The sequence below is a fragment of the Schistocerca piceifrons genome, chromosome 4 (assembly GCF_021461385.2).
Source record: "Schistocerca piceifrons isolate TAMUIC-IGC-003096 chromosome 4, iqSchPice1.1, whole genome shotgun sequence".
NCBI classification, from domain to species: Eukaryota; Metazoa; Arthropoda; class Insecta; order Orthoptera; family Acrididae; genus Schistocerca; species Schistocerca piceifrons.
In genome coordinates, this window is record NC_060141.1 from 300,175,344 (window position 1) to 300,247,432 (window position 72,089).

Here is a 72,089-nt window from a genome sequence, read left to right on the forward strand (position 1 = left end):
TTCGGAATCCAAAATTTGCTCGACTGTCACTTAATTACAATGTGCCATATTTCCTATGGCTACCTACAAATTTCTTCAACTTCGTCTGTGATATTTTGCTAGCGCCTTGAGATACTTTGCACATGCGTCATATTTTAATTTTGTTTATCCATCTCGTTGTACGTGAATAACAGGTTACATTGTACGTGGTGGGTCTTAGCTCTCATAAATAAAATTAAAAAAAAAATTTGTGTAGCCAGTAATAAAACTGCTTTGCACACAGCCGACTTATCAAAACATGAGTATCTACTTTCCATGACGGCATGTATCTAAACCGAAAACAGTTGGTCGGACTCTACATTTGCCTGTGGAATGAACCAGTGAATTAACAATGTTACAGTTTCCTTCTGCTCTTCTCAGAGCCCTCTGCAGTTTTTGTCGCTGTTATTTTGTAGCTTGCTATCTGGTTTCACTGCAGTTGCCACTACATTTTACAACAACACGGTTTATCCTCCTTTAAACAGTTTACTGCTGTTTTTTATGGTCACTTCAGAAGCACTAAGGTCCACTTACTGTTTATATACACCAAAATTTCTGTGCGCGCGCGCGCGCGCGTGTGTGTGTGTGTGTGTGTGCGTGTGTGTGTGTGTGTGTGAGAGAGAGAGAGAGAGAGAGAGAGAGAGAGAGAGAGAGAGTGAGAGAGAGAGTTTCTGTGTGTGTAAGATGGAGGGAGGAGACTGTCTGTATATTTTTCTGCAGTTTGGTTTCATTGGAACCGTAGATTGCTTCGAATAATGCCACAAGTGTTTATATACGTTTCTTTGATTCTCTATTTTCAGCCTTCTTAAATAGGTTTCTTTAACAATACTTCTGTTCTACGCCTGTAAAGAAATACTTATCATTATCATTGGTAGCAATGAAGCCTACGTTTTCGGCTACTACTGGCGGCGTATAGTTCCACAGTAGTCAGCCACGAGCCTCTAAAGGTAACTGTTTTGCTATCACTTATATCATTATACGTCAGCATAAACAAATATATCATTTTTGATTTGGCTTAAGTGAGTATCCTAACGTTAATCAGCGCTTACTGCTCTCACACTCCCAGTCCTCTGTCTTCACTTCCATATTCAGTCGTTGGCGTTTCTGCAGTGCGCCTGTCCGGCCGCGGACAGTTTCCGTCAACACGCAGTGATAGATTTTGCACTGACTCTCCCCACCGCATGTTATGTGTTACCAAATACAATAATTTCATACGGCTGAAGATGGGATTTTAAAATCCGGAAGCCGGTCGTGGTTTAAATAAATATTAGTATAACTGAAGCAGGTCGCTCTACATTAATTATCATGCTCTCAGTTGCGGATGTCCTGCGTACCAATTCTTGTGCAATATATTTTTTTTTATTTTATTAAACGCTCCGAACGTACCTAGTAATTAGATCTCCTTGGCCATGTTTACCCCAGTTCCAATAACATTGGGAATGAACCTGTTTTTGAGTGTTGTGCCGAAGCTTAATCAATTTCTTACGTGGGCATCAACCGCGATGTACGTTTTGTCGAGCCATGTTAGTATGACTAGTATCATATTTGTACCAGAAAAATCATATTTCCATCACTCATGAACTTACTTCCGTCTGTTTTCTGTTAAGTAACTATTTATGATGCTGAGTGTTACGGAGATGCGAAGTGATCTGTTACAAACAAATACAGTGGGAAGGAGGTCACAATTTTGTATCTATAGAATATTAGACAATTGAAGCAGATCTCTCTAAATTAATCATCGTTAATCAGGTGCAGATGTCCTACGTACCAGATCTTCTGCAACATTTTTCTTTCTTTTGTTTAACGCTCCAAACCCACCTAGTAATTAGATCTCCTTGGCCACGTTTACCCCATCTGCAAGAACATTGGAAGTGAGCTAGTTATTCAGTGTTGTGTAATAGTTAGTCGATTTCTTATGTAGACATCACCTCGATGTACGTTTTGTCGAGTCACGTCAGTATGACGAGTATCACATTTGTATTTAAAATAATCGTATTTACATCATTCACTAACTTACTTACTTCTGTTTTCTGTTGAGTAACGGTATTCAATGATCAGATCTATCGCTAGAATACTACCCCTAAGCAAAAGATGCATAAAACGCCACGTGGCATTACGACAACGGAGGGGTATCTGTTGAGAGGCCAGACAAACGTGTGGTTCCTAAAGAGGGGCAGCAGCCTTTTCAATAGTTGCAGGGGCAACAGTCTGGATGACTGGCTGATCTGGCCTTGTAACACTAACCAAAACGGCCTTGCTGTGCTGGTACTGCGAACAGCTGAAAGCAAGGGGAAACTACGGCCGTAATTTTTCCCGAGTGCATGCAGCTTTACTGTATGGTTAATGATGATGGTGTCCTCTTGGGTAAAATATTCCAGAGGTAAAATAGTCCCCCATTCGGATCTCCGGGCGGGGACTACTCAAGAGGACGTCGTTATCAGGAGAAAGAAAACTGCCGTTCTACGGACCGGAGCATGGAATGTCAGATCCCTTAATCGGGCAGGTAGGTTAGAAAACTTAAAAAGGGAAATGAACAGGTTAAAGTCCGATATAGGGGGAATTAGCGAAGTTCGGTGGCAGGAGGAACAAGACTTTTGGTCAGGTGGTTACAGGGTTATAAATACAAAATCAAATAGGGGTAATGCAGGAGTAGGTTTAATAATGAATAAGAAAATAGGAGTGCGGGTAAGCTACTACAAACAGCATAGTGAATGCATTATTGTGGCCAAGATAGACACGAAGCCCAGGCCTACTACAGTAGTACAAGTTTATATGGCAACTAGCTCTGGAGATGACGAGGAAATTGCAGTAATGTATGATGAAATAAAAGAAATTATTCAGATAGTGAAGGGAGACGAAAATTTAATAGTCATGGGTGACTGGAATTCGATGGTAGTGAGAGGTGGCATGAGCCCCCTCTCATATTTCTATCTTACGATTTTCGTCTCTAATTGCATGCGGTGAAAAGTTGCTATTCCTTCCCACGCAGACTTCCCACGCAGTGTCTCTCGTCACCCGGGTGGTCCAGTAACAGGCGGGTTCCGCTGATCTGGAAAGGGTTAAGCCGACGGGTGTGAGGAAGTTGAGTGAATGCTTTGCAGACGCCGACATTGTCAAAAGACACGCCCAGAGGGGTCTGAAGTAGCGGCTGGGCTAGAGGTTCCGTTACTTCGCAGAATCTTAGCAAAAACACTTTCTGGCGGGCTACCAGCGAGGCGTGGGAATGACTTGTGTACCCAGGCAGTTGTGGCGGGAAAATTCCCGCGCTTTCTGCAAAATAGTAACTGTGATTGGCTTGCTCAGGGCATAGCTCCGTGACGTAGCAAAATCAGCGCAGAAATTGGCGCCAAGAATCTCCATTGGTGGAATGGTAGTGCTCCGGCAATGGAGTGGAATTTTCCGCCGGTTTTCGAGTTGCTGATTGGAACGTTTAACCACGGCCACTGTCGTGGGGGTGGGAATGTTGTGTGTTCGGCCTGTACGGGTGCTCTAGTAGTCGGCTCTCCCCTTTCAGTCGAGGACGTCGAAGCAACCAACCATTGCCTCCGGTACGCCAGATCGTGTTCTGGCAGTTAAGAAGACAGTTTGGTAATGTATGTCCACAGCACCGGCAGATAGGGATTTTCCTAGGTGATAATCAGAGCTCAGCAGAGCGCACCTGTTCGTCTTTTTCTAACTTTGTTCTGTCTTGAGTAGCAGCAATTAATGTTGGGTTAGCTGTGTGTCTCTCTTAAGATTTGAGTGGCAAGGAATTGGCTCCACATACCACTTCGTCATAAACCTCACAATCTAGTTTAGGGACAACTTCACCTTCACAGCGTTTGTTTGAGTATCCAATTTGAGCCAATTTGATGTATTATAAATGTTTCATGTGTTTTGTTATTTTGTGTTTAGTCTTAATAAATCATATTGTTATTTTGGACAGAACTTTCATTCTGTTAATCGGTAGAACAACCCATCATATCTCACTACATTAATGAAACCTTCCCTTATTTAACTTATTTATCAAATTAAATTATTGCAGGTGCCAAACTCTTTTCTACTCCGCTTGCAGAGTTGATTACAGTCAGTTCGCATATATTTTTTTAATCCTTGTGCAACAGCAAAAGTCGGAGTTAGAATAGGGGGGGGGGGGGGGGGCTTAGAGCATCGTTTACATATGTAGATTCTAGAATTTAGTGTTAAATACACTGCTAGCCCCGGCACCTCGCAGTAGGAAAAGGAAGAGAAGGAAACGTAGTAGGTGGATATGGATTGGGGGTAAGAAATGAAAGAGGAAGCCGCCTGGTAGAATTTTGCACAGAGCATAACTTAATCATAGCTAACACTTGGTTCAAGATTCATAAAAGAAGGTTGTTCAAATGTTCAAATGTGTGTGAAATCTTATGGGACTTAACTGCTAAGGTCATCAGTCCCTAAGCGTACACACTACTTAACCTAAATTATCCTAAGGACAAACATACACACCCATGCCCGAGGGAGGACTCGAACCTCGGCCGGGACCAGCCGCACAGTCCATGACTGCAGCGAAAGAAGGTTGTATACATGGAAGAAACCTGGATATACTGACAGGTTTCAGATAGATTATATAATGGTAAGACAGAGATTTGGGAACCTGGTTTTAAATTGTAAGACATTTCCAGGTGCAGATGTGGACTCTGACCACAATCTATTGGTTCTGAACTGTAGATTAAATCTGAAGAAACTGCAAAAAGGTGGGAATTTAAGGAGATGGGACCTGGATAAACTGACTAAACCAGAGGTTGTACAGAGTTTCAGGGAGAGCATAAGGCAACAATTGACAGGAATGGGGGAAAGAAATACAGTAGAAGAAGAATGGGTAGCTTAAAGGGGTAAAGTAGTGAAGGCAGCAGAGGATCAAGTAGGTAAAAAGACGAGCGCTAGTAGAAATCCTTGGGAAACAGAAGAAATATTGAATTTAATTGATGAAAGGAGAAAATATAAAAATGCAGTAAATGAAGCAGGCAAAAAGGAATACAAACGTTTCAAAAATGAAATCTACACGAAGTGCAAAATGGCTAAGCAGGGATGGCTAGAGGACACATGTAAGGATGTAGAGGCGTATATCACTAGGGGTAAGATAGATACTGCCTACAGGAAAATTAAAGCGACCTTTGGAGAAAAGAGAACCACTTGTAAGAATATCAAGAGCTCAGATGGAAACCCAGTTCTAAGCAAAGAAGGGAAAGCAGAAAGGTGGAAGGAGTATATAGAGGGTCTATACAAGGGCGATGTACTTAAGGGTAATATTATGAAATGGAAAAGGATGTAGATGAAGATGAAATGCGAAATATGATACTGCGTGAAGAGTTTGATAGTGCACTGAAAGACCTAAGTCGAAACAAGGCCCCGGGAGTAGACAACATTCCATTAGAACTACTGATGGCCTTGGGAGAGCCAGTCCTGACAAAACTCTACCATCAGGTGAGCAAAACATATGAGACAGACTTCTAGAAGAATATAATAATTCCAATCCCAAAGAAATCAGGTGTTGACAGATGTGAAAATTACCGAAATATTAGTTTAGTAAGTCACGGCTGCAATATACTAAAGCGAATTCTTTACAGACGAATGGAGAAACTGGTAGAAGCTGACCTCGGGGAAGATCAGTTTGGATTCTGTAGAAATGTTGGAACACGTGAGGCAATACTGACAATACTGTTGACAATGTTGACTGGAATTCTCTCTTTCAAATTCTGAAGGTGGCAGGGGTAAAATACAGGGAGCGAAAGGCTATTTACAGTTTGTACAGAAACTAGATGGCAATTGTAAGAGTAGAGGGCCATGAAAGGGAAGCAGTGGTTGGGAAGGGAGTGAGGCAGGGTTGTCACCTATTCCTGATGTTATTCAATCTGTATATTGAGCAAGCAGTAAAGGTAACAAAAGAAAAAAGGAGTAGGAATTAAAATCCGTGGAGAAGAAATAAAAACTTTGAGGTTTGCTGATGACATTGTAATCCTGTCAGAGACAGCAAAGGACCTGGAAGAGCAGTTGAATGGAATGGACAGTGACTTGAAAGGAGGACATAAGATGAACAACAACAAAAGCAAAATGAGGATAATGGAATGTAGGCAAATTAAATCAGGTGATGCTGAGGGAATTAGATTAGGAAAGGAGACACTTGAAGTAGTAATTGAATTTTTTATTTGGGGAGCAAAATAACTGATGATGGTCGAAGTAGAGAGGATATAAAATGTAGACTGGTAATGGCAAGGAAAGCGTTTCCGAAGAATTGAAATTTCTTAACATCGAGTATAGATTTAAGTTTCAGGAAGTCGTTTCTGAAAGTATTTGTATGGAGTGTAGCCATGTATGGAAGTGAAACATGGATGATAAATAGCTTGGACAAGAAGAGAATAGAAGCTTTCGAAATGTGGTGCTACAGAAGAATGCTGAAGATTAGATGAGTAGATCACTTAACTAATGAGGAGGTATTGAATAGAATTGGGGAGAAGAGGAGTTTGTGGCACAACTTGACTGGAAGAAGGGATCGGTTGGTAGGACATGTTTTGAGGCATCAAGGGATCACCAATTTAGTATTGGAGGGCAGCGTGGAGGGTAAAAATCGTAGAGGGAGACCAAGAGATGAATACACTAAGCAGATTCAGAAGGATGTAGGCTGCAGTACGTACTGGGAGATGAAGAAGATTGCACAGGATAGAGTAGCATGGAGAGCTGCATCAAACCAGTCTCAGGACTGAAGACCACAACAACAACAACAACAACAACAACTGAATCTGATGTCATTTCTAAAAATGATTCATAGGTTTTGTTTGACATATTTTCTGGCTTCTGGTAATTCGGTACGAAAGGATACCGAACTCATGAATTCGTTTACAGTCTTGTATTCCGCACTTCAGGAAAGTACCTCTGAAAAGATGCTTGGGCTGGGTGGTGTAGCCTAGATAGTGAAGTGATGAAATCCTTCGAGCCGGTTAGATGTGTTTGTGGATGGGAGAGAAATGAAGAGAGCGTACTGGAATGTTCACTGTGTGTTGAGATGTGAGAGAGAGAGAGAGAGAGAGAGAGAGAGAGATAGGGAGATAGGGAGATAGGGAGACAGGGGAGGGGGAGGGGGAGGGGGAGGGGGAGGGGAGGGGGCTTAGGGAAATAGGGGGAGGGGGAGGCGTAGGGGAGGGGGTGGGGGAGGGGAGGGAGGGAGGGAGAGGAGGGAGGGAGGTGGAGAGGGATAATTTTATTTGTAGTTTCTGATCGTAGGATTATTGCACATTAATTATGATGCTTGTCTCCTCTTTTTTGGCGATTGTGCATTGAAAGAATAAACAAGTTTTATAAAACCAAGATTGATATGGTAAATGTTCTTTTGCTCATTGTGTGACAAGACCTGATATGCTTTGTTCTTTACGTTGATATTATTTCGGCGAAGCCCTCACAGATGCCTTGCAAAGTCCCACGGCTCCACGGGACCACACATTGAATATCGCTGATCTAACATAACATACCAATATAGAATGATTCCTGTCTCTTAAAATAAATATGGCTTTACAATAACGAGGAAGGCACCAAACGACAGCCAGTCATGACCCTAACTACACAAGGTGGGACGAATGACAAGAAAAATAAAATAGCTAGGCTCTAGCTCAGGACACAATAGCCAAAAATAACCCAACTAGAACCAACAAAAAAATACCCCATAACTAATAATAATTCAGAAGTCAACAAGACAGCATGATAATTAGACAATTAAACCACGCATAACCAGACTGTACAATGTTGGCAGAAGGACAAAAACAGTCAGACCGTAATTCAAAAGAAGGCCAACAATTTTGAAGTCAAAAATACAAGTTAGTTAAGCACAAATGACAATTGAATGACGTACACCCTCTCGGTCTAATTCACATAGAATCTCCTGCTAGGTACACTTATTTCAGAGAGCAACATTAGGCGTGCCATTATGTCAATAAAACAAGAAGCATAGCTTAAACCGAAATCCAGCCATACGCAGGTGTCTGTATACCACTGTATCCACCGATCACAACTGTCGTTTAAGAGCACACACCATAGTTAACGTCTGCTTATGTCTTATCAGCACGCCTGTCCCTGGAGCGAAGACGTCAGGTACCATCCGCTCGTCTGGAAGAGAAACCCGTGCCTCCTGCCGATAACAAGTCGAGCCCAAACTCCAACTGGCTGTCCCCGCTGTTGGCTACACAAACTTGCCACTCTGTCTGTACAGCTGACTCTCGTCTCAGTTGCTCACTTGTTGTGCTTCCTCGTTGGTTCTCTGCAGACTGTCCACATATCCTTTAGCTTCTGGTCCCCATGATGACTGCAACACCCCATCCTCCATACACGCGGGGTCATTATTAACAGCAGCCAGCTGCCACCTGCCCTCCCAGGCACTATTCGCCGGTCAACTTTCTGAACAAGCCACTCCAGGACGTAAACAAGACCATAGCATGCTATCCATCACCAGGCGTCACACACCAGGTCTTGTCCTTTAGCTGCTTCCCATCTACATCTACATCTACATATCCATGCATACTCAGCAAATCACATTTAAGTGCCTAGCAGATGGTTCATCGAACCACTTTCACAATAATTTTCTATTATTACAATCCCGAACAGAGCGCGTAAAAAATGAATACCTATTTCTTTCCGGGTGAGCTCTGATTTCCCTTATTGTATTATGACAACCGCTTCTCCATATGTAGGTCGACGTCAGCAAAATATTTGGTGATTGAAATTTCGTGAGAAGATTCCACCTCAACGAAAAATGCCTTTGTTTTAACTATGTCCACCCCAAATCATATATCATGTCAGTGACACTCTCCTCTATTTCGCGATAATACAAAACGTGCTGTCCCTCTTTGAACTTTCTCAATGGACTCATTTAATCCTCTCTGGTAATGATCCCAGACCGCGCAGCAGTACTCAAACAGAGGACAGACAAGCGTAGTGCAGGCAGCCTTTTTAGTAGATCTGTTGCACTGTCTAAGTGTTCTGCCAATAAAACGCAGTCTTTGGTTAGCTCTCCCCACAACATTTTCTATGTGTGCTTTCTGGTTTTTAAGTTTCTCGTAATTGTAATTTCGAGCTATTTGGCTGAGTTTATGGCCTTTAGGTTTGATTGATTTATGGTGTAACTGAAGTTCAACGGATTCCTTTCATCACTCATGTGGATGACCTCACACTTTTCGTTATTTAGTGTCCATTGCCAATTTTCGCACCCTACAGATAACTTTTCTAAATCGTTTTGTAATTTGTTTTGATATTCTGATGACTTTACTAGACGATCACGACAGTATCATCTGTAAACAACCTAAGACGGCTGCTCAGATTGTCTCCTAAATCATTTATATAGAAAAGGGACAGCAGAGGACCCTTAACACTGCTTTGGGAAACGCCAGAAATCACTTCTGTTTTACTCGATGATTTTCCGTCAGTTACTGCGAACTGTGACCTCTCTGACAGGAAGTCACGAATCCACTCACATATCTGAGACAGTATTCCATAAGCACGCAATTTGACTACGAGTCGCCTGTGTGGTACAGTGTCAAAAGCCTTCTGTAAATCTAGAAATATGGAATCAATTAGAAATCTGTTGTCAATAGCACTCAACACTTCGTGTGAATAAAGAGCTTGTTGTGTTTCATAAGAACGATGTTTTCTAAATCCATGTTGACTGTGTGTCAATAGACCGTTTTCTTTGGGGTAATTCATAATGTTCGAACACAATACATGTTGCAAAATCCAGCTGCATATCGACGTTAATGATACGGGCCTGTAATTTAGTGGATTACTCCTACCTTTTTTAAATATTTGTGTGGCCTTTGCAAGATCCCAGTCTTTTGGTGCGGATCTTTCTTCGAGAGAGCGGTTGTATATGATTGTTAAGTATGGAGCTATTTCATCAGCTTACTCTGAAACTGATGTGCAGACTGGACCGGATGACCTGCTTTTAGTAAGTGTTTTAAGTTGCTCACTACTCCGAGGATATGTACTTCTAGTTATTCATGTTGGCAGCTGTTACTCATGCTGGTACAGCTCCTGGTGCTAGCTCCAAATTGTTCCCGCTTCTTTATCACTCACTGAACTCGTCTTCACGTCGCTCATGGCTGATCACCTCACCTTATCACTGTGCTCGACTATTCTGGAATTTCACATGCATTCTACTGCGGCGGGAACACACCACCAGTGCTGGTGCTAACCGCCAACTGTGCTGTGTATCAATCCTTCACTGCATAGATGTAAACTGTTAAAACAAATCAATAAAATTCTTCTGGATTTGGGACCCCACTGTCAACCATAAAATCCCGACGTTTCGGCAACTATTGCAACACGCCTTCCTGCTGTTAGGAATACAACCTGAGGAAGGCGTCTTGCAATAGTCACCGAAACGTAGGGATTTTATAGTTGACAATGCGGTCCCAAACCCTGAAGAATTTTATTGACTATGACAACGGCCGCGGAAGCCTACATTTGCATGTTAAAACAAGTTTTGTACCTTCCAAATTCTTCTTTTTCAGTTAGAAACATCATTGTCAACATTTGATGATGATGATGTTTGGTTTGTGGGGCGCTCATCTGCGTGGTTATCAGCGCCCGTACAAATTCCCAACTTTTTCGCAGTCCAATCTCGCCAGGTGCATGAATGATGATGAAATGATGAGGACAACACAAACACCCAGTCATCTAGAGGCAGGTGAAAATCCCTGACCCCACCGGGAATCGAACCCGGGACCCCGTGCTAAGGGAAGTGAGAACCCGACCGCGAGACCAAGAACTGCGGACGTCAACATTTGACTGACCACAGGAAATCAGCATGTACAGCCACCTGTGTAATGCAGTTAAAAGTAAACCTGTATTCTCAGTGTAGTTCAGTAGAGCACGGAAATAGATTGATTTGTGTATTCCGTACAGTCTCTCAGCATTCTTGGAAGGGTTATTCCCAGTATAGACCATGTGCACACCGTCACTCTATAGCAAGCCAATTGTGTCAGCTCTGAAAGTTGCCGCCAAATTGGTATGTAGGACAGTGGCGTCATTCAGACATTCAGTCACTGTCACGAGAGACAAAAAATTGAAAACCTGCCTTGTAGTGGCGTAATGCAGTTTACTCTGAATGGAATGCAAAAGAGCTTAATGCTGTCTGTCTAGAGGGATGGCAGAGTCGACTCTGATGGAACACAAGCGTCTCCTTGGGATTAATTTGGTCAGCAACGTGAATCGATACCAGATACATAGTAAGGGTTCGTTGCATTCCACAGCACTCAATGCGGGGCTTCCAGAAGACCACCTCCTTTTATTCATTTATGAAGCGAACAAATATATTAAATCGCGTTCATGTCATCATATACCGCCGACCCTTACATTTGGGTGGTCTCCGTTTTCAGGGGGAAGGTATTCACCAGGTGAGTGTGGTGTTCTAGTCTGATGAGCCTTTGCCCAGAGAAGTCAAAGAATCCAATGTTATGGCCAGACGAAAGTAGTTTCGTCTGGTCACAATAAAAGGAACACCTTGAATAGATCCTGGGTCAAAGACACAGAATTCTCTTCGTTTAGCGTAATGGACTCACATTCGGGACGATAATGATTCATATCCGCGTCCGACAATCCAGACATAGGCTTTCCATGGTTTCCCTAAATTGTTCCAGGCAAATGCCAGGATGGTTCCTTTGAAACGGCACAGCTGATTTTCTTCCCCATCCTTGTCACAGACCGAGCTTGTGCACCTTCTTTAATGAGCTTGTTATCAACTGGACATTAAACCCGAACCTTCCTTCCTGTTTTCTTCGAATTCTATTCACTGCATGATTTGTCTGACGTCTCACGATCTTCGTAAAAGGGTGAAGAGGACACACGTCTCAGACAAGCAGTTGCATGGGTTTCTCAGGAAGATGGGTTAGACATATTCTGGGCCGATATCGTGTACAGATGACGTACGCCTCTCACCTCTATCAAGGGTACTTTGAGAGCTATGCAGAGTCGGGATAGTATTCCGCCAATTATTGTCCCGCTCTACAGTTTATATTTCAGCACTGACTTCGCCTTTCAGGACGATGATGCACGAATACACCACACTAATGAATACCTTCCCCATGAAGACATGGACCACCGAAATGTAAAAGTCGGCGGTATGTGATGACATGAACGCGACATGCTTGTGTTCTGTTGAAACTTGCAGCGGGTAGTCACACTCTGGATGACTCATGGAGGGTTACCATCAAGTAGTGAGATAAATTTGAACAAAATGTCTCACTCACCTTGTGGACAACATGCCTAGGAGATCCCTTCGTGTTACAATGCACAGTGCGTTACAACATAGTGCTGAATGTCACCCAGCTGCAGATTTTGGCTTCACAGATGTGCACTTCATTTTAGATTTTGTTTTGCTTTATTTTGTAGATAAGTTGTTTTTTTAGCTTCATGAGGCTTACACACGAAAAAATTAGTCGCAAGCGCCACAATACTACGTATCCCGTTAAATTTTGCGCCTATGTGTATCTAGAAGATGGCAACAAATGTCGCTTGGAATGTAGCTGATACAAGTATTCCGCGGCCAGTGGTTAATGCAGTCAGACCAAGATGGCTGCTGCACTATGACTGTGTACCCGACTAGAATAACGCGATGTTTGTGAGCCGAGGGGCTGTCTGCAGAGCACGTCCATAGTGAGATTCGTTCCATATTTCGTTAGAATTGTACGAGTATTTTATGGAAATTTGTATTCAATTGGCTACAAGAATTCAGCAAAGAGCAAGAAAAACATTCAACAGCCTGGAGCTCATACAATATTTCCTTACTGAAGACAACCGGTTTCCACAGACTTTTCTGTCGTCTTCAGGTCTTAAAAATCTTTTTGTTGTGAACGTGCTCATTTTACGTTGAGCCTCACGCCAAGTTGTCAAGTGGATAAAAATCAGCACATTTTAAAAGGTCTGTCATAACGAAAATATTTAAAAACATAAAGCATCTTGTGTAAAAGGCCATGTCCATATATATCGTTCACAGGTGCTTGTTACATCACAAAAACACAGTACAAAGTAGCACATCCGTTTACATAAGCTGGACGTATTCTGTGTACCTTTTCCACAAGGCGCTTTATGTTGTTAAATATTTTAGTTACGACAAACCTTTTATAATGTATTGATTTTTATTCACTTGACAACTCGTCGTGAGGTTCAGCGTAAAATGCACAGGTCTCACAACAAAAAAATTTTAAGACCTGAAGATAACAGCAAAATCTGTCGAAACTGGTTGTCTTAAATAAAGAAATAATTTCATGCGATATATTCTGCTGAATGTTTTTAGCAAGTAAAACAGATCGCTCCTTCATTACTCTAAAAATGAGTAAATTCAGACAAGAAAGTCACAAGTAAAGAGCCCTGTGGCTGCAGTGGTTAGGTATCCAGTGATGGCGCGCTGGTTCCACGTCTAGGGGCATTTCGCTACCCGCACGACACGTCAGTCTTGTGGGTTGCAGCAGTTTAAGGAAACAAGTAAACTTGTCATACACCGAGAGATCACTCATTATATGCGAACGCTGAAACAAGAATTCTATGTTGCAGACGTTCAACGCCTTGTCGAATGATGGGCTAAGTACAAGGGGAGTATGTTGGGAAAGAAAATTTCAGGCTGGTACACGCGGCTCTTATATCTCTATCCCAGTTTGCAACTTATTTATTGACTCATCCCTGTTTGCGACTTGTTTATTGGCTCACCCTCGTACTTTCATTCCTTTCTCTTCTTTAATATAAGACCACGCACGTCCATAAACATTCAGATGGCGGTACACTTTTTTTGAACTGTTCTTGTATAGGCTAGTCATACTCAAGTCACTGACGTTGCATAAGGTGCTAGCTTGAAAATGACAGTCGAATCAGCCGACAACAGACCGCAACAAAGTTTTTGCAGCCAGAAGTGGTAAATGATTTCTTTTAAACAATGATATAACTTTTCATATTAAAATTACACAATAATTGTGATGATAAAGAGTTTTCAATAAATGTATCTATACATATCGTTCAAAACTATTTCATTCAAAAGAACCTAGATAAAAGTTCTGTTTATGGAAAAAAGTTCCTAACACATTGTGTACACCCAAACAGCCACACTATACGTGCTCCTAGAGTAATAATTGTAACACAGTACGTGTGGCTTAGACTTTCAAATGTAGCCCGTACGGTTCCAATACTAAATAAATATGTGTATTAACGTAACTGCCATGGAATGGTCTACAAGTATACATTTTTGTTGTACACAGTTCTGCAGGTGTTTCATCGGACTGAAACCGATCATGACTAAATGTGTCCTAGCAGCTTAGGCTGCCAGTAAACTTATTGAAACAGGAAGAACTGATGGATTTCCACCATAAACAAAATGTCAGTCTCTAAAAACCTTTTATCACTTCCAATTGGGCGGACTGGCTGCCATGTGGTCTATGTCGAAAATTCAGTTTTATCAGGGAGCAAATTTAAAGTTTACTACTCACTGTAAATTCATAATTATATATTTCCTGACTAAATTAGGCACGCAAATTAAATGTAAATGTAAATTTCTATCACAATGTATAACTCTATTGCTGCAACGTTTAACTATCTCAAAATTAAAACGTTCAAAATCAGGATTTGAAAAAAGATTTGGGGATGAGAAAGAGTTTAAATAAAAGTCTGCAAACTACTCAAAAAAACAATTACTTACTGTCAAGTGACTGTAGCAGGTGTCTTAGACGGAGCGCAGTTAGGACTGGGGGTCGTGAAGACATGGGGCACAGTATTTTAATACTACTTTATTTACCATGCAAAGTACAGTTTAACAAGACAGAAAACAGTATTGTGAACAGAAGATTCATTGAGGCCCAAATAAGCGTGAACAGGACCTGAACAACACAAAATATCTTCTTGAAAGAGCACCAGTAATAATGCAAAACAGTTCAGTCCGGTCCCCACACGAGCGACCCAAATAACGACGTAACACTGTACAATATATCCCTTCGGTCTTCAATAATTATGACAACAATAACTTTTTATACCAGAAAATATTCACTTACCTACAACAGAAAACAGTAAAATCGCTACATGCTACTTCTTGGCTGGCTATTACTAGTTACCCCCAACCACCAAGGTACCAAATACCAATATAAATTGACGGAAGAAAAACCCCGCAATACCAAGCAGCAATTGTGCTACATAAACGAGAGTTGGCAGGCGTGTTTCTACACCTGAAAGATGATGTCTATTCAAATGTCGCTCTATGGGGATGCAAATCAGGTTTGCCTTAAAGAAAGGCTCTAACGATCGTGAGCCTTAGTAACTTTCAGATTGGACGTGATGACTTTATGTTAGTTAAGAATCCCTTTAAGACGACAAAGATGCCATTATCTACACCTACGACAAGCTGGATGCTCCTCCTGCGATACTGCAAAAAGACTTTTGTCAGGAATGTAGTCACTGTACAAGATTACTGGCAGTGGTGGTCACGAGAATGTATGGTAGCAAGAAGACTGGGCTTCGGACGACCATGTGGCGTAACCGAGAGGAAATCCTATCGTGTTCGGCTTATGGCTCTGTCCCATCGTATTGCATCTGTAGCAACAATTTGGGTAGCTGTTGACACTACAGTGACACAACGAACTATTACAAATCGGTTACTTCAAGGACGGCTCCGAACCAGACAGCCTTTAAGGTGCATTCTACTGATCACAAGCCACCGCCATTTGCGACATCAGTGGTGTCAAGCGACAAATCATTGGAGGACGGGGTAGAGATCTGTTGTGTTTTCTGGTAAAAGCTGGTTCTGCCTCAGTGGCGGTGATGGTCGTGTGTTGGTTACGAGGCCAGCTGAAGGCCTGCAACTAACCTGTAAGCATTCTGGTCACAGGGACCTGCAGCAGGAGTTATGGTCTGGGGTGCGATTTCGTAGGAGAGGAGCACTCTCGTTATCCCACGCACTTTGAAGATTCGTACGTCGACCTGGTGACTGGGCTTGTTGTGCTGCCATTCATGAGTAGCATTCCAGGGGCTGTTTTTCAACAGCATTAAGCTCGACCACATACCACTGTTGTAACCCAACATGCTCTATACAGTGCTGACATGTTGCCTTGGACTGATCGATCACCAGATCCGTCTACAATCCAGCAGATATGGAACATCATCGGACGACAACTCCAGCGTCATCCACAAACAGCATGAACCGTCCTTGTACTGACCGACATAGTGCAACCGGTATAGAGCTCCATCCCACGAATTGACATCAGGCACATGTACAACACAATGCATGGATGTTTGCATGCAACGTTCTGGCGCTACACCGGTTATTAATGTACCAGCATTTCATATTTTCAATGACTTATCTCGCTCTTACATCACCCTGTGATCTTGCAATGTTAAGCACTTAAATATGTTACATACGCAAATGTATTCCCAAAATTTCATTACTCCACATTAATTATTTTTTGGTGTTGAGAGCAATTCACAATAAACATTAACCACGGGACCTGTGCGAAACTTATAGTTTTAAATAACGACAGTATTTGCAATAAGTGTAGATGTTGGGATAAGAGCAGTTATGAGAATGAAGAGAAAAAATCTTTAAAAATGAACCGAACGACATGAAATAATATTCACTAATTCATGGTATATCCTTACACATACTTTTCCATGTGCCCAAAAATGTGTTTTGCATTCAGGGTGACATAATCAAATTATTTGGTCGTTCCGGAAAGCATATTCATTTAGAAAAGTCAAATTGTATAACTGGCAGAGACAATGGACAGTGGTTACGGTTATTATCTATGACAATGGTGCATATAAATTATCCGGTTCATAAGCATTTTAAAACAAATAAAATGGTATTCGAAATAAGATAGTATGAAAAAGGAATCTCTTATTCGTGATTAATAAGTTAGCTTCGTAAAATACAGGTATGAAACAGGTCATCCATCTTTCGCCTAGGATAGTTAAAAGTCTCTTTTATATTAAAGTTTTCCACAAATAGTGAGTTGCAGCGCAAAATCGATATTCAGTGTGAGAAACTGGATAAAAAGTCTTTCTAGTGGTATCTCATTCATCCCTGTGCCAGGGATGTTGACTTGAGAAATGATATATATGATGAACAAGATCCGTGTGAATCAACATACAAGCTGCAGAGTACAGAACATATCCACAGCTGTAACAAGATTTTAAATTATTTTTAACTTTCGCACAATCGTAGGCACGATGCATACTTATTCGAACTGGCTTGCTTTATGATATACTATCCACTTCAGCATGCCCAGTGTGCAATACACAACATTCACTTAGGACGGGCCCGCGTGCTACAGCCACAAGCAGTAACTCAATGCTCACATCTTACAGATGAAATGAGCTACAACTGACTTCATCAAATGTACTTTTGTATATAATATGGTGACTCAACTTGAAAACCAGAGTACCACTATACAAAAATTACCTTAAAGTCGTTATATCTGTGCTCCTTCCAATTTGGCGAAGCCATTCGTCGCCTCCCTGCGATGCCAAGTGTGCACCGGATGAAACAGAACCTGCTCCAGTAGGCTATTGTCCACACGCCACCGCCGTCTCTACTGACCACGTCCGTCCTGTGTCGAAGCGCACACCAACTTGGTGAGGGTTTTGAAATTCGTTTCCCACCGAAGTGCTTTCCCTGGTGTCTCTCCAGCAACTCCTCAGCACTGGCTATCAGTCTCCAAACTCTGCCGTGGGGGCGCTCACATGGCTCACATGTCCCGCAACAACCACCCTCTGGCAGCGGCACAGCCCCAACAACAAGATTACTGGCGGCGGGAAACATCCGTGCCGTTCGACACGGCATGTGATACAAAGAAAGATGAAAATTGAAAAATGCAAAAATTCGGGCAATGTTCAAATTGTTCAAATGGATTTAAGCACTATGAGACTTAACAACTGAGGTCATCAGTCTCATAAACTTAGAACTACTTAAACCTAACTAACCCAAGGACACCACACACATCCAGGCCCGAGCCAGGGTTCGAACCTGCGACCGTAGCAGCAGCGCTGTTCCGGACTGAAGTGCCTAGAACCGCTCTCGGGCAATGTCATTATTTTGATAGTGCCACGGTTTCATTAAATTGTTTTCCACTGTTTGAAAAGTTGCCAAAACCACATTGTAAATCCAGGAGGAAATGATGTTGTTTAAAGTTCAACAGGTCCACCATATTTTTTTTTCTTTTCTTCTGTGACGAATCTCCCATCAGTGTAAGGTGGACCTGATGCAGAGCAAAGCTCAATGACGGACGCTCAGCCCTAGTTCCGGAAGTATGACCTTTTCTTTCCCCAACCTCGCCGGTTGATTGCTTGGTTGATTAAGAGAAGGGGACCAAACAGAGAGGTCATTGGTCCCGTCGGATTAGGGGAGGATGGGAAAGGGAAGTCGGCAGTGCACTTTCAAAGGAACCATTCCGGCATTTGCCTAAAGCGATTTAGGAAAATCACGGCAAACCTAAATCAGGATGGCTGGACGCGGGTTCGAACCGTCGCCCTCCAAAATGCGATCGAGTGTGCTAACAACTGCGCCATCTCGCTCGGTGAAGCTCGTCGAATTCAACCTCGTCTTTCAGAGTTTAAGAAAATAGATGTTCCGTGTAATTTATCGAACTTGATATAACTTATTTTCAGCTAGCTGCTTTCATTTACAGTAACAATTTTTCTTTTCTTTTCGTGACATAGTCTGGAAGATCTTTAATTGTCAAAAAATCTGAATGTTGCATTTCCAAAAATCACAGACTTATTCGTTATCAAGAGGTGGATGCACACCTGACTGCCATGAGCTCTTGGACGTTCATCACTTGACTGCCAACTCGCTCGGAAGATTCGTGCAGTATAACACATTCTCTGTGAGCAAACTGTTGTACTGGGACCCACGCCATTTGTTGGATATAAAGATCTACCTGTCTAGTAGCGCAATTGGTGTCAGTATGTTTTCCAGCTTTTGTGACTGACACCACTTGCCAGCCGTTCCACACAATTTTCTCAGTTAAATACGGTTACATACAAGCTAGCTGACAGTTGAAAAAATGATGTTCGGCAACGGTGTATACTTAATATAAAACTTCAGTTCCAACTCAGGTCTTCCCACAAACGAACACCAAAGCTTTTATAATCAGTGCCTCCTCTAAATCACATAATTACGTTTGTACATTTGCTGGAACACTTGAGCATGATCTCAGATCAGGACTAGTTAATTTGGCAATGGAAGGAAGTGAGACGGCAAAAACTGTAGCCAGAGGTTTCACTACAGTAAGCGGGAATGTGTGTTGCAGTAGTTATGCAGAAACGAAGAGATTTACACAGGACAGATTGGCGATGAGAGCTCCGTTAAAGCAATCTTCTGAGTAAAGAACACAACATCAAGATATTGGTCAGTTAATGATTCAAAAATCAAAGTGTATAGTCTCTACTACTGATTTAAATTATTGAAATAAATTTTATTGGACTTTAATTTCACCTGTTATATGGAATTTAAAAAATAAATTTAAAAATGAGTAAGTAATACAGTTTTGTCAAACGAATACGCGTTTGAAGACAGTGGCTGTTATGTGTTACAGACTATTGATGCTGTATGGCAGAAACCAGCCACAAATTGTTTTTTGTACAAAAATTATCATTATTGGGTTCGAATTCATTCTGTTCATCATCAGACAACTTTCATGCTTTCGTCAATAAACATGTGTTCTGACAAAGGCGTGAAAGCCTTCTGATGATGAATTGTGTCAGTCCGAAAAGTGAAACGGTACTTCTTGAATAAAGTAACCTACAACCAATTTGTGGCTGGCTGCTGATGTACATCACCAATGAGTACGTAACGCCGAATAGGGGCCTCGCAGGTCACCAGTGCTAAGGGCTCTATGCGACCTTAAACTGACCCTGATTCTAGCACGTAATCATTAATTTCTCGTTCTTTATGATCTACCTTTCGCAACTTATGGAAAACAATCTAACTTCCATATGCATCCTTCTTTCATCTCCTATATGAAATATCACTGTCCCAATTCACTTACAACTTATGTCGTTATCACTTCGAAGAAATGGTTGTGCACATCCAGACCAATATATCAGAAGAAATAGAGACTATATTTGTTAGCGAAGAGTGTCATAACTGCTAAGAAATGGTACTTTTGGAAACAATCTATTATCTATTTTCGAATTCATGAGCGGTCAGGAATAGATAGTGTGCCACACTCTAGCTGAATTCTCTGAACATTTTATTCCGGTATACTGTATGCTTTCAACCCATATATCAGAACCTCCACCAATGTCGATACTTTCCATTAGACTTGGGCGCGATATTGTTGCCATAATCACACTTGTGAAAGTATACAGTGCGAAGAATGCTATGTTTTCTTAGGAATCCGTAGCAAAAAGATGTGCACGAAAAAATTAATCACGTGATATTTCTAGAAGTCACTGTATTCTCTATAAACCCCAGCAACACGAAGTTTCGCGAACTTTGTAAAGGCACAACTCAGATCGTAGAGTGCTTTACGTCTGTAATGCTCACGACTGAGATTAAAGCTCACCTTCATAAGTAACTGCAACTTTAAAACGCACTGGAGCTGGTCATCACCTAATGAAAAATGTAAAATGAGAATCTCATCTGCAAACTGAGACAGGACATGGCAAAAAGAGAAACGTAGCTGGTACATTTTGTTCACCTTGGTTTCTTTTACTTTGTACGAAAACTTTCACGCGGCCCTGTGTGACATGAAAAAGTAACCACCGGCTAAATTTGCTCACCATTATCTGTGACTCGAAGAGATAATCACTGAACTATTGCTTCTGTCAGATAAATGCCTTGTACGTCGCTCTAAACGCTATTTTTTTTTTTTTTTTGAGAAAAAAAAGAAGCATCGGAGTTAATGGGTTCCCAGCTGCAGTGGCAGCAGGAATCCTCAGTAAATTAACGCGACAATGCGAAGTGCTACAGCTGGACGCCAACAAAAGGCAGCTTTTAAGCAGTGGCTGATATTCGGCGACCCTCACGCCAGTCCACCGAAAATTAACACAAAAATCCATCTTTGCTGTGCTATTTATCTCTGAGCGAAGCTAAATGGAGTCTGTTTTATTGCACATAAAGCTGAACGACCTCATTTGACCAGCAGTTAAACGAGTTAATTGCAGAGTATTATTGCGCGCGATAGCCCTGTTGTTTGCTGGCGTGGAATTTCGCTTGTGAAATAAACCGCTGGAAGGCGAGTACACACAGAGACTTTTGACATCAGATAACGACATCCCTGAGCTGCCAGGAGAAAGTGATCTCACAGCGCTACACCCTGAAGCAATGCACTCTGTTACCTAACTCGTCCATCTCGTATGGACTTTGTGGAAATTATGTTTAGAAATTTGCTAGGGAAGGAAACCTGCACTGTAATCTTAAAACTGAACAAACACAAAACGACCACGGCCACAACATTCATAATATGTTACCCTTCAGCTAGAAACTTCGCAGAAAAGAAAGAGTATAATATTGGTAAAGCTGCATCATTACATTGTATTTCAAATAATGTCTTGGTTACGACTTACTTTGCTACTGCAATAAATGTAACTCTTAGTCAAATAATTTTCGATATTTTCAATGATCTTAGTATCAATTACATTTTCTCTGGATAAAATTAAGCGTGCGAAATGTTTTTGATTTAACACTACTGGAATCAAAACTAGATTTTTTTTTTATAGAGAGTACTGAAATTTTTCAGAAATTTACCGAAATCTGTTTGTTCGAAATACTTTTTGTAGTTTAAAAAACGTCGTAACCAAATTGACATACTTGAAATATAAAGTAGTAATGCGGCTTTGCGAAACAACTTTTTTCTTACTTCCAGCTTCCTAGTAAGATTTAAACAAATACAGCCTAAAACAAAAAAAAATTAACGGCACACCATGAAGGAATTATCCGAATGAGCTGGAAATTGCTAGAAGTGATGCACTTGTACAGGCGAACAAATAATTACTATTTCAGAAAATTTGGATGAGTTAGTCAAGAGAAAGAGATTCACAAATTGAGCAAGTCAGTAACGTGTTGATAATCTCTAACTCATAAGCAAGCAGTTATTCGGCTTGATACTGATTCCTTCATGGACGTCGTTTTTTTTCTGGTTAAACTGTATATTTACTAGCGTCAAACATCTGGACGGAAATGAAGTTCTAGACACTGGATACTGAAATCAAAGGAATTTCAAGAGGTGAAAAACTGAAAATAATATTGGTCCCCTATGAAATGTAGTGCCGAAGAAAAATAATAAAAATGAAATAGATAAAGTACGACCTAAAGATGCGCCAAGAAGTCAAACATACGAGGCTATAAAAAAAATATTCCTGCAGAAGATCGTAGTACAAAGCGTGACCCGGAAAGCTCTTGACCTAACATCGAAAACTACGGAAAGTAATTCCAGAAACCTTATTCAATGTGATTTCCTTGAAAAGTAACACGTTTCTCCGAGTTTTACCTCAACGTCACTACACCGCTCGTTTTAAAATAGTTCCTCGGTATCTACATCTACATCTACATTGATACTCCGCAAGCCACCCAACGGTGTGTGGCGGAGGGCACTTTACGTGCCACTGTCATTACCTCCCTTTCCTGTTCCAGTCGCGTATGGTTCGCGGGAAGAACGACTGTCTGAAAGCCTCCGTGCGCGCTCTAATCTCTCTAATTTTACATTCGTGATCTCCTCGGGAAGTATAAGTAGGGGGAAGCAATATATTCGATACCTCATCCAGAAACGCACCCTCTCGAAACCTGGCGAGCAAGCTACACCGCGATGCAAAACGCCTCTCTTGCAGAGTCTGCCACTTGAGTTTATTAAACATCTCCGTAACGCTATCACGGTTACCAAATAACCCAGTGACGAAACGCGCCGCTCTTCTTTGGATCTTCTCTATCTCCTCCGTCAACCCGACCTGGTACGGATCCCACACTGATGAGCAATACTCAAGTATAGGTCGAACGAGTGTTTTGTAAGCCACCTCCTTTGTTGATGGACTACATTTTCTAAGCACTCTCCCAATGAATCTCAACCTGGTACCCGCCTTACCAACAATTAGTTTTATATGATCATTCCACTTCATATCGTTCCGTACGCATACTCCCAGATATTTTACAGAAGTAACTGCTACCAGTGTTTGTTCCGCTATCATATAATCATACAATAAAGGATCCTTCTTTCTATGTATTCGCAATACATTACATTTGTCTATGTTAAGGGTCAGTTGCCACTACCTGCACCAAGTGCCTATCCGCTGCAGATCTTCCTGTATTTCGCTACAATTTTCTAATGCAGCAACTTCTCTGTATACTACAGCATCATCCGCGAAAAGCCGCATGGAACTTCCGACACTATCTACTAGGTCATTTATATATATTGTGAAAAGCAATGGTCCCATAACACTCCCCTGTGGCACGCCAGAGGTTACTTTAACGTCTGTAGACGTCTCTCCATTGATAACAACATGCTGTGTTCTGTTTGCTAAAAACTCGTCAATCCAGCCACACAGCTGGTCTGATATTCCGTAGGCTCTTACTTTGTTTATCAGGCGACAGTGCGGAACTGTATCGAACGCCTTCCGGAAGTCAAGAAAAATAGCATCTACCTGGGAGCCTGTATCTAATATTTTCTGGGTCTCATGAACAAATAAGGCGAGTTGGGTCTCACACGATCGCTGTTTCCGGAATCCATGTTGATTCCTACATAGTAGATTCTGGGTTTCCAGAAATGACATGATACGCGAGCAAAAAACATGTTCTAAAATTCTACAAGAGATCGACGTAAGAGATATAGGTCTATAGTTTTGCGCATCTGCTCGACGACCCTTCTTGAAGACTGGGACTATCTGTGCTCTTTTCCAATCATTTGGAACCCTCCGTTCCTCTAGAGACTTGCGGTACACGGCTGTTAGAAGGGGGGCAAGTTCTTTCGCGTACTCTGTGTAGAATCGAATTGGTATCCCGTCAGGTCCAGTGGACTTTCCTCTATTGAGTGATTCCAGTTGCTTTTCTATTCCTTGGACACTTATTTCGATGTCAGCCATTTTTTCGTTTGTGCGAGGATTTAGAGAAGGAACTGCAGTGCGGTCTTCCTCTGTGAAACAGCTTTGGAAAAAGGTGTTTAGTATTTCAGCTTTACGCGTGTCATCCTCTGTTTCAATGCCATCATCATCCCGTAGTGTCTGTATATGCTGTTTCGAGCCACTTACTGATTTAACGTAAGACCAGAACTTCCTAGGATTTTCTGTCAAGTCGGTACATAGAATTTTACTTTCGAATTCAATGAACGCTTCACGCATAGCCCTCCTTACGCTAACTTTGACATCGTTTAGCTTCTGTTTGTCTGAGAGGTTTTGGCTGCGTTTAAACTTTGAGTGGAGCTCTCTTTGCTTTCGCAGTAGTTTCCCAACTTTGTTGTTGTACCACGGTGGGTTTTTCCCGTCCCTCACAGTTTTACTCGGCACGTACCTGTCTAAAACGCGTTTTACGATTGCCTTGAACTTTTTCCATAAACACTCAACATTGTCAGTGTCGGAACAGAAATTTTCGTTTTGATCCGTTAGGTAGTCTGAAATCTGCCTTCTATTACTCTTGCTAAACAGATAAACCTTCCTCCCTTTTTTTATATTCCTATTAACTTCCATATTCAGGGATGCTGCAACGGCCTTATGATCACTGATTCCCTGTTCTGTTCTGGTAGGCGGTTTGCGGATTTAAATCACCTCGGGGTATGACCATGCGCTGCGTTTGGCCTACGGTCGTCGCACGGTGACGCTGGCAGCAGTCCACATACTCAGACGTGTGTTGGTGCATGTCAGAGTACAGTGCAGCGAGTACGTGTGCAGACTTTTCAGACGTGCTAATGGTGACTGTGTGTTAAATGTGGCCACAGACACACAGTCTCTGTGAATCTCCTGTAGAAGATGTCTCACATTTCGAATTATGAGTCCAGTGTATTCAAGATATTGCAAGAATATTCTGGAACAACCTTTACTGATAACGCTGGGCGTCTTTGATGCTGAATAGTCGGCTTCTGTTCACTGTTTCGACAACTGTTTGGCTCGTAGGGAACTAGGAATTAATGTGTAACAATAGACCCAACTCCATTCACATTAACAAAGCGGCATACAAAAGTACAAAAATTAGACAAAAATATGGAAATGTTGCGAGACATGCATGCTTAAACAGAAATGCCGGTGCCAGCCAAACCTGCAGGTTGTGCTGTTGTACAGTCATGCTCATAAATTAAGGATAATGCTGATACATGGTGAAACAATGCTCTGGTAGGCGGTTTGCGGATTTAAATCACCTCGGGGTATGACCATGCGCTGCGTTTGGCCTACGGTCGTCGCACGGTGACGCTGGCAGCAGTCCACATACTCAGACGTGTGTTGGTGCATGTCAGAGTACAGTGCAGCGAGTACGTGTGCAGACTTTTCAGACGTGCTAATGGTGACTGTGTGTTAAATGTGGCTCAAAGAACACATATTGTTGACGTTATGAGGGGTAGAATACTAGGGCGACTGGAGGCTGGTCAAACACAGCAGGTCGTAGCACAGGCTTTACGTGTGCCACAAAGTGTGATCTCAAGATTATGCCAACGATTTCAGCAGACAGGAAACGTGTCCAGGCGCTACAGTACGGGACGTCCACAGTGTGCAACACCACGAGAAGACCGATATCTCACCATCTGTGACCACAGACGGCCACGGAGTACTGCAGGTAGCCTTGCTCGGGGCCTTACCGCAGCCACTGGAACAATTGTCTCCAGACACACAGTCTACAGATGACTAAACTGACATGGTTTATTCGCCTGGAGACCTGCAAGGTGCATTCTACTGACCTCTGGTCACAGGAGAGCCCATAAAGCCCGGTGTCAAGAACACAGTACATGGTCATTGGAACAGTGGTCCCAGGTTATGTTTACGGTATGTTCCCGGTATAGTCTGGACAGTGATTCTCGCTAGGTTATCATCTGGCGTGAACCAGGAACCAAATACCAGCCCCTTAATGTCCTTGAAAGGGACATGTATGGAGGTCGTGGTTTGATGGTGTGGGGTGGGATTATGATTGGTGTATGTACACCCCTGCATGTCTTTGACAGAGGAATTGTAACAGGTCAGGTGTATCGGGACGTCATTTTGCACCCGCATTTTCAGGGGTGCAGTGGGTCCCACCTTCCTCCTGATGGATGATAACGCACGGCCCCACCGAGCTGCCATATTGGAGGAGTACCTTGAAACAGAAGATATCAGGCGAACGGAGTGGCCTGCCTGTTCTCCAGACCTAAATCCCATCGAGCACGTCTGGGATGCTCTCGGTGGATGTATCGCTACACGTCTTCAAACCCCTACGACACTTCAGGAGCTCCGACAGGCACTGGTGCAAGAATGGGAGGTAATACTCCAGCAGCTGCTCAACCACCTGATCCACAGTATGCCAACCCATTGTGCGGCTTGTGTACGTGTGCATGGTGATCATATCCCATACTGATGTAGGGGTACATGCGCAGGAAACAGTGGTGTTTTGTAGTACATGTGTTTCGGGACGGTTTTCTCAACTTATCACCAATACCGTGGACTTACAGATCTATGTCCTCGAAAGGTCTCTGTTGGATTCCTTTCATGTTTAATTTCTTAAATCTGTTGTCATTTACGGCATAAATTCCTCTTCTAAATTTACTGTGGCGTTTCTGACTATCTGGGAGGAGACTGAGTAGTGGAACGTGTTACTTTTACACATAAACAAGAACGATCTGTCACACTACTACACTTTAAAACACAGTTTATATGTAATTCATGTCACACAGTCTCATACAGAACCTACATCTGCTTTCTTTTATATACTGTATATGATAAGATACTGTCATCCGCCTTCCCTTCTGTGTGAGAGGATGAATGACCAAATGTGTTTCTAGTTGCATGCTTGAGGGTAGCAGACAAGCCTGTCTGCTAGAGAACAGTAGGACCAACGTTGGAACAGGTAGCTACGCTTTCTAAAGGCAGAGAGGTTTCCATTCTTAGCATGGTCCTGGCCGTCCGTTGTCATGTTGGTATAGGAAGCTGCCCCTCTGGCCACTTCCGTTTGTATTTGTGAGCCACCCTCAGGAAGCACGCTCGGTAGGAGCGCAGGGCAGTCTGTCCGTGGCGAGCGTCTGAAGTGGTAAGATCTCCGGCTAAGCGCGTGTCTGCTAAGTCCGTAGGACAATGGATTTCTTAAGTTCAGCCTAACTGGAAATTTAATCACCTTTATTTCAGGTTTAGCTCTAAAATATCTAATGTTATCTTAAATTGCAGCGCAGTGTAATTCTCGTGTGAAGATCAGATTATTTTCCGGTAGTTGTTTTGTCACTACTTTATGAGTAAAGTGGAACCACGTGTGGATCAGTAACTCTAACTAAGATCAATCTTAAATGCGAATGCTTGTGTGATTATAACGTCTCATCTTGACAATATTTTTCAATATAGCAACTTTTCTTTATGTTCAATCCACGTGGGGTGTACTTTGCGAGACCAGTACCACGTGCTTATATAACTGTTTGACCCGTCAGGTTAAGAGTAAGACGTTAGTAACCAGTTCGAGGTTTTTCTTTTGTAAATTGCTTTTCGATCTAATTTATTTTAATTATCAAAATTATTGTGGAGTTACACTCTTTGTGTAAACCAAGTTGACCACGTGAAGCATGTGGTGTAATCATCAAAGTACCCCTCAGCTATTCTTTTCGCGAAGATTTCACAAAGAGTTAATATGAATTTAGTATACCAGTGTGTGGTAATTACATGATGGACAGGATTGTGCTACGAACGTAATTTCTTTGGGTGAAAATTTGAATCTGTTGGTAGTGGTTAATTTTCTGTTGCATATGTTTCAATGTTCTTTGCGTGTTGTTTTATGAATGCAGTGTTGTATGCAGACTCCCAATCTTGGCTCTATATTTGAACTGTTCCGTAAGATTACAAACTCACATTTTCACAGTCCGAAACAAGGCACCAGCTAAGTTATAACTCACGTTTAATATGCTGAAATTTCAATGATCAATCTTAAAATAAATTTCCAAATATAAACTGATTTCTTTCTTTTTATTTAAATTCTCTTTTATATATATATATTATCGGTTGTTGTATGACTATTAAAAGATTATAATTAATGTTAGTCTGTTTGGGAATATGGTAAACCTAGAATAGATACCTGGTGAAACAGTTGCTTAGTAATGCAAGATTAACTTCCCCAGACAGCTCACAGCTTTTAACCCGCTTTTATTAACAATCAGCACCGCTTTCATAGCAAAAATTAAAGTAGCTAACTTACACATGGCGACCCTGTTCTGTGATTCCGCTAGACTCTGGAATCTTCTGATACGTTGGATTGCGAGTGTTGTATAATCTTAATTTTTTTTCCCTACAGCGCTCAAACAACTTCTGCGTTGTTTCTGAGGAGACATTCAAAAGATTCACTGCGTTGTTGAACGGCGTTGTGTTGTTTGTCTTGTTGTTGTGTTTTCTATATTTGTGTGTTTTATATGTGTGTGTGTTTTTTTTCTCGCTCGTAAATTCCACTGTTTCGATCAAAGATAAAAATTTGTTTTGCGTGTGAAAAAGTGCGTACTAGGTTGGGTATCTTTCGTGTGACTGTCGTAATTTTTGTGGGACACATTTATTTTGTCGCGTACCGGGTATAAATTGCACTAATGCAGACACGTAACCAAGCTAAAAGTAAGCAGTCCGACAACTTAAGCAACATGGACCAAGGGGATAATTTGATTTCGAATGTTAATGCGTCGGACAGTTCCGAAAATACAATGGGAAATACTTCAGACGAAATGCAAAACAGGACGAACAGCCTCACAACAGAGCCAGAGATAAATTTGCTTCCTACTAACCAAATTGATTTGGCAGAACTCGTGAAAGCCTTATTGCAACAAAATAAAGAAAACGCACAGAAATCTGAAAAATCGATCCGAGAGCTAGGCGAACAAATGATGCAGAAATCTGAAAAATCGATCCGCGAGCTAGGCGAACAAATGACGCAGAAATCTGAAAAATCGATCCGAGAGCTAGGCGAACAAATGACGCAGAAATCAGAAAAATCGTTCCGAGAACAAAAAGAATCGTCCGAAAAATCGATCCGAGAGCTAGGCGAACAAATAGACAAAAAACTAATCCAGCAGACAAATAAAGTCGGCAAGTCGATGCAGAGAGTGTCCGATGATATCTCACAAAGAATAAACAATCTGGCAAGTGAAATAAAAAGTGATATTATGAAAGAATTAGGCCTTAGAACAGAGCAAGCGGAGTCGCGATGCGGAATCGAAAGAGAGCGAAGAACAGCTACTTAGGAATTTCCAAGTGCTGAGAGAAGAATGCGAAAGAGAACACCAGCAGGTTCTCTCGAGGGTCCAAGAGGCGGAAACGCATTGTCCCACGTCCGTTAGCAACACAATAGCGGACAACAGTTTAGCTATCCACGCACTGGAACAGCAAGTAGAACAATTGAAGCAGACTGGGGCGGAGGACAAGAGACAAATACGTGATAAGATTGCGGCATTAGCGGACATTGTAGGCACGATGAAGCTGACGGAAAGCGAGAACAATACTACACCGGTAGCGGCCGCAGAGACCGAAGAAGTCCGTTCGCTTCTGAGATTTCAGAAGGGACAGTTCGAAGTGAACAGGAAGCACAAAGCTGTAACAGGCGAATTACAAGAACGCGTGGCGCATCTGGAAAACCGCATGGCGCGTGATTCCGAACTCGCCAATAGCACTAAAAATAGCCGTACGAACAGTGCAGAGAGGGACTCCGGCCACGAGGGAGATTTTGACGACAGGGAAGAATGTAATTTGAGGGGTAGACATGAGAAAAATAGAAACATTCAAGGGCCTCGCCAGGAGGAAATGCGGGGATTTGATTTCAAACATTTCCTTGCGGTGAGAAAGTTTGAGATATTTCGAAATTCGCAAAAAGGAATACATCCACGAGCATGGCTCGAGCAATTTGAGTTTTGTGTTCCCCCCGACTGGGCAAGTTCACATAAGATAGAATATATGTGTGGCTATTTGGAAGGCGAACCGGCGATTCGCATGAGGTCGGCAGCGCGTCACTGCAACTCCACTCGGGAGTTTCGACAAGCCTTTCTCTCCGCCTATTGGTCGGAAGCGGCACAAGATAGGGTCAAGCATGGCATAATTATGCTGCCAAATTTGAACCAGTCTGGTTTCGGCAGTCCAGCACGCCTATTCGACCACATGCTGCAGGCGAATCAATTTCTATACGACCCATACGGGCCTGCGGAACTAATTAGGATATGCATCACCAAATTGCCGATGCACTTGCGCCACGTCATTCTTGCGGGACGATGCAAAGAGGACGTGGAAACGTTTAAGACGCTTCTCCAAGAGTTGGAATATAATACAGCAGAATGCCCGCCTAATCAGGCACAAAGTTATTACGGGGCACAGCAGTGCGATCGCAATCGTGGCCGTAGTACTAATCAACGGCGTGACTGGTCGTCGCGACGCGAACGGAATAATAATCGGGACCGGCCGTATAGAAACTGGGGTAACAGTCGCGAACACAGGTGGAACAACGGAAATGATAGAGGACGTGGACAAGATCGTGAACGCAACAGTTATACAGGAGACTGCCCGACTAATCATGCACAAAGTTACTACGGGGAACAGCAGCGCGACCAAAGTCGTGGCCGTAGTACTAATCAACGGCGTAACTGGTCGTCGCGACGCGAACGGAACAATAATCGGGACCGGCCGTATAGAAACTGGGATAACACTCGCGAGCACAGGTGGAACAACGGAAATGATCGAGGACGTGCACAAGATCGTGAACGCTACAGGTACGGCAACCAGAATCGATACTACGATGAACACGGTGGGAATAGGACTGTAGGCGGAGCACCTCATGATGTTGAAATTCGGCCGGATAACCCTTGACATAATCCAGCAAATGGAAATGAACAAAACCGGCAATGACAAACGATCAGCGCAGAAGGCGCCCAATCGGAACAAGTGAGCGACATGGCAAATGAGTAGAAAGGACAGTGAGAAGTAGAGAGGACGGTGAGGAGAAAGAATTGATTAGTTTAAATTTGTGACGTATGCATTTTGAATAATATGTTGGTAAAAATAATGATAAAGATGTTTCTATGTGATTGATTGAAGTGATGTTTTTAAATTTTTTTGTGCAATTAGGATTTAGGTTGGTTCAAATGTGAACTAGTGAAATGCTTTTTATGGTTTTTTTGGAGTAAATTGAAAAGAGTCGCTCCTGAGAGAAGCAAGATCTGTGTTGAATTAATGCAAAACTCAGGGGAATATCTGATCTGTGGGTATTATGGGTCTGGCAAACCCAGGTCCCCAGCTGTTAGTAGCCTTGTTTCCGATTTTCTGCTTTCAGTGCTACTATCTATCTATTACTATTCTATATCTGTCAGCATAAATGAGGATCTCTTACTATAGTATGCGTGCTGTATGAATATTTTAAGATAGGAGAACTCTGAGAAAGGAATGAGTAAGTTTGGAATCTTGAAAACAGGATGCGATAATACGATTGTTTAACCAATGGCTTCCCAATATGCGATGATATGTTAATAATGATGATATATGTCTTTTTGTTCTTTATAGCTGAGTACGTAAAGTGCTGTCTGTGGATTTCGTAAGTATATTGATTCCCTTCAAGGTGAAAGAAGAATTGTGGTTTGTGTAATTTACGTCGCCCTGAAATACACTCCTGGAAATGGAAAAAAGAACACATTGACACCGGTGTGTCAGACCCACCATACTTGCTCCGGACACTGCGAGAGGGCTGTACAAGCAATGATCACACGCACGGCACAGCGGACACACCAGGAACCACGGTGTTGGCAGTCGAATGGCGCTAGCTGCGCAGCATTTGTGCACCGCCGCCGTCAGTGTCAGCCAGTTTGCCGTGGCATACGGAGCTCCATCGCAGTCTTTAACACTGGTAGCATGCCGCGACAGCGTGGACGTGAACCGTATGTGCAGTTGAGCGAGGGCGTATAGTGGGCATGCGGGAGGCCGGTGGACGTACCGCCGAATTGCTCAACACGTGGGGCGTGAGGTCTCCACAGTACATCGATGTTGTCGCCAGTGGTCGGCGGAAGGTGCACGTGCCCGTCGACCTGGGACCGGACCGCAGCGACGCACGGATGCACGCCAAGACCGTAGGATCCTACGCAGTGCCGTAGGGGACCGCACCGCCACTTCCCAGCAAATTAGGGACACTGTTGCTCCTGGGGTATCGGCGAGGACCATTCGCAACCGTCTCCATGAAGCTGGGCTACGGTCCCGTACACCGTTAGGCCGTCTTCCGCTCACGCCCCAACATCGTGCAGCCCGCCTCCAGTGGTGTCGCGACATGCGTGAATGGAGGGGCGAATGGACACGTGTCGTCTTCAGCGATGAGAGTCGCTTCTGCCTTGGTGCCAATGATGGTCGTATGCGTGTTTGGCGCCGTGCAGGTGAGCGCCACAATCAGGACTGCATACGACCGAGGCACACAGGGCCAACACCTGGCATCATGGTGTGGGGAGCGATCTCCTACACTGGCCGTACACCACTGGTGATCGTCGATGGGACACTGAATAGTGCACGGTACATCCAAACCGTCATCGAACCCATCGTTCTACCATTCCTAGACCGGCAAGGGAACTTGCTGTTCCAACAAGACAATGCATGTCCGCATGTATCCCGTGCCACCCAACGTGCTCTAGAAGGTGTAAGTCAACTACCCTGGCCAGCAAGATCTCCGGATCTGTCCCCCATTGAGCATGTTTGGGACTGGATGAAGCGTCGTCTCACGCGGTCTGCACGTCCAGCACGAACGCTGGTCCAACTGAGGCGCCAGGTGGAAATGGCATGGCAAGCCATTCCACAGGACTACATCCAGCATATCTACGATCGTCTCCATGGGAGAATAGCAGCCTGCATTGCTGCGAAAGGTGGATATACACTGTACTAGTGCCGACATTGTGCATGCTCTGTTGCCTGTGTCTATGTGCCTGTGGTTCTGTCAGTGTGATCATGTGATGTATCTGACCCCAGGAGTGTGTCAATAAAGTTTCCCCTTCCTGGGACAATGAATTCACGGTGTTCTTATTTCAATTTCCAGGAGTGTATTATTGTGGCAGTCAAATACGAGCAGTTTTCCAGCAAATGGAGAATGGAATGGAAATGTGGATCCTTTTTGTAGTCTTCACTGATGTTGAGCCAGAGCCTGAAAAATTATTTTGCGTTAATACTTGTCCTATAAAAGCGACGTTTATGTGTTTTGCTGATGCTGTGAGCATTACAGCTTACTGTTTTCGCTGGTGCGGGATGCACTGCAGCCTATATGATTTGTACTGAGGAAATTTCCCTCTTGAATGTAGAGGAAGAGTAAATAATTTTGATTACGGGACTGAAGGAAAGCTTGGTTTAAGGTAATAAGGATGAAGCAAAACATTTGTCATTTGGACTACAGGAGTATTCGGATCTTTTGTGTCTGTTGTAAATTCAATATGTTAAGATGATACTGTTTTACAGAATAGAGGTGACCACAATTTTGCCATTCATGAGAAATGAATCCAGAATAACCACCACAGGCGAAATAACTGATTTGGAAGCGAAAGGTAACGTAAAGAAGGAACGAAATCGAAGCAAAATGGGTAAGAAAATGTAGTATAACCTGTATAATGCAGATATTTTTACCGTTCTCAGAGTCATCTGCGTGATTAATTCTTGTGATAACGTAATTTTACATAAAATTTTCTTACTGTTTCATGTGTGAATGTATGAGTATGATAAATGTATTATTGTGAGTCTCTTATCAGGTGTGTCAACTGGTATAAATGTTTCGGCATGTAAATAGCCATTGTTCTGTTTACTGTGTATGTTTAAGGAAAGTTCTCCATATTTATCATGTGACAAGACATATGCCGCGAGCGTCAAGAAGAGGACGAATTAGAACAATGTTGTAGTGGTGTAAACACTTTGTTGAAGTAGCATTGAAGTAGCTTGTTGGATTAACTAGTAGTGGATAGAAGTAGAATTTTGAGTAATGCATGTTTATGGGTAGTTAGTTTGTAGAATAGACAACGGGTGTGCATGTGTGTGTGTGTAAATAACATGTGAACCCTATGCTGTCCTGACCTATACTTGCACAAGGCATAATCCTATTCATTTTTAGTGAATTAATAAGTAGCATTTGATTTATTAAAACGTAAGTGAACCACATTAGTGATGTGGATTTAAATATTATATTGTCAGTTCATTTAATTTTAATTTTTTTACATTGTCAAGTCATTTCACTTTTATTTTTTTTACATTGTCAAGTCATTTAACTTTTATTTTATATTGTCGATTCATCTAATTTTTTATTTAAAAAAAAATTAAGTCTCACCTTTGTTCTTAAAAATTGTGAAGGACAATACTAAGTGGTATTATGTATGGCATTGTGTAATCACATAACTATGATAAAAAAAATTCTGTGAATGCAGTTGAGAACGTGAAAGCGAAACGGCTAAACTCTTACGAGACAGCGGGAGCAGCCGGACTAGTTGTAAACTGGCGGGTTTCCCAGCAGGACACGCTGTCAACCGGGCCACTTCGGCAGCACGGTCGACAACAAAAGAAGGGCAATCGACAAACACTTTCCCTTGCACCTGGAGCTAATGGGCGGCCGCCCCGTGCGACCCTACCTGGAGGCGATGACCTGAGATGGGCGAGCGGTCCACCGCGCGGAAACCCATCTGCTGGCAACGCACCACACGCACGGGACCGTGACGAGACGGCCGCGGTGAAACAACACAAGGGGCGTGGAGACTTTTGACAGGTACTGTCCAGAGAAACTTGCAGACGTCAACGACGCCTATCGACATTTCCTGACGGATGCCTACTGTCAAGCGACAGTAAATCATGGTTCAATGTTCTCTGGTCGCTAAGGGTGGCACAAAAGAAGAGCTATTAAGTGTCATCCTTGCCCAGGAATATCAAACCGGCGAGCCAATTGAGGATAACCCAAGAATGTAACAACACAAAGGCCGTGGAGCCTTTTGACACGTACTGTCCAGAGAAGTTGGCAGACTTCAACGACGCCTATCAACATTCCCTGACGGATGCCCACTGTCAAGCGACAGTAAATCATGGTTCGATGTTCTCTGGTCGCTAAGGGTGACACAAAGAAGAGCCATTAAGTGTCATCCTTGCCCAGGAATATCAACCTGGCGTGTCAATCGAGGATACCGCACGAATTTGACAACACAAACATGGAACCAAATCGAGATGTACATGACACGGGCCACCAAGAGAAACTTCATGAGAGGGCAGAGACGGTGGGATTGCACGCTACAGATGGACAAAAATCCCTACTGACAGCTGCGGCGACGAACCCCCCTCCCCCACCCCTTATATTGTGCCTCGGAACAGTGGAACTACTGAGTGTGTCAGTGAACAGTGATTATACGGTTCTTAGTTCAATGCATATACGTGTGTTTCTGTCACAAAAACTTTGACTCATGTGTTTTGCAGGGATTCGATTTATTGGTGTTTATTAGACTGACTCTTGAATTTTGCAAGTGTTCTATTTATTGTTTTTTTTAGACTTTGACTCTTGTATTTTGCAGGTGTTTTATTTATTGGTGTTTTTTTTAGATGTTGACTATTGTACGGTTTTATTGATCAATGTTTGTTCTTGTGTGATGTATTATATTTGTGATATTTTGTTTCGTAAATTCATTCAAGTGGAATTGCTTCGTTTATCAGTCAGATTGCTATTCATTCTCATTGGACTGTGATCGATTAGCCTTTGCATGGGGCATATTTATTGTGAGGAACCCCTTAAGGGTAACAATCACATAATTATTGTAGTTCCAGTATAATGACACAGTGCTCATTGTTTGCTAACTAATTGAAATATAGTAGAGTGATTAAATTAGTGCCACATAGTTATTTTAATTCTACAAATTATTAGTTTTATAAGATATAGAATTTTTTTGCGATAACCACTTTGTAAAACATGTTTTTTCTCTTATCATTTTTTTGCTTTTGCGGATTGTGCATTGTAATGTTCTGCTTTATAATACTGATGTTATTTCATGTTTTTTTTTTTAATTGCTGTGGCACCTTTGCTATTTTCATAAATTATACTTGTTAACAAACAGTCATAAATTTTCCTGTGATCAGTTGGCTCTTGCAATGAGCAAATACTGGTGAACTCCATAAGGGTAACAACCAGAAATTGTTTTCATATTAATGACACAGGAGCCATTGTTTTTACTTGCTGACCGAATTAGGTCTACACTATCTTTTAAATAGGTGTCACAGATTATGTTCTTTTTTTCTGTTTGAAAATGGTTAGATTCTAAAGATGTTTTGAAATTATTGTGTTTTAGCAAGTAGCTGGTGACCTTTTGCCTTTTCTGTACACTTTTGGTTTAAGTAGGGTGTGAGAACCCTGCTTGGGAATGTCCTAGCATGGCCAGAAAATTCACTGCACAGTCTTTTCCCGGAGCGTTGGGGTTATGAAAGGTCTCTGTTGGATTCCTTTCATGTTTAATTTCTTAAATCTGTTGTCATTTACGGCATAAATTCCTCTTCTAAATTTACTGTGACGTTTCTGACTATCTGGGAGGAGACTGAGTAGTGGAACGTGTTACTTTTACACATAAACAAGAACGATCTGTCACACTACTACACTTTAAAACACAGTTTATATGTAATTCATGTCACACAGTCTCATACAGAACCTACATCTGCTTTCTTTTATATACTGTATATGATAAGATACTGTCATCCGCCTTCCCTTCCGTGTGAGAGGATGAATGAGCAAATGTGTTTCTAGTTGCATGCTTGAGGGTAGCAGACAAGCCTGTCTGCTAGAGAACAGTAGGACCAACGTTGGAACAGGTAGCTACGCTTTCTAAAGGCAGAGAGGTTTCCATTCTTAGCATGGTCCTGGCCGTCCGTTGTCATGTTGGTATAGGAAGCTGCCCCTCTGGCCACTTCCGTTTGTATTTGTGAGCCACCCTCAGGAAGCACGCCCGGTAGGAGCGCAGGGCAGTCTGTCCGTGGCAAGCGTCTGAAGTGGTAAGATCTCCGGCTAAGCGCGTGTCTGCTAAGTCTGTAGGACAATGGATTTCTTAAGTTCAGCCTAACTGGAAATTTAATCACCTTTATTTCAGGTTTAGCTCTAAAATATCTAATGTTATCTTAAATTGCAGCGCAGTGTAATTCTCGTGTGAAGATCAGATTATTTTCTGGTAGTTGTTTTGTCACTACTTTATGAGTAAAGTGGAACCACGTGTGGATTAGTAACTCTAACTAAGATCAATCTTAAATGCGAATGCTTGTGTGATTATAACGTCTCATCTTGACAATATTTTTCAATATAGCAACTTTTCTTTATGTTCAACCCCCGTGGGGTGTACTTTGCGAGACCAGTACCACGTGCTTATATAACTGTTTGACCCGTCAGGTTAACAGTAAGACGTTAGTAACCAGTTCGAGGTTTTTCTTTTGTAAATTGCTTTTCGATCTAATTTATTTTAATCATCAAAATTATTGTGGAGTTACACTCTTTGTGTAAACCAAGTTGACCACGTGAAGCATGTGGTGTAATCATCAAAGTACCCCTCAGCTATTCTTTTCGCGAAGATTTCACAAAGAGTTAATATGAATTTAGTATACCAGTGTGTGGTAATTACATGACGGACAGGATTGTGCTACGAACGTAATTTCTTTGGGTGAAAATTTGAATCTGTTGGTAGTGGTTAATTTTCTGTTGCATATGTTTCAATGTTCTTTGTGTGTTGTTTTATGAATGCAGTGTTGTATGCAGACTCCCAATCTTGGCTCTATATTTGAACTGTTCCGTAAGATTACAAACTCACATTTTCACAGTCCGAAACAAGGCACCAGCTAAGTTATAACTCACGTTTAATATGCTGAAATTTCAATGATCAATCTTAAAATAAATTTCCAAATATAAACTGATTTCTTTCTTTTTATTTAAATTCTCTTTTATATATATATATTATCGGTTGTTGTATGACTATTAAAAGATTATAATTAATGTTAGTCTGTTTGGGAATTTGGTAAACCTAGACTAGATACCTGGTGAAACAGTTGCTTAGTAATGCAAGATTAACTTCCCCAGACAGCTCACAGCTTTTAACCGGCTTTTATTAACAATCAGCACCGCTTTCATAGCAAAAATTAAAGTAGCAATAACATTACATCCTGTGTGTTCCCTATGTGCCTATGCTATTAGCGACAGTTTTGTGTAGGGCCACGTTGTGTGGCACCACATTCTGCAATTATCCTTAATATATGAGCATGAGTGTATTTGACCACGAACGGCCCCTGTACAATGTTCGCAATACATTGCAAATATCGTGGTGAGAATGGTGGTCTCTGTAGCGGTGAGAGCATTATATCGGAACCAAGTGAATTCGAACGTCGGCAAATTTTTGGTGCTCGTATGGTGAGTGCTTCCGTGACCAAGGTAGCAGAAGTGTTTTGTGTTTCAAGAGACACAGTATTGAAAATTAATACCACATACAGGGAAAGCAGGAACACATGATCCGTTGAGTCACAACGCGGACGAAAGAGTGCTAAGCGATCGCGATGGACCATCATTGAAGAGGACGACAGCTGCAAAAGTCACTGCAGAACCGGATGCCGCAATCGCGAACCACGTCAGCACCAAAACAACACGAAGGGAGTTCCATTAGCTGGAAACTGCAGATCAAACTGGAATTCCAAAGCTATGTATCTGTGATGCAAATGTCCGTAACTCGAAAACGTGGTGCCAAAGCCATCAAACTTCGACTGTGAAGCGATGCAAGAATCTCATTTGGTCGGATGAGTCTTCTTTCCTACCGTTTCCAACTTCTGGCCTACTTCCCAAGGGCGAAACGTGGTGTGGGTTTGGTGATGATATGGGCAGCCATGCCAAGGTATTCCATGGGCCCCATGGTTACTGTGCAAGGTTTCTTTACGACCAAATATTATATGACCATTTTGACTGATCAGGTCCGCCCTATCGTACTACGTTTGTTCCGCAATGGTGATGCTGCGTTTCAAGACGACAGGACCCCTGTTAACACAGCTTGTATCGTCCACGGATGGTTTTGTGAGCACCAGGATGAATTGTCGCGTCTCCTCTGGCCACCACAATCACCACGGCTAATCTTACTTAGCCTTTGTGACCTACTTTGGACTGAAGGGTACGTGATCGTTCTCCACCTCCTTCATTGTTACCTGAACTTGCCCCTATTTTGCAGGAAGAATGATATAGATCCCCTTGAAAACCAGTTTATTTGTCCATTCCGAGGCGACTGGAAGATGTTTTGAATGCCAACGGTTTTCCTACACCGTATGAGGTAACCTAATGTGTTGAGTTTGTGGTGTTTCCATATTTTTGTCCACCTCCTGCAGCTCCTTCTGGAGAAAATTATTAACGAATAGATCATAAAATTTCGTCATGGATTTTTTATTATTATTTTTATACTCTGAACAACAGTGGCAACATTTTGCGGAATATGTCCCACGTTTTCCTATAAAATACTTCTTCTCTCAAATTTCCTCCACTATAATTCATTATTCTTAGACTTCCTTGACAACATTTGTTGACGTTGAGCTTTTAAGAGGTTCTTCGTTTCTGTTCTGTTTAAATCTCATAAAGCTATGTTTATATCCAACAGTCCATTGCATAATGATGCAAAGCGCAAGATGAGATCCTCTACACCTCTGCGAACTTAAAATGGGTTGCATTTGATGTTAAAAACTCTTCAGTAAGAAGTTAACTAAGACTGATATAACTTCTCATGTAAGGGATATTGATAACTCTACTGCTTTTAATTAGTATTGCTTGGTGGTTGTGCAGATACTACTTTAATTTTTTCAACAGTTCCGCAAAACAAAACACTGGGTACTGGACAGGAAGATCACCAATTTTCGTTTAGTGCGTATGAAATGTACTGAGCTACGAGAACAGATGTTGTTGCGGTATTTAACCCAAAGACTGGTTTGATGCAGCTCTCCATGATTATCTTCTGCAAGACCCTCATCTGCGAATAACTACTGCAAGCTACATCCTTCTGAATCTGCTTACTGTATACATCTCTTGGTCTCCATCTATAATTTTTCCTCTCACTTCTCTACAACATTAACTGGCGATCCCTTCACGTCTCAGAATGTGTCCCATCAACCGATCCCTTCTTCTAGTCGAGCTGTGCTACAAATTTCTTGTCTCCCCAATTCTGTTCAGTACCTCTTCATTAGTTACCATCTAATCTTCAGCACTCTTCTGTATTATCATATTTCAAAAGCTTCTGTCTCTTCTTATCTAAACCGTTTATCGTTCATGTTTCTCTTCTACACACAGCTACATTCCAGACAAATACTTTCATGAATGACTTCCTAACATTCAAGTCTATATTCTATAATAACAAATTTCTCTTCTTCAGAAACGCTTTTCCTGCAACAGCAGATATACATTTTATATCCTCCCTACTTTGGCCATCAATTATTATGCTGCCCAAATAGCTACTTTAAGTGTCTTGTTTCCTAATCTAATTCCCTCTGCATCACCTGATTTAATTCGATTACATTCCCTTATCCTTGTATTGCTTTTGTTGATGTTCATCTTATATCCTTCATTCAAGACATTATCCATTCCATTGTTTGCTGTCTCTGGCAGAATTACAATGTCATCGGCAAATCTCGAGGTTTTATTTCTTTCTCTGGACTTTAATCTCTACTCCTAATTTTTCTTTGGTTTGATTGCTCAATGTACAGACTGAATAATTTCGGGGATAGTCTACAATCCTATCTTACTCCTTAGGATGTCTCTCCTAACAGTCGTTAGGCACATATTCTTTCAAATTTTGGCGAAACAAATTGTCTAGTGCGATATTCGTTTTATAGATGTGTGTTAACTGGGCCAGTAAAACACAAAGAATTACCAGTACTCCAGGAGCGACAGCACTCTCCACACTGACTGCTATTCCCATGCAAAAGCGCTGCTCAGTTGCTGCTGGACTACTGTAAATCCCGCTAAAGCCAATCAAAATTTACTCTTTTCTGAAAATTATCGTTCTTTTGATAATTAATTAAAATATGGAAAATGTAATTTAGTATCTTCTGTCCTTCTTATTTTGTAACACAATAAAAATTAAGTATACATCTGTAATTATTTATACATATTAATCGGTACAACAGTGATCTACTTTAGCCTAGGAGGCCGCTAAAGTCGATCGCCATTGAAGTAACACAGAAACCGGCTTTAGAAGTTTGTGACAGTAAAGTCGATCTCTATTTTACTTTTTCAAAAAAGAAGATGGAACAAATACAAAAAAATCACCTAGAACCTATATTAATCTATTATAACTATTAATTAATACATTATTTATGAATTACAAACTGTTGGAGTTATTCAAATAACTTCAGACTTACTCAACGTTCATGAAAATAAGGTTTCTTAACAATACATAGCTTATCACAAACAAATAATGCTATTTCATCACTGTAAAAATGTCAATATGTTAACTGATATGTGTAATTTCAATATTGGCATTAATAAATATCGATATCGACTGATATCTTGACCTCTCACATTGGGTACAATATCAACCTTCTTCACAGAAGCTTCAACAGTTTGAGGAAAGAGAAAATATGTTTCTTTGTGGGTGACCCTTTTCCTCAAGAAACTGATTGTGAGGTCCTCTACCTCATCACTGATTTTAGTAATTTTCCCAACAAAAAATTATGGTTTACAGTATCACCTTTCAAATCAACGAGAACAAGATCTCCTACTGTGAAATATTCCCTTCCGCAGAATCACTCTCAATATTAGGTCTGTCAGAGACATCTCCTCTTTCTGCTTGCACTTCCTCATCCTAACTGAGAGAAATACACACTCTTTTGCCATTTTCTCCTTTAGGGCACACTCTAGTTATTAAAACAATCAGGCATGTCTTCACACCCTCCTACCCCTGTGTCATATTTATTCTCACTTTCTCACTACAGCAAATATCTTCCATGTGAATACCTTTCCCCTTTCTCCTGGCCAACTGCACAGTTTCTCCAAAGAACTCTCTGTAGATGAGCAATGAAGACAACAGTCCAGGATGATTTTCTGGACCTACTGTCATCTAAGTTTGGGATTTTCTCACAGACATTATCAGGATTGAATGGGTATATCCTGTAGGCCATGAACGATGGCTTCACATTTGTTGCAGACTTCAGACCAGCCTTATCGAAGTCTTCACAAAGGACAGCTGGAAAAGCACTTTTGCAAAGGAGACCTCTGTTCATGTTCTTCCATTGATTCGACATTTTCCTCCAAGCACTCTTGAGATGTAAGAAATTTGCAACATCCAAAGGCTGACAGAGATGTTTTCAACTTGGAGATAGTGAGACAAAAGACATGTCAGTTCCTTCGCAAAGAGATAAATAACTAGATAGATAAAGAACTATGTAGTTTGTCATAAATTACAGTTTTATGCCCAGTTAATTTTCTTACATGTGGGAGCAAAAGTATTCTGAATCAATCAGTAACATTTGGTAGGTCAAACCAACCAGTAGCACTTCAGTTTAGACTGCTCGTCACACACCTCCAGCCCATCATCCTTGGTAGATGTGTTTTTCCTTATTGTAGCATATTTATGAGAGTTCTGGCGCAAATAGGATATTTTTCAAAAATTCTCAGATTTGAGACCAAGATTTTAGTTTTGCTGTTTCCATCATATAAAAATTTATCTATATCTGTGAACGAAATTTTCATTTATTTAAAAAAATAAAAAACAAGAAAATTTTTCTTTGTAAATAAGATCTACGAGATCGTATTTATCTACACCTCCAAATGATATTTTCATTTAATTAAAAAAATAAAAAATCTAATAATTCCTTTTCATAAAGCAATTCTCCAAGATTGTGTTTATTTCAATAAATGAACCACATTTCCATTTTATTTGAAAATAAATCTAATACAGTTTTTCGTTATAAGTAAGCTCTAAAAGGTTACGTTTATCTCAAGTAACAAACGAACCTCTCATATTATTTAAAAATAAAAATCTAATACATTTTTCGCTTTATAAATAAGCTCTGTTCAAACCTCATCTATTTATACCCTTGATTGAAATTTTAATTTAAAAATTCAAAGGAGCATTTCAACTGCAAAACCTTAATTTTTTTATATAAATAGAAGCAAAACAAAATGTACAGCAAAGCTGTACTATTTCCAAACACAGAAAATTAGTGTAAACAAAAACAAATATTTAGTTATCCTAGTTTAGAAAATTATTGTAAAGAAAAAGGTTGTTCAAATTTAACTGGACATGAACTATGAGAATTTATCGATTATTTTATTATGAAATAAATGAGGAAGAGAGAATTAAGTTATAAAAATACAAAGAAACATTGAACAAATTGTGAAACAAAAATGCTAAAAATTACTCTAAACTTAATAAAGGAAAATTAATCAATCTTACTCTAAATCCTGTTGATGATATTAACAGTCTAATAACAATAATAAGTTAAATGAAAAAATCTTTAAAAGAACATCATCAAATCTGTAAAACAGGTAGTCAATGTTATCAATATACTGAGGATAACATTAAATTATCGATAGTGAGATATATTATCGAAAGCTTCTAGTAGATAAATATCAAGAAATTAAACAAACAAAACCTATCTGAAAAATTGTTCAAGTTGCAATTTTCCAGATGATGCTAACTTTTTAAATTACGTAAATGAATTAATAGAAAAGTCTCTGCTTTTAGATCAAGACTAATTACTTATGAAAATAATAATAATGATAATATTGTTGAAACACAGGAATTTCTCAATCAAATTAAAGAAGAAGCAATCACTAAATTTACGAATATTTTAATACAAAGAAGAGGAATTAAAGATAATACGAAATTTTATTGCAATTTTGAAAAGCAATTAGAAATAAAAGAATTTAATTTTAAAACATGTAACGATTTTTTATTAGGAACAAACAATTTAGATTATTATTAAAAATTAATAAATAAACTACTAATTGAAATGGAAGAAATTCAAAGGAAAAAATCTGGTTTGTCTTTATTTTATATAAATAGTTTCGAATAAAGTTTTAACAGGCACAATCCAGTTTCTGGTCCTTCTTCTATCGATTAACAAGAATACATTAAAGATAAAAAAGCTATCATTAATCTACAAAAGACAGATCAAAAACGTTTCCTTTATTCAATAAAATCAGCTTGATATCAAGTATATCACGATAGAGAAGTTTTTAGTAAATATAAAAATACTGAATTAGAATAAGATACAATTTTTGAAAAAGAAAAATATCAATTTTCTTGTTCTGTTAACAGATAATCCAAAATTTGAAAAGAAGTCAAATATTTCAATTTATGTTTACACTTATGATGCTAAACTTAATGTATATCCTCTTTACCAAGCTAAAAACAAGGAAAAAATTTAATCTTCTTTCAATTCGAGAAGAAAAAATTTAAATTATTGTTGGATAAAAAGTCTATCTAGATTAATTAGTTCACAAACAAGTTAACACAATAGAAAAACTCTAAGGTGATAATAAATAACATATTACAGATATTGCCAAAGATTCAGCAAACAAATTTGATGAAATATTAAACAAGAATCTAGAGTAATCACTGAAGAATATGATCAAAATGTACCAATGATAGTATCAAATAAGTTTTAAAAAGTCAAATCTGTGTTCTACTCGTCAAAAAGGATTTACTGTTGGGGAAAAAAGCAAGATATCATTGCCATTAAACAGGAAAATATCGAGGAAGTGGTCACAAAGTTTGTTATCATTATTATCAACATCCTAATTATTTTCCAACTTATATTCACAATTTAACAAATTATGATGTTCATTTGTTTATTACAGAATTAGCAATAGATCAAGAAGATATTAACGCTATTCCAAATAACGATAAAAAATATATTTCATTCAGTAAAAACATAGTAGATGGATTAACATTAAGATTTTTGGATATATTTAAATTGATGGCTTCGGGTATTGGTCAACTATCTTCTAGTTTTACAAGACAACAATTTAGTGAAACAGAAAAATATTTTAAAGGTGAAAAATCAGATTTAATAATTAAGAAGCGAGTTTATCCTTACAAATATATGGATTCTGAAGAAAAATTACAAGAAACAAGATTACATAAAAAAGAATGTTTTTATTTGAGACTTAATAAACATAATATTTCTGATAATGATTATAATTGTGCAAAAACAACTTGCAAAAAATTCGAGATATGAGATCAAAATTTAGTTGAATTTACAAGATTATATGATAAATCAGACATCTTAATTTTAGCAGATATTTTTGAATATTTTAGAGATACATGTATTATAACTTATACACTGGATCCATCTTGCTATTTTACATTTCCCTGCTTATCTTGGGACTCGATGAAAAAAGTTGAATTAGATTTATTAAAAGATTATATGAGTATCTTTCATGACAAAGGAACTCGAGATGGTATTTCTCAAAGTATACTAAATGAAATAATAAATATATGAAACATTTTGAGCCAGGAAAACAAACAAATATATTCCATATTTATATGTAAATAATTTATACAGTTGAGTAATGTCTCAATTTTTACGATTTCAAAATTTCAGTTGTTTAGAGCAAAAAAGTTTTAATTCTGAAAAAATACATAATACTAAACAATAATAAATATTTTTATACTTTAGAAGTTGATTTAGAAGAACGAAATATTACACAATTTACATAGAGATATACCATTAGCACCAGAAGGAGGAAATAAATTATTAACAACATTAAATAATAAATAAAAATATGTTTCACATTATAGAAATCATAAACAACGCTTACAATGTGGGTTAAAATTAACAAAAGATCACGTAATCTTATCATTTTAACAATCGGATTGGTTGAAAAAATACATTTATTTTAAATAGGAATGAAAAAAATAGGAAAGGAATGTGAAAAAGATTTAACGAATAATTCATTATTTGCAAAAACGATTGAACATATTAGAAATAGACAAAATATTAAAATAATAATATATCCCAAAGAACATACAAAATATATTTCCAAGTCAAATTAAAATCATATTAATGTATTTTCAGAAAATCTAGTTCCACCTCCATATGAAAAAAATAGTACAATTCAATAAAACAATTTACATTGGAATGAGTACAGGCAGTCTAAATATTTGAACTATAAAAATGTATTATTTTCATTAGAATGCAATGAAACGAATACATGGCGAAAATATTGATTCATGCTATATGGATACAGAAGAAAATTGTGGAAAAGCTTTGTTTGAACACATTTATTTCGAAGTGAAAATGTATGCCTATAAACTAGATGTTGTTGTTGTTGTTGCTGTTGTTGTTGTGGTCCTGAGACTGGTTTGATGCAGCTCTACATGCTACTCTATCCTGTGCAAGCTTCTTCATCTCCCAATACCTGCTGCAACCTACAACCTTCTGAATCTGTTTAGTGTATTCATCTCTTGGTCTCCCTCTACGATTTTTACCCTCCACACTGCCGTCCAATACTAAATTGGTGATCCCTTGATGCCTCAGAATATGTCCTACCAACCGATCCCTTCTTCTAGTCAAGGTGGGCCACAAATTTCTCTTCTCTCCAATTCTATTCAGTACCTCCTCATTAGTTATGTGGTCTACCCATCTAACCTTCAGCATTCTTCTGTAGCACCACATTTCGAAAGCTTCTATTCTCTTTTTGTCTAAACTATTTATTGTCCACGTTTGCCTTCCATACATGGCTGCACTAAATAAAAATACTTTCAGAAACGACTTCCTGACACTTAAATCTATACTCGATGTTTACAAATTTCTCTTCTTCAGAAACTCTTTCCTTGTCATTGCCAGTCTACATTTTAAATCCTCTCTACTTCGACCATCATCAGTTATTTTGCTCGCCAAATAGCAAAACTCCTTTATTACTTTTAGTGTCTCATTTCCTAATCTAATTCCCTCAGCATCACCTGATTTAATTTGCCTACATTCCATTATCCTCGTTTTGCTTTTGTTGAGGTTCATCTTATATCCTCCTTTCAAGACACTGTCCATTCCATTCAGTTGCTCTTCCAGGTCCTTTGCTGTCTCTGACAGAATTACAATGTCATCAGCAAACCTCAAATTTTTAATTTCTTCTCGGTAGATTTTAATTCCTACTCCAAATTTTTCTTTTGTTTCCTTTACTGCTTTCTCAATATACAGATTGAATAACATTGGAGAGAGGCTACAACCCTGTCTCACTCCCTTCCCAACCACTGCTTCCTTTTCATGCCCCACAACTCTTATAACTGCTATGTGGTTTCTGTACAATTTGTAAATAGCCTGTCACTGCCTGTATTTTACCTCTACCATCTTCAGAATAAGAAAGAGTGTATTCCAGTCGACATTGACAAAAGCTTTCTCTAAGTCTACAAATGCTAGAAAGGTTGGTTTGCCCTTCTTTAATCTGTTTTCTAAGGTAAGTCGTAGAGTCGTATTGTCTCACATCTTCCAACATTTCTACGGAATCCAAACTGATCTTCCCCGAGGTCGGCTTCTACCAGTTTTTCCATTCGTCTGTAAAGAATTCGCTTTAGTATTTTGCAGCTGTGACTTATTAAACTGATAGTTCGGTAATTTTCACATCTGTCAACACCTGCTTTCTTTGGGATTGGGATTATTTTATTCTTCTTTAAGTCTGAGGCCATTTCGCCTGTGTCATACATCCTGCTTACCAGATGGTGTCAGGGGTGGCTCTCCCAAGGCTATCAGTAGTCCTAATGGAATGCTGTCTACTCCCGGGGCCTTGTTTCGACTTAGCTCTTTCAGTGCTCTGTCAAACTCTTCACACAGTATCACATCTCCCATTTCATCCTTATCTGCATCCTCTTCCATTTCCATAATATTGTCCTCAATAACATCGTCCTTGTATAGACCCTCTATATACTCCTTCCACCTTTCTGCTTTTCCTTCTGTGCTTAGAACTGAGTTTCCATCTCAGCTCTTGATATTCATGCAAGTGGTTCTCTTTTCTCCAAAGGTCTCTTTAATTTTCCTGTAGGCAGTATCTATCTTACCCCTAGTGATATATGCCTCTACATCCTTACATTTGTCCTCTAGCCACCCCTGCTTAGCCATTTTGCACTTCCTGTCGATCTCATTTTTGCGACATTTGTATTCCTTTTTGCCTGCTTCATTTACTGCATTTTTGTATTTTCTCCTTTCCTCAATTAAATTCAGTATCTCTTCTGTTACCCAAGGATTTCTATTACCCCTCGTCTTTTTACCTACTTGATCCTCTCCTGCCTTCACTATTTCATCTCTCAAAGCTACCCATTCTTCTTCTACTGTATTTCTTTCCCCCTTTCTTGTCAATCGTTCCCTAATGCTCTCCCTGAAGCTCTCTACAACCTATGGTTCTGTCAGTTTACCCAGGTCCCATCTTCTCAAATTCCCACCTTTTTGCAGTTTCTTTAGTTTTAATGATGATATGGAAAATAAAAAACTAAAGGAGTTAAAAATCCTGTTGTAAAAAAAGAAATTAGTTTTGATGGTTGTAAAAAGTACTTAGATGACAAAATAAAGCAACACAGAAAACTGAATTTAATTAGATTCTTTAAACATTAATTGTATGCAGTTGAATATAACAAAATTGTTTTAAGTTCTGAAGATGATAAACGTATTACAAGATGGAGTTAATACATTAATATTTGGTCATTATAAATTAAACTCAAATAAAATATGATAACATTCCTTTTCTAGATGAATTAAACAACTGTGTCAATGATTAGCCAAAAAACGAAATAAAACATAAATTATGATGGGAATTCAACAGTTTAATAGAAGATTAACTAAAACAAATAACAATATCAAATTAATCATTTTTTAATTTTTTTAGGATACCATAATTATTTAGTGTTGCCATATATATATTTTAAATACAAATTTTGCACAAACACATTCAACTCTCTGATAATACATTTCTTAGTTTTTTATCAATGCAAAAGGACGTGCTACTGGGTATTAGAGGTACCAGTGTGTACAGCAGTCTGGACCACCACCTCTGAAGGTCTTGCTTTATGGTGGTACAACATGCAATGTATGGTTTTCGTGAGCAATAAAAAGCACAGAAGTGATTTTTATATTGATCTCTATTCCAATTTTCTGTACAGGTTCCCAAACTCTCGGAATCAAGGTGATGCAAAACGTTTTTTGATGTGTGTACAATCAATACAACCGGGTTTTGAAGGCATATTCTTATTTGTAATATAGTTCTTTGTGAATTCTTTTTCTTGTTTGCATAATGGATAAATAATTTTATTTTACTTTCTATTTATAAGGAAAAAATTTATTAGAATTTAAAAAATTAAAATCTGATAAATTTTATTATATATAAATGGAGTCGCTTTTGGATAAAAAATAACATATATAGCGATAAAAAAGTTTATAATTATTGACGAAAATAATAATCTGCTGTTTAAAGCAAAAGATATTAGCAACACTTTGGAATATTTGAATTCTAGAAATGCTTTAGAAGATAAGGTGAAAAGTAAATATATGAAAAAATATAAAGAATTAAAGGGTAACCTGCAGTTACACTTACATTCATATGCAGATTTTGTAAATGAACCAGGTTTATATTCTTTAATTATGAAATCCAAAATGTGTTCTGCAGAAAATTTTCAAGATTGGATTTATGAATAAGTTTTACAACCAGTTCGGAAACATGGAGAATATACAATAAAAATTAGTGTAAAACAACTCTATTAAGTTCAAATACAGTGTTTGACACATCTAAATAAAATTAAGGATAATTATATATCAAATCAGATTAAATATATGGTAGAACTAAGCCTACAGTAAATTTACATGAAAAAATGAACAACTAAATAGTTTGTTACCCCATGTTTTTCCTGAATTACCTGAAGAAAATTTAGGACCTACTTTTGTTATTTTAGGCTTATATGGTTATAATTAAGATTACTTTGTTTTTCAAATACAATTTAAAAATGTGTAAAAAACAAATAACAGAAATAGACATCCAAATTGTGAACTATTTTTAATACTGAATTATACACCACATTCAGTAAATTTATATCAACGAATATTTTACGAAATTTGACTTCGAAAAACTCTGAATTTTACAAACCTATTTCTTATGTAAAATGTGTTCATGTTCTTTGCTCAGCATACTGTCACACACAAATACTGTAATTCTTTACATGTTTGTCTCCATTCCAAATAATACAAATTATTAATCATAACAATATTGTAACTACTATGCACTGTCAAGATACATAATATCCTGTAGCTGCAGATGTGTTTGCAAGGGAATTGCTCAGTACAGTTATGGCTCAGATGATTATTGTATTTTGTACTGTACTGTAATGCTGAAGATTGGATTGCAATTTATCAGCAAAATGTAATTGATGACAGTGAAAAACTGTGGATTTAGGAAACAATAAATTGGAAGATATAGAGATTTCTGTCAGATCACAAACCCTGGACCTGTTTTTCTGCATTATATTTGTTCTAGCAATATCTGATAAAATGATGGCAAGTACTAACAGAATCACCCCCTTATTGATACAGGGTGTATACACGGTCAAGGAAAAAAAATTCCTGGATTTTCCCAGATTTCCCAGTTAAAGATACACTTTCTCACAAGTGAATATACACTTTTTCCATGTTAAGTGACAGTATACTTTTCCTCAGAACTGTAAAACTTATCAATCCATTGAATCGTTATGGCTTTATACACCAGCATAGAATTTCCTGGCACCTTACAAAACGAAACTTACGAGGGCAAACACATTTGGGAAAGATCTGTGATGTGCAGCAACATGTATGCTGCATATGTTCGTATTATGAAAGTATAAATTCGAATTCCACAAAACACCGCATGTTACTTTCTGAAGCATTGAAATCGAGATTACTATGCACTTTTGTATGCCAGTCACAATTTATGTCACACGATCTCACCAGCTAATGATGGTGGATGTTCGGAGAATAGGACATGTGATGCAGTCAGCCAATAGCAACATCACTGTTCAGTAGCGTGACCACACAAACAGGAAAAGTTAATGGTTTAAATTAATATACATTGTGTTGCTACAAGAATGGCGAAGCTTTCACATATAATATTGGTCTTGGAGATTAATAAGTTGCAAGAGAATCTAAGTTTTCACATATAATGTTGATCATTTCTGCATATGTTAAACATGTTACACGTGTTATGCATGTTACATCACACAAATGTGGCAGTAAAATTTTTAATACCGACATAAATGTCTGATCATCTGGTCTAAACATTTTTCTAATTGTGGTTCTAAAAGAATTTATTTTCAAATGAGAGTCAAATGCTCTATGATTTAAGAAATTCATTGTACATTCTCGCACATAGTTCATCTTGCATAAAAGGAAATTTACTTTGAAAGCAATGCTTTGCAAACCACAATTCTCAATATATTCCCACGACCTGTTAGAAACATGTTCATTTCGGCAGATGCCAGAGAGCGCCAGATAACAGGCATCACCACATTTGCGCAACTATGATGACACAGGAAGCCCATAAGTTCATACATGTAAAACATTAAAATATCTTATAATATGTCATAAAAGAAACAAGACATCAGAAGATAATCCAAGAGCATCGGAATTTCGTGAACCATACTAAAATGCATCATTCAGCTTAAAGTGCACATTCGTATGTCCAGATTTGGGTGTAAATTTTCTTGGAGTACCAGTACTGTTTCATCTCGTGTTTGGTTCTTCATTATGGCATAATGCCATACATGCTACAAGATGAAAACGTACACTTTAAATGAAGTGAACAGTTGAAACTAACCAATGGTGTGGAATTAAATACTTTGTTTCAAATAAATGGACTGACTCAGTGAAAAAGATTAATAAAAGTCAAATTTCTTTAGCAAACCAACAAAAATATCTTGTTCTGCAAGGCGATTAATGCTTGACTGTCAGAAAGGTGAAAATAAAATAAAAACCGAAACTAATAACTTATTTTAGCCTTCTATAATTATGTGAATGTATTTTAATTCGCTTTTTAGCTCCCAGCCACAGAAATCCGTTTTATCATCATTTCTCGTGAGAGCAATGAACGAAGAGGAGACAGCAAAATCACTAAGCGTAAACACGAGTCACGTGGAGACTACCCAACTGCCCACTTTTAGCTCAGTCTACTCTGTGTATCAGTCCCGGATCTACAATATTTCTGAACTGAGGAAATACCACACACATCAAAAACAAAGTTTTGCATCACCCCAGTGCCCAGAACTATAGACGTTGACTGTGGATGTTGTATCACAGACACAGTTTCTTTGACTGTTCAGAGATGTCACGAAACCCACCCAAAGATGTAAACAACCATGCAATAGCAGCACCCAGTAGACGGAGGGGGTCCGACAGCCGATCAGTTCCAGGATTTCCACCAGGAAGGAACTACATGGCTCATGTTGTCTGTAGTTCAACCATGCCTAGACGGTCAATACCGCGGTTCGATTGCATCCGCATTGTTACTTTGTGCCAGAAGAGTTCTCAACAAGGGAAGTGTCCAGACATCTCAGAGTGATCCAAAACGATGTTGTTCAGACGTGGAGGAGATACACAGAGACAGGAACTGTCGAAGACATGCTGTGCTCAGGCTGCCCAAGTGCTACTACTGCAGTGGATGACCGCTACCTACGGATTATGGCTCGTAGGAACCCTGACGCAACGCCACCATGTTGAATAACGCTTTTCGTGCAGCCACAGGATGTTGTGTTGCAACTCAAACTGTGCACAATAGGCTGCATGATGCGCAACTTAACTCCCGACGTCCATGGCGAGGTCCATCTTTGCAACCACGACACTATGCAGCACAGCTCGGTATGCCGAATGGACCGCTTAGGATAGGCATCATGATCTCTTCGCCAATGAGTGTCGCATATGCCTTCAACCAGACAATGGTCGGAGACGTGTTTGGAGGCAACCTGGTCAGGCTGAACGCCTTAAACACACAATCCAGCGAGGGCAGCATTGTTGACGTTCCCTTCTGTATTGGAGTGGCATTATGTGTGGCCGACGTATGCCGCTGGCAATCATGGAAGGCACCGTAATGGCTGTACAATACGTGAATGCCATCCTCTGACCAATAGTGCAACCATATCAGCAGCATATTGGCAAGGCATTCGTCTTCATGGACGACAATTCGCGTCCCCATCGTGCACATCTTGTGAATGACTCCCTTCAGGATAACGACATCACTCGACTAGAGTGGCCAGTATGTTCTTCAGAAATGAACCCTATCAGACATGCCTGGGATAGATTGAAAAGGGCTGTTTATGGACGACATGGCCCACCAACCAGTCTGAGGGATCTGCGCCGAATCGACATTGAGGAGTGGGATAATCTGGACCAACAGTGCCTTGATGAACTTGTGGATAGTGTGCCATGTCGAATACAGACATGCATCAATACAAGAGGGCGTGCTATGGGGTATTAGAGGTACCAGTGTGTAAAGCAATCTGGACCACCACCTCTGAAGGTCTCGCTGTATGGTGGTACAATATGCAATGTGTGGTTTCCATGAACAATAGAAAGGGTGGAAATGATGTTTATGTTGATCTCTATTCCAACTCTCTGTACAGGTTCCAGAACTCTCGAAACATAGGTATACAAAACGGTTTTCGATGTGTGTAGATAGTGGCGCCCCCCCCCCCCTCCCCTCCCTCCAGCGTTAGAGGTCGATACCAAAAATTAAATCGACTTTTCAAAAAATGTTCATTTTGTAGCGCACATCTTTCTGAAGAATCTGTCACATGAAACATACGTCTTCGAGGAAATGAAAGACATGTTATTTGGTGTTAGGTGTGCCAAATAACAGCGCCATGCCTCTTCACACAGCATTCTGCTATCGCACGTCACTGTATTTCGCTCTGTCGAATTCAAACGTGAATATTTTGTAATGGATGCCATCAAACTACATTCAGGACAATGGAAATTAAAATGTCCTGAGGTGCCTCTCCTGCTCCCAGTCGGCCAGTTTGACATCCTGTCCCTCTTTTTTTCTTTTCTTAAAAAAAATCGCAATTATTACTGGATGGAATTATTTGTAACTAGGGAATAAGAACGCTTCAGAAAATTTGCACTCCTTATTGTCTATTAACTAATAACTTGTTTTGTGTGACATAAAATTAAATATAGGATACATAAAACCAGTAAAGACAAGAGACAAGCAAGGCAGTACACATTTTTCTCTCTAATTTTGCTATGGCTTTAGATGGCGTGTTTTCCTTTTTGAGAAAGAAAAAGTTCGTCAAGCGTTTTGCTACATGAAATAATGAAATGTCGTTGCTAATACTGAAAAAGATGTTAATACAAATAGTACCCAAGACTGGTGTGGTTTCTCGAGCTCATTACGTGTATTTTGTCACTGTATGCTAGATAAAACGAAATAGGGTTTTCTAATGTTGCAGCGGTTGTAATACACACCAAATAAACGAGACTGTTTTGGAACAAATGGTCATTTTTATGTCACGACAGAATATATTTCACGAAGTACAAGTATCAAATGCCTATTAGGCCTACCAGAAGGAAAAAGCTTTATGTTAGGAAATAGTTTCACATTCCATTCATACGCTTCATCTTCTCAAGCACGAGATCGAAAAGTAGTAGAACGAAATTTTTAAATAAATTTGGAATCGTCATACTCTTTCATAATTTGTGTGATGTCTCCGTTTGCTCTCCTTCCTCTTTCTAAAAAACAATCTTGTTATCACTAATTCTGTAACTATTCCTGCCAGTGTCAAAACTTATTCTCCAGTTAACGTACTAACCCTGTCACAATCACTGGTTTAGTTATCCCGCGCTCCGGTTAGGCATTATTTCGCGTTCGTAGAACGCGTTTCCCGGGCTACTCCCAGAATAGACCTTAAGCGCCTGCTAGCTGGGAACTGTACAACTGGCACTTACTATTATCCGTTCATCATAAGAATAAATCTGATGTAAATAAACACAAACGCGATGATTGGTCAGAAGCTGTAGCACACGTATACTGGTGCTGTTAGGCCATTGCAAGTAAGTCCTACTAATGTATTAGATATCTTATTACTAAGTTACGTTAAATGAAACTTTAAGATATTCAAATGTATTAACAGCCATCAACGGTTTTCTTACTCAAGCTTCAGTTACGTAGCTTTGATTTCAAAAATCGTGTACAGTCACAGCCTCTGCAGCGTTGTACTCTGTCGCGCTGTTAATGTGCCATAAAAATGGCTGAGCCTGCTTTCTGTTCCGTAATGAAACATGCGCATGGAATACGGTTAAAAAGTGCCAAGAAATAGGTTGTTTCTTAATGGGTTTTTTTTATAAATTTCCGGAGATAATCAGCTTTGAAGTTTTCCCAGCGTTGTGTATATTGAAATTGATACATTAAGTAAGATTGAGCGTGTAGTGCAGTCGGTAGTGTAATGGACTGCCAATTGAAAGCCGGTACGGTAGCTCAGCGTGATCGGTCAGAGGGCTGCGTGCTGTCTGTAAAGAATTCGTGTTAGTATTTTGCGGCTGTGACTTATTAAACTGATAGTTCGGTAATTTTCACATCTGTCAACACCTGCTTTCTTTGGGATTGGAATTATTATATTCTTCTTGAAGTCTGAGGGTATTTCGCCTGTTTCATACATCTTGCTCACCAGATGGTAGAGTTTTGTCAGGACTGGCTCTCCCACGGCCGTCAGTAGTTCCAATGGAATATTGTCTACTCCGGGGGCCTTGTTTCAACTCAGGTCTTTCAGTGCTCTGTCAAACTCTTCACGCAGTATCATATCTCCCATTTCATCTTCATCTACATCCTCTTCCATTTCCATAATATTGTCCTCAAGTACATCGCCCTTGTATAGACCCTCTATATACTCCTTCCACCTTTCTGCTTTCCCTTCTTTGCTTAGAACTGGGTTTCCATCTGAGCTCTTGATATTCATACAAGTCGTTCTCTTATCTCCAAAGGTCTCTTTAATTTTCCTGTAGGCGGTATCTATCTTACCCCTAGTGAGATAGGCCTCTACATCCTTACATTTGTCCTCTAGCCATCCCTGCTTAGCCATTTTGCACTTCCTGTCGATCTCATTTTTGAGACGTTTGTATTCCTTTTTGCCTGTTTCACTTGCTGCATTTTTATATTTTCTCCTTTCATCAATTAAATTCAGTATTTCTTCTGTTACCCAAGGATTTCTACTAGCCCTCGTCTTTTTACCTACTTGATCCTCTGCTGCCTTCACTACTTCATCCCTCAAAGCTACCCATTCTTCTTCTACTGTATTTCTTTCCCCCATTCCTGTCAATTGCTCCCTTATGCTCTCCCTGAATCTCTGTACAACCTCTGGTTCTTTTAGTTTATCCAGGTCCCATCTCCTTAAATTCCCACCTTTTTGCAGTTTCTTCAGTTTTAATCTACAGGTCATAACCAATAGATTGTGGTCAGAGTCCACATCTGCCCCTGGAAATGTCTTACAATTTAAAACCTGGTTCCTAAATCTCTGTCTTACCATTATATAATCTATCTGAAACCTTTTAGTATCTCCAGGGTTCTTCCATGTATACAACCTTCTTTCATGATTCTTAAACCAAGTGTTAGCTATGATTATGTTGTGCTCTGTGCAAAATTCTACCAGGCGGCTTCCTCTTTCACTTCTGTCCCCCAATCCATATTCACCTACTATGTTTCCTTCTCTCCCTTTTCCTACACTCGAATTCCAGTCACCCATGACTATTAAATTTTCATCTCCCTTCACAATCTGAATAATTTCTTTTATTTCATCATACGTTTCTTCAATTTCTTCGTCAACTGCAGAGTTAGTTGGCATATAAACTTATACTACTGTAGTAGGTGTGGGCTTCGTATCTATCTTGGCCACAATAATGCGTTCACTATGCTGTTTGTAGTAGCTTACCCGCATTCCTATTTTCCTATTCATTATTAAACCTACTCCTGCATTACCCCTATTTGATTTTGTGTTTATAACCCTGTAGTCACCTGACCAGAAGTCTTGTTCCTCCTGCCACCGAACTTCACTAATTCCCACTATATCTAACTTCAACCTATCCATTTCCCTTTTTAAATTTTCTAACCTACCTGCCCGATTAAGGGATCTGACATTCCACGCTCCGATCCGTAGTACGCCTGTTTTCTTTCTCCTGATAACGACATCCTCTTGAGCAGTCCCCGCCCGGAGATCCGAATGGGGGACTATTTTACCTCCGGAATATTTTACCCAAGAGGACGCCATCATGATGTAATCATACAGTAAAGCTGCATGCCCTCGGGAAAAATTACGGCTGTAGTTTCCCCTTGCTTTCATAAGTGAATATATTTACTGTGAGAATCCCTAGATCCTTAAATAGATGTCTGCAGGATGACCATGGGTGGGCTCCAGCAATTATTCTGATTACACGTTTTTGAGCAATGAATACTTTTCTACTCAACAATGAATTACCCCAGAATATGATGCCATATGAAAGCAGTGAATGAAAGTAGGCATAGTAAGCTAATTTACTGAGATTCTTATCACCAAAATTTGCAATAACTCTAACAGCATACGTAGCTGAACTCAGACGTTTCAGCAGACCATCTATGTGTTGCTTCCAGTTTAACCTCTCATCAATGGACACACCTAAAAATTTTGAAAATTCTACCTTAGCTACAGACTTCTGTTCAAAGTCTATATTTATTACTGGAGTTGTGCCATTTACTGTACAGAACTGCATATATTGTGTTTTATCAAAATTTAAAGAGAGTCCGTTTGCTGAGAACCACTTAATAATTTTGTGAAAAACATCATTTACAATTACATCACTTAGTTCTTGGTTTTTGGATGTTATTACTATACTTGTATCATCAGCAAAAAGAACTAACTTTGCATCTTCATCAATGTGGAATGGTAAGTCATTAATGTATATCAAGAACAGTAAAGAACCTAAGACCGAACCCTGTGGGACCCCATACTTGATAGCCCCCCAGTTTGAGGAATCAGCTGTTGTTTTAACATTACATGAACCACTTATTTCAACTTTCTGCATTCTTCCAGTTAAGTATGAATTAAACCATTTGTGCACTGCCCCATTCAAACCATAATGATTTAGCTTATCTAAAAGAATTCCATGATTTACACAATCAGAGGCCTTTGAGAGTTCAAAAAAAATACCAGTGGGTGATGTTCGGTTATTCAGAGCATTTAATATTTGATCAGTGAAAGCATATATAGCATTTTCTGTTGAAAAGCCTTTCTGAAAACCAAACTGACATTTTGTTTGTACTTTATTTTTACAAATGTGGGAGGCTACTCTTGAATACATTACTTTCTCAAAAATTTTTGATAGAGCTGTCAGAAGAGAGACTGGGCAGTAGTTGTTGACATCCGACATATCCCCCTTTTTATGCAATGGTGTTACAATGGCATATTTCAGTCAATCGGGGAAAACATCCTGCTCCAAAGAGTTATTACATACGTGGCTGAGAATCCTACTTATCTGTGGGGAACAAGCTTTAAGTACCTTGCTGGAAATGCCATCAATTCCGTAAGAGCTTTTACTTTTCAGTGAGTTTATTATTTTACTGATTTCAGAGGGAGAGGTTGGTGGAATTACAGATGTTTCAAACTGCACAGGTATGGCCTCTTCTATTAGTAGCCTTGCCTCTTCTAGTGAAGATCTAGATCCTGTTTTCTCCACAACATTTAAAAAATGATTATTGAAAATATTTTCAATTTCTGATTGTTTGTTAGTACACTTGTCATTCAGTTTTATGGCACTAAAGTCTTCCTGTGCTGTTGGTTTCCCTGTTTCCCTTTCAGTAATATTCCAAATTGCTTTAATTTTATTATCAGAGTTACTGATCTCAGATATGATACACATGCTTCTGGACTTTTTAATAACTTTTCTTAGTACTGCACAATAGTTTTTATAATACCGAACAATTTTGGGATCAGTACTCCCTCTTGCTGTTAGATACAGTTCACTTTTACGGTTGCAAGGTATTCTTATTCCTTTAGTTATCCAATGTTTTTTATATGTTTTCTTGGAATTATGTTTAACTATTTTCTTGGGAAAACAATTTTCAAATACCCTTAAAAATGTATCGTGAAATAAGTTATATTTCAAGTTTGCATCGGGTTCCTTATACACTTCATCCCAGTCTAGCTGCTGTAGGCTTTCCCTAAAGTTCGCAATATTTATATTGTTAATTGAACGCATTGCTTTGAAAGTCTGATTTGATATACTGCATGGAGCTATGTCATGTACTGTAACTAGCTGTGCACCATGATCTGAAAGACCATTCTCAACAGGATAAGCATTTATGTCCTTAAACTTATCTTGGTCTATAAAAAAGTTATCTGTCAATGTACTGCTGTTCTTTGTTATCCGAGTAGGAAAATCAATGACGGAGCTCAAATTGAAAGAACTGAGTAATACTACTCCTATTACACTCTTTCAGGGAATCAACATTGAAATCCCCACAAATGATAATTTGCTTCCCCCTGTCTGACAGGTAACACAACAAAGCATCCAAGTTTTCTAGAAATAGCTGGAAATTCCCTGAGGGGGACTTATACACTGTTACAATTATGAAAGTGCCATCATTTAGTTTAAGTTCAGTGGCACATGCTTTCATATGTTGCTCTACACAAAATTTTTTAGTTTCTAAATTTTTTACACTGTGGAAGCTTTTGACATATATGGCAACTCCTCCTCTCATCATATTATCTCTACTTACATGTCCAGCTAATTTGTGCCCATTGATGCAAACCTTTTGCATATCAGTGACTATGTGATGCTCAGACAGGTGTAGTACATCTATTACATTCTCAGTTTCTATATCTTCTAAACAAAGCAGAAGCTCATCAATTTTATTCTTCAATCCCCCAACATTTTGATGAAATATGAGTATCTTGAACTTTTTTAACATCTTTAGTACTTGCCTGGCTGAGTTTCCCACTGGACACTGATCTTACACTAAAAAAAGAGTTTCCACCATGAGATTTAGTTCCTCCCCCCTTTAAATTTCCTGCTATCAGCCCAGCCAGTTTAACCTTCCCTTTCTTGTTGAGGTGTAGGCCATGTCTAGTATTGTCCCACCTACAGAGTGAATCAACAGGAACCACACCAATGTGTGACCCTGCACCAGATCCAAGTAGCCGTTCCAACTCCAAATTAACTCTCCTGACAGAAGAGCTCAAATGAGGTCGGTTGTGGCGCTCCAGAACCGACACTGGTATGATTCGATGTTGATGCAATCTTTGCCGGGTCACATTCTATGCTGTACCCCAGATCTCTGTCAATACTGTTGCCCAGCCCACCCACAATAACCACAGTACCTTCCTTAGTAAAGCCTCTTCATAGTGAAACTAAATCCTCCGTAACCTGCCCCAGTCCAGCACTAGGTTTGAAAAAACTTGTGACCTGGTATTCTGGCCCTAATTCATCCTGCAGAAGTTGGCCCACACCCCTAGTTGGCCCACACCCCTAGCATGCGCACTACCTAGCAACAAGACTTTTTTTCTCTTTGCAGACTTCCCTACATTCTTATTCAATTTGCTGCTGAAAGCTTGTTGAGCCCTGTCGACATCTACTTCTGTGAGAGGCTCATCAGTTTCTGACTGAGGCAACAGGTCAAACCTATTTTGTACATTAATAACAAAGCTGTCAGAAGAATTTCTTGGCCTGTTCCTTATGCCTGTTGCCACTTCCCACCCCTGTTTACCCTTCTCCCCCCCTTAACCTGCCCAGTTCTCGCCTAGCCTCATCTAACTCAGCTCGAAGGGCAGCAATTTTCCCCTCCTGTTCCACAACCTTTCTATCTCTACTGCATAGCCTACAGAACCACGAGTCTCGCTCATTTTCCCAATTCCCACGCCACTACAATCGCCCCAATGAAAAAAGTTACTACATCCATCACCCCAGAGCTAACGATTCTATGGCACATCAGGCACTTTACACTCATGATACAAATCGATTTTAGTGACAGAAAGACAATTAAGTTACCGGAAAACAATGAAAATACGTGTACAAAAAATTAGGCCTACTCGCGACTATGTAAACAGTGGTTCAGAAGTTTTTTACTGGAAATTACTTAAGAGATGACAATACTCTACAGATATAAAGGGGCAGCAAACTTAATAGCACACTAAACTATCAGTAAATGCACTTAAAATTGCGGTATAAAGTTTAATCTGAAAGCTCAAAAGTTCGACCTGGCCACAATATGTAAACAAAACGAACTTTACGTGATTGCTGTGAAAATACGCGAGTAAGACAAAAACCTTTAATGGTGCGCTTGAACAGCACTATAATTAACATAATAAATTAGTTTAAAGTGTTAAAAACAGTTTATTACTACTTAAATTACTTATTTTGTACAAGAGCTGTGACTCAGATGTCCGTATAGCAGGCGCAGGGCTACCAACAACCTGATGAAAGAATTGTGGTAACTTGCTCCAGGCAAAACAAACTGGGAATCAGTCTACTTCACCCACAAAGTAACGGAATGAGTAACTGAGCAATTGGGAAGACGCTTAATTGTTAGGTGAACTCACACCATTCAGATTTAGACACATGTCTATCCTGCATGGTGAGTGCATACAACTATGAAGTACACACTAGTACAGGGTTGTCAACATTAGAGATGGTTTACAGGAAGAAGACTCCATCAGCATGTGATATAAATCATCAGAAAAGTGGCAGGAAAGGGGAGGGAATAAGAGAGTTGGCTAGAACAGTAAGGGAAGTATGGAGGAAGGTACAATGAGTGAAAACTAAGTCATTGGAGAAGCAGGAAGAGCCAGTCAAACAAATGGGGGAATTACCTCAGAAGAAGTGGTTCAGTGGGTTATAATGTCAAGCCCAAAGGGAAAGGTGAAGTCTGTAACACGGACCAGGATCCCTACCAAGTGACTAAAACTACATCACAGTTGAATGTACATGGTGTATATAGTACAGGGCATTAACATCATTTTGGATAAAATTAAAAGTGTACTGAGACATGCTGTTTGGAGACAGCGCGGTTCGGGGGAGGTGTGGAGGCAGGTGATATTTGTCCCTGACTGAGATTTCTGTACAAGAGAAAGACCGAAGAAGAAGGATGCCAGTTTTGATGATGCTGCACTCCTTTGTCAGAGGTAGGATCATCACCTGGATGGAGTAGCTGTGTTTTTCACACAACCAGACATGGTGTTACCCAGACACAGGTGGTCATTCGGTTCACTGTTTAATGTGTGGGAGTTGTAGAATGAAATTAGGAGCTTGGAAGAAGTTTTTACTGCATACAACAATTAGCAGGTACTAGTGGGAAGGAGGCGGTGTCTCGAAGAAACATGGGAATTTGCTTGAGACACATGGATGATTGAAGGAGCAGATGCAGGAGGTGATTGGAGTGGTTCTGCATGAATCCAGGGGAGTAAAAGGGGGTATGGTCAATATATGCTGTGGGCAGAATGTTACAGACCATCCTCAGAACAGCAGACTGGAGCATTGTATGCAGGTTAAACAAAATGGCAGAGACCGCAAGGAGGTCAGCAGAGGCAAATAAAGTAACTGTGGAGTGGCATTCTATGTTGATCATGAACTTGGAGAACAGAGTGCTAAACAACACATGCATGCCCCAGAAACTGACTAAGGAATAAGGAAGTTGTGGATTATGCCAGGTCCTCAGCTGGCACTCTGAACTGGGATTTGGAAACAGTACCAGCTCTAACACAGGTGCTGGATGTAACACTGACATTAATGAGGCTACTACAGTCCCTGGTTGATAGTACCAGAGTAGCCAGATTGGAATTACGAAATCTGCAGGAGGCCTCCATCAAGTGCTACATGAGCCAGTTAAGTCCTGTCTTGCTGTTACCTGAGCAGAACTTGAGAGAACTGAGGAAAGTGCAAGGAGAATTGCCACCAGAATTATAGCTCATAGAGCATAGCAACCAGAATTTGCCAATATACTACCACAGTGCAACAGTGGGTGATGCAACAGATAGAGCCTGATTGTTCGTATCGATGAAGGTACCAGTAGCGAGCAAGCACGCAGTCTTCAGATGTTACACAGTTTGAGGAAGTTGGAAAATTTGTGCAAGTAACAGAGGTAGGGGCGTTGCTATTAGTGAAAGATGGGGATCAACAGGTGGTGATGACCAAGGATGAGCTCCAGCAATGCCACAGCAGGTTTGTTACCACGTGCCTGACTCGTGAAATTGTGACAAGTAGGAGCACATGCAGCATGCAACTCCTCAGGGGTGAAACAGAGGAATGCCCTTTCCAAATGAAGGTGATCGAACTGGAACCATATTTTTGTAGGACAAATCTGCACTGGATATTCTCAAGTGCACAACAATGTAGTGATAGTTTCTAGTTGCTATAAGCAGGGGAAACTAATGGGGGTAAGACAATTGGAATTAAGAGGCAGCAGATTGTTGACGAATGGGATCATGTGTTATATTTTCAGATCCATGTTTCATTTGCCAGTTACTGTGATGGGAGTTATTCCACTAAATGTGACACAGCCACAGCCATACTGACCATTGAACCATTAGTGATGTTGTTCCAACAAAATCTTACATTCCTTAAACGTAGCCTGGACCAATCATTAATCTGAAATATAGCAGCTGAGTTGTTAAGAATAGCCAATTTAGTCTTAGGTAATAGTTTCATTGATAAAGGGTAGAAGTAATTACAAGAGAGTCTGGGTGGGGGTAAGACCTGAGGGTCCAGGTTTTATCTGTAGGGGACAGCAGTGAAGTGCCACGGCCCAGTCTTTAAACAGAAAATTATTAGCCTTTAACAAAAGTAAGGAAAAGCAGAATGGAAGCACAATAGAGCATTTAGTTAACAGGTGTGGCAACATGTGGGTTACAATAACAGACATGCCAGTGGATTGCGCAGTGAGGACAACCGAGCTCAATGGTAAACAGTACACTGCAGCCGTAACCATGTCTCAAGTGGTGTGGTGTCATCACGCCAGGGCAAGTCTCTTATTTTGGCAACATGGCTAGTGATACATGTGGGCTCTAGAGGTATATGAATAAGCCTGGATTTTAAGGCAGGAATCACTCATTATTGCTGAAATCCAGAAGTACCACCACGACATTTGAGCAATGCTGTACAGCAAGATGACCAGGCTCCACCAGCTGCAGCCATGGGTTCTACACTAGGCTGCACCTGCCATCTCCACCAAGTCACTCGTGGGACTTGGTGTCTCAGCCCAGCTGATCTGCTGTCTGCACCTGTTGATTCTGATTTCCTAGCATGACTCGGTACCACAGTCCCAGCTGCCAGTCGACTGCTATCTGAGGGCAGCGATTCATACCCCACACAAAGCCACCTACGTGTTCTGTCACAGTGAGGCGAGTGGCCACTGGATCTGCATGACACTGAGGAAAGTAGTGCATACATCACCACCACACATGTATATGCAGAGCCGAGGGGCCACCTCCCAAATGGGGCGCGATTGCAGCACTTGATGCACTGCTGATGTGATGTCCATGACCTACAGGGGCGGCTGGTCTCAGCAGCATGAGATGCGTAGTCCAGCAGCCTCAGGCAGAAGCCACTGCCAAAGTGGGTCCAGCCAGGGTCAGTGAGGAGAGGCACGCCTGCCTCACTATGCCATGTACCAAGGTCAATAATGCTCTTTGTAACTGACATTGTTTGCCCTAGACCCTATAGCGTATCGCCACCAATCATTCATGCCTCAGCATGCTACACTTTCTACATGACTGCAAATGAAAGGAGGAGCTAACTGTATGCTCTCAAAATCAAATACATGTAATACAAGTATCGGCCATATGCTTGCTTTCTGTAACTGTTGTGATGTAATTGTGAAGATTACCCTCATTTATCCTGACTTACAGTGCCCCTGAAAAAGAAACAGAAATACACCATGGTGTAGTCTACATATATTCCTTGCTATTATATAATTATGACTTGTTATTCACCTACATATACATTGTTCATATCAGGTTACTGTAAGAAAATTGCAAAGCATTTCTGGTAACACACTAACCAGGAACACAACTTATAAAGTAACTACACAAAGGAATCTATCTAATGTTTGCCACAGGGATCAATATTAGGTCCACCATATTATAAAGTCTTAGGTGTTTATTTGAGTAAAAACTAGAACCGAAAGCTGTTTTACAGGGATGTAAGCTGTGCAACTAGTGTGATGTGGATAATATCAGATTCTGAAGTTTTAACAAAATCAAATAGGGGTAATGCAAGAGTAGGTTTAATAATGAATTAAAAAAATAGGAGTGCGAGTAAGCTACTACAAACAGCATAGTGAATGCATTATTGTGGCCACAATAGACATGGAGACCACACCTACCACAGTAGTACAAGCTTATACGCCAACTAGCTCCGCAGATGACGAAGAGATTGATGAAATGTATGATGAGATAAAAGAAATTATTCAGATAGTGAAAGGAGACGAAAATTTAATAGTCATTGGTGACTGGAATTCAATAGTAAGGAAAGGAAGAGAAGGGAACATAGTAAGTGAATATGGAATGGGGGTAAGGAATGAAAGAGGAAGCCGCCTGGTAGAATTTTGCACAGAGCATAACTTAATCATAGCTAACACTTGGTTCAAGAATCATGAAAGAAGGTTGCACACACAGAAGAATCCTGGAGATACTAACAGGTTTCAGATAGATTATATAATGGTAACACAGAGATTTAGGAACCAGGTTTTAAATTGTAAGACCTTTCCAGGGGCAGATGTGCATTCTGACCACAATCTATTGGTTATGAACTGTAGATTAAACCTGAAAATGTGGGAATTTAAGGAGATGGGATCTGGGTAAACTGACAGAACCAGAGGTTGTGGAGAGTTTCAGGAAGAGCATTAGGGAATGATTGACAAGAATGGGAGAAGAAATACAGTATATGAAGAATGGGTAGCTTTGAGAGATGAAATAGTGAAGGCAGCAGAGGATCATGTACGTAAAAAGATGAGGGCAAGTAGAAATCCTTGGGTAACAGAAGAAATATTGAATTTAATTGATGAAAGGAGAAAATATAAAAATGCTGTAAATGAAGCAGGCAAAAAGGAATACAAAAGTCTCCAAATGAGATCGACAGGAAGTGCAAAATGGCTAAGCAGGGATGGCTAGAGGACAAATGTAAAGATGTAGAGGCACATATAACTAGGGGTAAGCTAGATACTGAAAAATTAGAGAGACCTTTGGAGAAAAGAGAACCACTTGTACGAATATCAAGAGCTCAGATGGAAACCCAGTTCTAAGCAAAGAAGGGAAAGCAGAAAGGTGGAAGGAGTATATAGAGGGTCTATACAAGGGCGATGTACTTGAGGACAATATTATGGAAATGGAAGAGGATGTAGATAAAGATGAAATGGGAGATATGATACTGCATGAAGAGTTTGACAAAGCACTGAAAGATCTAAGTTGAAACAAGGCCCCGGGAGCAGACAACATTCCATTAAAACTACTGATAGCCTTGGGAGAGCCAGCCCTTACAAAACTCTACCACCTGGTGAGCAAAATATATACGACAGATGAAATACCCTCAGACTTCAAGAAGAATATAATAATTCCAATCCCAAATAAAGCAGGTGTTGACAGATGTGAAAATTACCGAACTATCAGTTTAATAAGTCATGGCTGCAAAATACTAACATGAATTCTTTACAGATGAATGGAAAAACTGGTAGAAGCTGACCTCGGGGAAGATCAGTTTGGATTCCGTAGAAATGTTGGAACACGTGAGGCAGTACTGTTCCTATGACTACAATAAGGAAAGGCAAACCTACCTTTCTAGCATTTGTAGACTTAGAGAAAGCTGTTGACAATGTTGACTGGAATACTCTCATTCAAATTCTGGGGTGGCAGGGGCAAAATACAGGGAGTGAAAGGCTATTTACAATTTGTACAAAAACTAGATGGCAATTGTAAGTGTAGAGGAGCATGAAAGGGAAGCAGTGGTTGGGAAGGGAGTGAGGCAGTAAAGGTAACAAAAGAAAAAAGGAGTAGGAAATAAAATCCATGGAGAAGAAATAAAAACTTTGAGGTTTGCTGATGACATTGTAATTCTCAGAGACAGCAAAAGACCTGGAAGAGCAGTTGAATGGAATGGACAGTGTCTTGAAAGGAGGATATAACATGAACATCAACAAAAGTAAAACGAGGATAATGGAATGGAGTCAAATTAAATCAGGTGATGCTGAGGGAATTAGATTAGGAAATGAGACACTTAAAGTAGTAAATGAATTTTGCTATTTGGGGAGCAAAATAACTGATAATGGTCAAAGTAGAGAGGATATAAAATGTAGAGTGGCAATGGAAAGGAAAGCATTTCTGAAGAAGAGAAATTTGTTGACATCAAGTATAGATTTAAATGTTAGGAAGTCGTTTCTGAAATTGTGTGAAGTGTAGTCATGTAAGGAAGTGAAACATGGACGATAAATAGTTTAGACAAGAAGAGAATAGAAGCTTTCGAAATGTGGTGTTACAGAAGAATGCTGAAAATTAGATGGGTAGACCACATAACTAATGAGGAGGTATTGAATAGAATTGGAGAGAAGAGAAATTTGTGGCACAACTTGATTAGAAGAAGGGATCGGTTGGCAGGACATGATCTGAGGCATCAATGGATCACCAATTTAGTATTGGAGGGTAAAAATTGTAGAGGGAGACCAAGTGATTAAAATACTACGCAGATTCAGAAGGATGTAGGTTGCAGTAGGTACTGGGAGATGAAGCAGCTTGCACAGGATAGAGTAGCATGGAGAGCTGCAACAAACCAGTCTCTGGACTGAAGACCACAACAACAACTGTTGTATGTGAATTTTTACTGTTGTGTTTATTGTGAGCCCCCGACTGGCGGGCATGTTTCATCAGGGCACTGATCACATTTGATAATGTTTTCACTAGTGGCTGTAATTCTTTCTGTAATTAAATTGTTTCAATTATGCAGAGAATTATATAATCTGCTAAAATACATTTGTTTTAATAACATCTCTTTTCCTATTACATTTTTTATGACATGCAAGCACAATTGTTTCTGTTTTATCTGCTGCATTTTACTTGTATAAGATGTGAATTAACTTTTTATACACTTGAGTATAAGGAATGTACTTCTTTGAAATAACGCAGTGGCGACATCTAGTGGGCCTTTGATGGAGGCATGTTTCTTGCCGCTGCATACATGCCATAATGTTATTTGCTTAAGTAGCCAAAATGGCTAATGATTTTGAATGCAGCATCGCATGTAATAGCGTAATATGTAAAATACAACACTTTCTTATTCAGGTATGGATATCTGGTACACTTCTTTTATTGTTTTCTCCTTTAAATTCATATCAATACGAGTGTTTTGTAAATTAGGTTACCTCTACGTGCTTTTATTTTCTAGGTCTGAAAATGGTCATTACCAATGAAAATTCGGTGTGCCCGAGCGGTTCTGGGCGCTTCAGTCTGGAACCGCACGACCGCTACGGTCGCAGGTTCGAATCCTGCCTCGGGCATGGATGTGTGTGATGTCCTTAGGTTAGTTAGGTTTAAGTAGTTCTAAGTTCTAGGGGACTGATGACCTCAGATGTTAAGTCCCATAGTGCTCAGAGCCATTTGAACCACTTTTGAACCAATGAAAATTAATAACCTGATTGCAAACAAACATAGTGATTCACACACAAAATTATAATAAAGCACATAATGATTACCTACCAATGATTAGTTGAAAGGGTCTAACATGTCCACCCCAATAAATTGAATGTTTGCATTGCTTCTAGTAGCCTTTGTTACAGTACCTGCTTCTGACTCAAATCCACTCAATGTGCTCAATTTACAGAATTCTTGACTTATTAATCATTATCATCCTTCTTTCCCTTCCGCTAATACTTTTCTTCCACACACTGATTTGTTGCCCGAGATCCCCCATGGCTTGATAAAAGTGATCATCCATCTCGTGTAACACTTCTAGTTTCAGCTTGGCTGGCACCACTACCTGTGGCCCCAATTTTGTCTCTCTACGTAACAATCCATTGTGCATGCTAAACTGTTGTTGCTTGCCAAACTACTTACATTCTTCACCTTCTGCGCTGCTTGCCATTCCCCAAGGTCGTGATCTAGTGCCTGTACTACAGTTGTTTTCTAAGCCCGTCTGCATTGGCCATGTTTCCTTCCTGGTTGTGGATTCCTTCATACACGAATTCACCGAGTTTCAATGCTCACCTTGTCAATCTACTGAATGAGTCCTTCAAACTAAGTAACACTTCAAAGCATCATGGTCCATCACTACCTTGAAATTCCTTCAGGTAACACCAGGAGTATGTTACCCCATATATCAAGTTAAACATTGAAAACTTCCTGGCAGATTAAAACTGCGTGCCCGACCGAGACTCGAACTCGGGACCTTTGCCTTTCGTGGGCAAGTGCTCTGGCAGAAGTAAAGCTGTGAGTACCGGGGCGTGAGTCGTGCTTCGGTAGCTCAGATGGTAGAGCACTTGCCCGCAAAAGGCAAAGGTCCCAAGTTCGAGTCTCAGGTCGGGCACGCAGTTTTAATCTGGCAGGAAGTTTCATATCAGCACACACTCCACTGCAGAGTGAAAATCTCATTCTAGAAGTTAAACATTTCCTTTTCTGTTGCAGAATAATTCATCGTACAGGTAACATAAGTACATCACTCTGTATATCCAGCTAAGCATTTCCCTTTCTGTTGTAGAATAATTCTTCTCTACTGTGATCAACTGTCTTAATATGTAGGCAATAGGACGTTCCTGTCCGTTAATCTCATAGCTCAAAATACACCCCAGAGCATGAATTGACACGTCACATGATAATATGAACTCCCGAAAGTCTGGAAATACCAACACCAGACTACACATCAATACTCTCTTCAACTCAACAAATGTTTCCTCACAATTCCAACCATGCAAACTTAATCCCCTTCTTCAGCAACTGTGTAAGTGGGCTGGCAATGTTCGATAACCCCTTCATGAATTTTTCATAATAATCTGTGAGACTGAGAAAAAGACTGTAATTCCTTGGTCGTTTGTGGTACCAGAAACTCTACTGCCTGTATTAACCTTGGCTCAGTCCTCACACAGTCATTACTAATGACATGGCCCAGATAGCTAACCTCTTCCAGCAGCTTCCACTCCTGTTAACACAATGCTCTATGACGTTTCCATGCTACTTTTTTTTACTTTTGTTAAAGACTACTAATCTTCCTATGAAGGACTGGGTTGTGGCACTACAAAAGAAATGCTTTTCATTATCTCCAAACAGTGGAAACACCTGGTGTGAATCTGACATTAGTCTGGAATTATTTGAGAAATCCACAAAAACTCTTTTAATTACCATTTCTAAAACATGTTTTCAATCATTCTTTACCATATCTTCTACTTTTGTCAGGTATTACAGTGTTGATGCAATGCTAATTCCAGTAACAGTTCAGTGCAAAAGTTAATCCAGCTACGGTGTGTAGGGTTGTGATATACCCTATAAAATGAATTCCTACAGATAATCACTAGACAACACATCACATTGCTTTGCTCTTCCAGGTAGCTGCCACACGATGTCAGTAGAGTGGCCCAAGTGGGTTTCTATATTATGAAAAGGATAGTTGCTACTCACCATATAGTGGAGATGCTGAGTCACAGATAGGTACAATAAAAAGACTAACATAAAATAAGCTTTCAGCCAACAAGGCCCCTGTCAAAAATAGCACACACACACACACACACACACACACACACACACACACACAAACGACCACAGTCCCTCTGGCAGCTGAAGCCAGACTACGAGCAGCAGCAATGCATGATAGGAGGCAACTGGGTGGGGGTAAGGAGGAGACTGGGGTGGGGAAGGAGAGAGATAGCAGGGTAGGGGTGGGGGACGGTGAAGTGCTGCTGGGGAGCATGCAGGGGCGAGGCAGAGAGAGGGTAGGGCAGCTAGGTGCATTTGGTAGGTTAGATGGAGAGCAGGGGAAGGGGGGGGGGGGGGGGAGAGACTGGGTTCGTTGGTAGAATGGTGCCAGAATGGGAACAGGAAAAGGGGCAAGATGGGTGCAGACAATGATTAACGGAGGTTGAGGCCAGGAGGGTGAACAGGAATGTAGGATATATTGCAGGGAGAGTTCCCACCTGCACAATTCAGAAAAGCTGGTGGTGGTGAGAAGGATCCACATGGCACAGGCTTTGGAGTAGTCACTGAAAGGAAGAATTTCATGTTGGCTGGCGTGCTCAGCAACAAGGTGGTCCAGTTGTTTCATGTGGACAGACAGCTTGTTGGTTGTCATCCCCATATGGAATGCAGCACAGTGGTTGCTGCTTGGCTAGTAGATCACGTGACTGGCACAGGTAGCCCTACCTTTGATGGGATGGGTGATGTTTGTGACTGGACTGGAGTAGGTTGTGGTGGGAGGATGTATGGGACAGATCTTGCACCTAGGTCTATTACAGGGATATGAGCCATGAGGTAAGGGGATGGGAGGAGGGTTGTGTAGGGATGGACAAGTATATTGTGTAGGTTCAGTGGACAGCAGGATACCACTGTGGGAGAGATGGGAAGGATGGTGGGCAAGACATTTCTCATTTCAGGGCACAACGAGAGGTAGTCGAAACCCTGGAGGAGAGTGTAATTCAGTTGCTCCAGTTGTAGGTGTTACTGAGTTATGAGGGCAATGTTCCTCTCTGGCTGAACAGTGAGACTTTGGGAGGTGGTGAATGACTGGAAAGATAGGCACAGGAGATCTATTTCTGTACAAAGTTGAGAGGATAATTATGATCTGTGAACGTTTCAGAGAGACCCTTGGAATATCTTGAGGGGGACCACTTTTCACTGCAGATGCAACAGCCATAGGTGGCTAGGCTGTATGGAGGGGACATCTTGGTATGGAACGTTTGGCAGCTATTGAAGTAGAGATATTGCTGGTGGTTAGTAGGTTTGATACGGACAGAGGTACTGATTTAGCCTTCTTTGAGGCAGAGGTCAACACCTAGGAGGGCGGCTTGTTGAGCTGAGTACGACCAGGTGAAACAA